At 37.2% G+C, this 72,089-nt stretch overlaps 2 protein-coding genes and 2 long non-coding RNA genes across 4 annotated transcripts; 1 reads left to right on the top strand and 3 right to left on the bottom strand.

The window, feature by feature from the left end:
- Positions 1-515: 515 nt before the first annotated feature.
- On the bottom strand, positions 516-6,719 carry LOC129035087 (interleukin-8-like). Its single transcript, XM_054485185.1, has 4 exons — positions 3,520-6,719; positions 2,565-2,700; positions 2,210-2,293; positions 516-1,794 (listed from the first exon to the last, which is right to left on the bottom strand). Exons 1-4 carry the CDS (start codon positions 3,581-3,583, stop codon positions 1,773-1,775), a joined length of 306 nt encoding a protein of 101 aa, XP_054341160.1. The 5' UTR covers positions 3,584-6,719; the 3' UTR covers positions 516-1,772.
- Positions 6,720-20,468: 13,749 nt separating this feature from the next.
- CXCL8 (C-X-C motif chemokine ligand 8) lies at positions 20,469-24,487 on the bottom strand. The gene is made up of 4 exons (XM_054486492.1): positions 23,470-24,487; positions 22,515-22,650; positions 22,160-22,243; positions 20,469-21,745 (listed from the first exon to the last, which is right to left on the bottom strand). The coding sequence occupies exons 1-4, from the start codon at positions 23,531-23,533 to the stop codon at positions 21,724-21,726; spliced, it is 306 nt and encodes a 101-aa protein (XP_054342467.1). The 5' UTR covers positions 23,534-24,487; the 3' UTR covers positions 20,469-21,723.
- An 18,605-nt stretch (positions 24,488-43,092) lies between these two features.
- Positions 43,093-63,929, top strand: LOC134739356 (uncharacterized). Its single transcript, XR_010125961.1, has 3 exons — positions 43,093-43,183; positions 57,717-57,955; positions 63,729-63,929. It is a non-coding gene; the product is annotated as an uncharacterized LOC134739356 (long non-coding RNA).
- Positions 49,694-53,888, bottom strand: LOC134739355 (uncharacterized). Its single transcript, XR_010125960.1, has 3 exons — positions 53,840-53,888; positions 50,766-50,884; positions 49,694-50,055 (listed from the first exon to the last, which is right to left on the bottom strand). It is a non-coding gene; the product is annotated as an uncharacterized LOC134739355 (long non-coding RNA).
- Positions 63,930-72,089: the final 8,160 nt, after the last annotated feature.

The raw sequence follows: 72,089 nt of genomic DNA, 5'->3' as shown, positions 1-72,089 counted from the left end.
TTTGTTATAAAATTTATCCACTGAAATATTTTAATTAAATAATTATATTTTTACTTCTCACAGTATTGTTTGATTTGTTTGCAAATATGCTTAGGCTTTAACCATATTTTAAACTTCTTTGCCTCACACGTATCAGTTTTACTCCTCAGTTACTGATAAGCAACTTATAATATGTACTCTCTTTCCTCTTTAAATGTCCAGCTATGCTAAAGCACACAGACATATAAATTGGTTAATCGAAATCTGAAGACAGACTTATTAGCAAGATAGTATACACTGGGGAGTTGAAAACATTTCCAACATTCTGTGGAAGACACTACTGTTTGTAACCCATTTCTGGAAAGGAGTTCTGTTTTCTAAAAATAAAAGTGTGTAATTTTCCATAAACAAAATGCTAAGGGTATAAACATAAACATAAACATAAGCATTTATGTTTTCTAAATCAAAGTATAATTTTAAATATAAACAAAGAGAATCCCAATAAGCTAAAACTAAAAAAAAAGACAAACACTTGATTACTTTGATAACAAATTATATTTTAAATGTTTCATATTTACTTTTATATTTCCTTACAATCAGAAACAGTAAAAAAAAAATTTGGGGAACACATAAAAACATCTTAAAGTTAAAAATATAAAGCCTTGTATTACAAAATGCAATCATTTAAATAATATTATAAGAATGTATTTGTACATAATAAACAAGTTTCAACCAGCGAGAAATTACTAATACTGACTGTGGAGTTTTGGCTGTTTTAATAGTTCTAACTCATTATTCCGTAATTCCACACAGCACTGCCAACACAGCTGGCAATGACAAGACTGGGAGTATCAAACTAGGATTGTTAGTTCAATTAAAATTTCAGATAAACAATAATGTACTTATACTAAAAAATTATTTGTTGTTTATCTGAAATGAAAATTTAACTGGGTACCCAATTGTTTGTTTGTTTAATCTAAAAACCCTGATCGAAATTTATCTAATAAAACATCATTTAATATCTAAAATAAAATAAATTTACTGTAACATCTTTATAACTATTCAATCAATGATTCTTCATCTTCTATTTTTCCAAATTCTTGCACAAATATTTCATGCTTAAATAAATACATAAATAATAAATAGGTAAATAAGTTACACTTGAAAATAATTTATGTTATGATGAAAAAACTTAAAGTGCTTCCACATGTCCTCACAACATCACTGTGAGGTAAGATGGTGGCTAATACTTTTTCCACTTAGAAATAAAGGAGAAACCAAGGCACAGTGGAACAAGGACTTGTGGATCCTGGCTAGCAGACTAGGGTTGCCAGATTTAACAGAAAAAAATCCAGGATTTCCAGCTAAATTTGACTTTATGGGAAAATTTATTGTCCCATCATTTTTATGTGATGCTTCAAATATCACATTCTAGCAAACCCATTCAATTCCTGAAATTAAGGTTCAGATATTCTCTTGGCCCTTAGCCTCAATTTTGCTATTTGTATATTCTCCCGTGCAATATCTAGGAAAAAGCTTATATTTAAAAATTATTTGTTGTTTTTTGTAGATTCAAATAAATAATATTTTACATATAAGTATGTTCTGGATATTGCATGGTACAATGAAAAACTATTCATTGTTTACTGAAATTCAAATTTACCCAGGAATCTTGTATCGCATCTGGCAACCCTACAACAGACCCACACAATGCATGAAGTGTTGAAGTAGATTTGCTTGAAGTTTCACTGGCATCTTCACTGATTCTTGGATACCATAGAGAATGAATTTTTTTATGAATTTTGATTCTCGGCCCTAAAATAAAATTAAAAATATAAAGATGAGCTATGTTTAATAAGAAGGAAAGTAGGGTTCTTGAAAACTCAATATAGTCTTTGACATTCATGTGTTAGAAATGCTCTATATTCTCAACTATAAATAGGGAGACCAAAGAAGTTATCATCTAAAATAGGACACTACTGGGAGTGACAAGGAACTTTACTAAGAGTATAGGACACAAGCTTAAACCCAGAATTTCCTGGGCAAACTATGTATGGTCTTTCCGGTCATGAGTACAACAAACTCACTATTGATGCCATTTTTTTTTTTTTAACCAAAAAGGCAGATACCTAATGATGATTTTTAGCAGCAGAAAGAAATTTATAGCCTGACTTTGGATTATATGTCTCAGGATAAATGAAGAATTTAAATTAAAAAATATATAACTTACCTCTTCAAAAACTTCTCCACAACCCTCTGCACCCAGTTTTCCTTGGGGTCCAGACAGAGCTCTCTTCCATCGGAAAGCTTTACACTGAAATAAGAAAGAAATGGTTCACATTAATATTTAGTTTTTCCATTCAAATCATGATTCCTTAAGTCAGGCATAAAGTCTAAGTCCAAAATAACATTTATAGTAGTTGCGGAAGCTACCATATTTAAATGTCATGTAGACAAATATTTTTATTTTGTTTTGTTTCATTTACTACTGTAATCCTAACACCCGGAACTTTCCTAAATATTTCCACCTTCCTTAATTTTAAGTTTGCTAAAACAAAATATCTAATCTTTTTTAAAGTACTTACATAATTTCTGTATTGGCGCAGTGTGGTCCACTCTCAATCACTCTCAGTTCTTTGATAAATTTGGGATGGAAAGGTTTGGAGTACATCTTTATGCACTGACATCTAAGTTCTTTAGCACTCCTTGGCAAAACTGCACCTGTTGGGGGAAAAAGTGATTAAGGATTGACATTATCAACAGGCACAGCTCTGCCAGCTACTTCCTTTCTAATTCCAATATGATTATTTGGAGACTGTGGAAAGCATCATATTTCTAGTAAACTCATTCCTGAATATTCTTCTAGCCCTTGACATCAGTTAGTTCTTTGTTTTAAAAAACAGTCATAACTGACAACATGGAATGACTTTCTATATAAAGAGTTAGAGTTCTTTTTGTACAATGTCTGCATCTTCATGGTATTTTTATCTGGTCAATATTGCATAATCCTCTGTGATACCACAGTGTCATTTATAGTAGGCAAGCTAAGACTCTCCAACATAGAAATTGCCTTCAGAAAGAATTAACAGAAATACATAAATAAGTTGTACATGCCTGGTCTATAATCAGGGTGTCTTTAAACCAGACAGGAATTAATGACAAGTCTGAGGCTTGTCAATGAAATACTGCAAGGAATAGAATTCTCTGAGTTACCTTACTCAACTCAATATTAATACATAACAGAGGTAACCGTGGTTCTCAAGAGGGCATACTGTAAATTACTTACTTATGTTAAATATATGCATGCTACATGGTATAAATTATAAAAGCAGAATGTCTATATTGATCAAACTTTATACTTTCCTAAGTGTTATATGTAGTTTTTTTTAAATCTTCAATTTAACATTAATTGACTGCTAAGATTATATTCTGTTTCTGAATAAAAAGGATGTTTGTTATCAAAGCATCAAGAATAGCTTTGCTGTCTGAGGATCACATTTAGACACAGGAAAACTCTGTAGGTCAGAAAGATGTGCTCACCTTCACACAGAGCTGCAGAAATCAGGAAGGCTGCCAAGAGAGCCACGGCCAGCTTGGAAGTCATGTTTGCACACAGTGAGATGGTTCCTTCCAGTGGTTTCTTCCTGGCTCTTGTCCTAGAAGCTTGTGCGCTCTGCTGTCTCTGAAAGTTTATGCCTTATGGAGTGCTCCCGTGGCTTTTTATATCATCGCCCCACTAGAGAACTTATGCACCCTCATCTTTTCATTATGTCAGAGGAAATTCCACGATTTGCAACTGATGGCCCATCCCCTCAGGGCAAACCTGAGTCATCACACTTCCTATTTGTTCCTTATCAAATACGCAGTATGATGAAAGTTTTCTTTGATCTTTAAAATAATTTAATTTTAATATACAGCTTTTAAAATACTGAAGCTCCACAATTTGGTGAATTATCAATTGTATCCTTTTTTATTTCTAGATAACTTTATCATAGTACCACGTGACAGATATAGTACTAGAGTGGCAGGAGTTAGAACAAGATCATGGATGATTTTCTTTTAATGGCATAATTATTTTTTTTCAGTTAATTACAGATGCTATCATGATGGTGAAGATAAGCCAGCCAATCATTTTATTGGGGAGATAATTTATAATAAATCTTTTTCTAAGCATTTTAGAGAGTTTCTAGGAACTGTTACTGCTCTTAGGGGGCATACTACAACTTTTCGAAAGATTTAGTTTTCTAATGCATGTTAACAGAGTGAAGGGGCACAGGTGCTTCACATAGAAATCAGTTCCACAAACATTTATGGAGTAACTTTCTGAGTAATGTGGGGGATCTAGAAATAGATAAGACTAAGTACTTGTTCTTAAAGAGTTTGGTCTATCAGAAGAAGAAAGCAATGTAAGGACTGACTATATAGCAGAATAGACAAGTGGTACTAAGACATTAATTCCAGTGGGGGCATAACAGCAGAATCTTCCAAAGGCAGTTGGAGCAGGGCATTGAGGAATAGGAGGGCTTCAATAGAGGAAGGTGAAAGAGAACAGCACATTCCAGGTAGGAACACTATTCAAGGCCACTCAAGTTGTAAAGTTAAGGGATGTTTATGCTCCAGAAAGTGGTGCACTGGAGCTGCTTGGTTGGGGTGGGAGGGAGGTGTTATCTAATGGAAAGTTGTGTGCTTAGTGGAAAGAGCATCTGGGTTCAAACTCTGGTTCAACCACCCTTGCTTCATGCTCTTTATCCAAGGACACCAAGACTGACCTCTGAGGACCCATGATCTCTAGCAAAAGAGATGGAGTGAGAAATTTCAACGAATCATGAAAAGGTGGCTTTATGTCCTAGTGTCCTGAAGAAAAGAATCCAAGACCTTTCTTGAAAGGTCTTGGATTCCGTAGATAAAGAGCACCAACGAAGGGTTCTTATGATAGTAAAAGTCTGTTCGCTTCTGGGCAAGTACACGATTTATAAATAATTCACTTTGGTGTAACAGTTCTTCATTTTCAGAAAGTACAACAGAGCAGTGAATTTGCCCACACTGTGAACACACTGTGGAGGGGGAATGCCATTTTCAAATGCTTTCCAAAAAGGTTTGTCTGTTTCTGCACAATCATGTTTCTTTTTGTTGTCTTTCTCCAACCAGTCTAAGACTTGAGGATAAAGTAGTGCCTGGGTTACACTGAATTCTATAGCAAAGTAAGTGTTTATTCTATATAATGTAGCTCCTATAGTTTTCAACTCTAGTATTTCAGAAACTCCATTATTCATTTAATATGTGTTGTTTATCTGCTAATGTCACTTATTGTAGGAGATGTGAATGCTATGTAAATAGATATAGTACCTGACTTAAGGGAGTTTGTTGTCTAGTGCAGAATATGGACAATTAGTTATACAAGTAAGTAAAATACAGTGATGAGTGTTACAATACAGGTAATTACAGGAAGTTCTGGAATCAAACAAACATGATCTTTGAGGCAGTTTTGATGAATGAAGGTTTTCTGAAGAAACAACTTCAAAAGTGTTACCTATATTGTTAATGAGGAGAAGAAAGACCAATGGGACTGCTTTGCTAGTACAGGACAGGAAGTACAGGACAATGAAATGTAGGCGAACATGGCCCATTTGGGTTCCTCAAACTATTTAGCATATGGAACACAGTGCGTGGAGTGACAAGAAGAGAAAGCTTGGGCCGGATATGTAAAAAAGACCTATATCTTAAAGAAAACTCCAAGTTTCTTTGCTTCAGTGATGTTGGCATGTTTAGCAAAGACACATTCTCACATGGACACAACCTGGCGTGACTGATTCAGTTCACTGTCATTAAGACTCACTCATACAGCATCACTAGGACATTCAGAGTTCTGAGGCAGAACATGCAGAATTCAAAGAAGCAAAGACTTCTTTGCTTTTCCCTAAGGGTTGCCTTTGTTTTGTGGTGAGCCCCACTTACATAGACACCTCGTTTTCCTCCTTATTTTCATGTCACTGTATCTCCCTCTCATTCTCTTCTCATGGGCCCACCTTTATCCTGATATCATCCTTAAAGGTTGAGCTAATGAGTTCTACCTAACCTTGATGCTCACATTTTTTTTTAAGAATGAAGTCTTTCCAAGGCAAAAAGACCTCTTTTGCAACTGTTGTTCATCTCTCACAATGTAACCTTCAGTGCATTATGTCCTAGGACCCTCTCCATCAGAAGTTGGGATGGACAAAGATGAAGTGACTACAGGAGCATTGGTTCTATCTTGTCTCACTTCTGTAAAGATAACCATTTGAGGCCTTGCATAATGAGTAGAAGGACTAAATGGGCTTAGGTGGAAAAAAACAGGACTAAGTATCCTTTTTAAGGATATTCTGCTTTAAAATAGAGTAAAGTGGGGTACAAAGTTTAACTAAAGTGCCACGCTACACATAAATACAAATGTTTTGTCATCTTCTAGAGATGAATGCAGAGTGAGTTCATAAGACTTAACTGTTTATTTACGTCCCATTCGGCTCCTGAGCCATAAGAATCATTTGATGAGCAGAGAATAGCACCTAGAAATCCTCATTAGACGTTGACGAAGTCTATCACCCAAGAAAGGGAAGAGTTCAAGAAAGAACAAAGATGGCCGGGCGCGGTGGCTCACGCCTGTAATCCCAGCACTTTGGCAGGCCGAGGCGGGCGGATCACGAGTTCAGGAGATCCGGAGATCCAGACCATCTTGGCTAACACGGCGAAACCCCGTCTCTACTGAAAATACAAAAAATTAGCCGGGCGCGGTGGCGGGCGCCTGGAGTCCCAGCTACTCGGGAGGCGGACGCAGGAGAATGGCGTGAGCCCGGGAGGCGGAGCTTGCAGTGAGCCGAGATAGCGTCACTGCAGTCCAGCCTGGGTGAAAGAGCGAGACTCCGTCTCAAAACAGAAAGAACAAAGACAAAGATGGCCTCTACTTTTCCCATACTGGTACATAACTCTTCCATCATACTCCATGAAACTGGGTGTTTCTTGGCTATGCAAATCCCCTCCGACCCACGCCATGGGAATTTTAGAATTAGGACTTTTTTGTAAGCCTGAACAAAGTTGTATTCATATAACAAAGCAAAATGTGGTGGGCAAAATGTGGTATGAGCTTTGATGTGAAATGAACTTGGGTTTAAATCTTGTTCCATGGTTTATTAATCAGGAGATCTTGGGCAAGCTGATTCTATGCCCATTGTTCAACTCCTGCTGCTAAAATCTGAGATCCCTTGAGAGCTGCATTTCTCGGTCTCAGGAGACGTCTCAGCTCTCACCTGGGTTTTTTTCCCCTTTGAGGAAATTAGTCCCAGCTCAGCAATCCTCTAGGTTAAAAGAATCATAAACAGAATGCTTAACATATATTAGTGAGTTTGACTTAACGATGTTGTTAGTGTTAAGAGTCATAAACATAAACATACTGCCCACCAAAATTTTAGTCAATAGAAGTCAGAGTTAGTGGAAAGATTTAAAACGTGCTCTTAGCTCTGTACTTTGTGTATGTGATAACTTGATCTTCTCTAGTACCTCAAGACCATTTCAATTCCATCTCCAAATTCAAATGTCTCCAGTTAACAGTTTGTAACAATACTGAACAAAGTTGGTTCGTGTTGCTAAAAGTGTCCTATCTTTTAAAGAAAAATCTTGGTAATTGGAGAAGCCAAACAGCTGAACACATTGGATTTGAGCAACATCAAGTCAGAATAACTTAAATTTAAGGGTATGCATGGGTGTTGGAATAAGACAAACCTGCCTTCAAGCCCCACCCCTCCACTTATTATTAGCCAAACAATCATAGGCAGTTCTTTAATCTGACTGTGTCTCAGTTACCTCATCTGTAAAAATGAGAATAACACAGTTCCAAAGGATCACCATGAGAATTAAATGAGGAAACATAATGAAAATGCCCAGAATGGCACCTGGCACATTGGAGGTACTCAATAAATGTCTGCATCTTTTTCCTCTAGACTATCACTTCAGTCACCCTTACCTTTTCCTGGAGTTAGAGGACCACATTTCTTTTTAAAAGCTTACCACTCAAAAAGTAAAGCTGTATTAACACAATAGATCTCTTAAAGCTTATGTCTAGATGCTTTATTTTCTTCCACTATATAAGCTTTCGTTTTTAATGCCTAATAATTCCGTTCGCATTCACATGTAAAAAAAAAATGTACTATAATATAACCATTAATATGAATGCCATTTCTAATACTATCCAAATCGGTGGAGTTTGGAGTTTGAAGTTTGAAGTTTAGGTTTAGGGGAAGACACCAGTTGTGTAAACAGGCATTTATTAAGGACTTAGAAAAGCTAAGATCAGCCAATCTTCAATATGAAAAAAAAATCAAATGTAAATATTTACTTGTAGCTATTTCTTTTCTTTGTTAAATTTATTTAAAAAAAAAAAAAAAAAAAAACGGGCTCGCTGTGGTGGCTATGCCTGTAATTTGGAAGGCAATTCAGGTGGAGCACTTGAGCCCAGGAGTTCAAGACCAGCCTGGGCAACATGATGAAACTCTGTCTCTACAAAAATATACAAATATTAGCCGGGCGTGGTGGTGCATGCCTGTAGTCCCAGCTACTCAGGAGGCTGAGGTGGGAAGATCACTTGAGCCAGGGAGGTCGAGGCTGCAGGGAGCTGTCATCATGCCACTGTACTCTAGCCTGGATGACAGAGAGCCTGTCGCAAGAAAAAAAAAAAAGTAAAACAAAATTATGCGTAGACCTAATTTCTTAATTAGATTTATTCTAAAACATTTAGGCATTATTTACTCCAATGTTTACAAAAAAAAAGGTATCTTTGACACGACAGTGATCACATTAGGTGTTACTAGGATTTCTTTCCAAAAAGATAGGATATGAGATCACTTGGCAAAAAGGGAAGTTGCTATTTTAGAAATGAGTGAACTGATGCGTGCATTTAATTGTGTCTTGTGATAAACAAGACTCACACCAAGCAATAAGTCAAATGACTAGGGGAAAAAAAGAAAAGTTTTCATGCTGGTTCAAAGGTGGTTATGATTCTGTAGTGATATGTAGTGATATTTTTCTTATTTTCTCAAAAGTTTCTTTATTATTTTGATCTATTATTTTTATAAATGTAAAATTTTTAAAAGCTCAGTTGCGATAAAACTCTTAGCAACTTGAAGAAAGTGACTTAGGGAAAAAAAGCAGTTATTATGCTATAATTTCTATATTTTGTTTCTCACAACTCTCTTAAAACTTTTATTTTTAAAGTTTTTGTTTCACAATGTGAGCTTCATCTTAACTGCATCTTTCTCCTCACTTTGGCCTTGGAGTGACTGAAGTATTTAAGACAAAGTTTAACCCACATAGACATTCCACACTGATGGATTCCATTGAAATGATGAGCTCTCCACCCATTTGTGTAACCATTTATTGATATTTGTCTCACCCACTTGACTGGAAATTCCACAAAATCAGAGACTACAGCTGCTTTATTTAGACTGTGTTCCAGCTTCCAGATTAGTGCCTGCATGTAACAATGTTCTACAAACATTTCTTGAACGAAAGCAGAAATTTCCCAGTTCTTACAACCTATCCAAACAAGAACAATGTCAACGAAAGAAAACGAAAATGCTTATCTTTGTTTTTGTTCTCCCTTGGGGACACTTATTTTATTTTCATGAACAGAGAAGAACTTAGCATGGAAAATACAGTTTTAGTTAGTGCTCTAATTTAGCAGTGGTGGATAGATAAGGCAGTAAACCGTGCAGCCAAACAGCAGTTTCATTCTACTGGTGAATTAACCATCTGATCTCTTCTAGGCTCCTTGAAGGCAAAGGTAAGAAATAACAGGTTAGGATACAGTAGCATAAAGGATGGTGAGCAGCATGCAGGAAGTCCTGGCAACTGAAGCCCACCACTGGGGAGGGGCTCTACTGCTTCCTCTTTCCCATCAACTGCATTTCACAGAACTATGGAGAGTTCAGAGAGTGTTTCTGGAGGCCAGAGAGTGAATATAAATGGTGTTCCATAGGTTTTGTCTAATTAACCTTGACTGTGCTGAGACTAAACAGTTTAGCTTCCATTTTAAGTATTATCTCAATGGTTCTTAATCTTTCTTATTTTAACCATTTAAGTCTTTGAAAATATAATGAGAGTTTTATACCTTCCGCTCAGCCTCAAGGAAGGATAAAGTTTCAGGGAGTTTACTGAACTCCCTTATAAACCCCTAAGGGCTAAAATCAGTAAAGGGTAAGGTGGAGGCATTACATTTGACAATAATGAGCTAATCCTATGTATACTACCTTTAAGTCACATCAATTGAAAGAGAAGTGGCATTTTCTGACTGGTCCTTGCTCTTTCTGGATATGTCCTGGACAGAATTCAGAACGTTTTTTGAAGTTTTCAAAAGAGAAAATGGAGATGGATAAGGAGCAGAATGAGGAGGAGGAGAACACTCATGGTATATAAAGTCAAGATATGAGAGACCTTTCGTATTCTTGTCATCTATAGGAGTAAGACCCAAATCCACCTAGAAAAAGATCAAAACTCAGTACTACTTTCACCTGAGGCAGCCTCCGTCACAAATCTACTGAAAAGCAGTGTCAATGGCAAAAGGAGGCTGAAGAGAAGGGTTACATTTTAGATCTTCCATAATTCTCTTCATTTCCCCAAAATAGATATATAATTTCAAGAAAAGCTACATAATTATTTCATATAAAAAGAAAACAAAATTAAAAAATAATTCAGATTGTGTATGAGTTTTGAGATACTGGCCAATCTCTCAGCATTCCTCAAATTTATGGCAAAATAAGGACATAAAACTTCTTTATCTCTTTCAGTATAATCTGGTGCCCCCAAATTATCTGATTTCCAGATTTGAGCCCTTTTCATTTTTAGGTGGCTTATTCTCTCATCTAGCATTTATCTCAAAACTCATTTAGAATGTTTTTTGACTGCATCACCTTACTTGTCTATATTAAATCACTCCATGGGGTCCCTAAACCAGGAAGGAGGAAATCACCACTCACAGATGCTACTGGAGTTTTGAAACAAAGGAAAAGCTGTCTTCTCCAAACTTGCTGGATGAACTTTTTATGCACTTCCTTTCCCCCAAGAGTGGGAGGTGGACCTGGAAAACACGACTGGCACCATCTCCTACAAAGCTGGATATAAAAGCAAAATGGGAAGGGTGGGTGGGGGAGGTAGGTAAGAAATAACACACCCAGCCAGAAAAACAGGACCATGAAAGTACATCATCAAGAGACCCAGAGATAAATGAAGCAGGTACTAGAAAGCCAAGGTTAATGAGAAAAGTTAAAAATAGCACATTTCTTTTCTAAGTTTGACTGGCTTGGCCTTCAGCAATGGGTATACAAAGTTCTCACTCAAGAATAATTGTACTTACAGAATCTTATTACTGAGTACTTCATGTTTTATTTTTGTAATATTCACAATAACCCTATATTTTAGCATTAAATATCCCCATTTAAAAGAGGAGAAAACAAACTTAGGTTAAGTATTTAATAACTTGCAGAAGGTCATCCAGCAAGTAGGAAACAGAGTTAGGATTAGAACCTAAGCAGAGAGTCCAGAATTCTGTGCTGTCTCAGGGGGTTTCTCTCATGTGTCTGTAAGTCTTACAGACTTTCCTCTGAGCACATTTATCTTCTTTCTCCCCTCCTTTCCTGCCGGATTAGACTTAGAAGACTGGAGAAGAGAATCTTGATTCAGTGAGGGGAGAGGGATATCATAATCCAGTAGAAGGACCAGTCCCTCCTATCAAGGCCTCAGGTTTTTCATTTGTAAAATGATGGGGTTTGCCTATACAGCTCTTCTGACTGTTTTATTATCCTGTAAGCTAAGGTATGTGAAATGGAGAACTTCCTCTGGGAAACTTGCCCACTTGTAGCAGAAGAGGACACTTACCCAACTCTCAGATTTAGCAAAACTGTAAGAGAATATGTACTCGTCCTTCAATGTGGCTAACTAAACATTGCCATTTGCAAATTTCTCTTCAACCAAGAGGAGAAGGGCATGGGTTCAATGAAGTAAGGAGCTGTAATTGGAGGCCATGGGGGTGGTGTGCATTACCATCAGACTCCTATTCCCTGCCCCCAAGAACAGAAGGAAATGCTTCCTGCGCTCTTCTCTTGCCGACACCGTTTCCTCTTGCTCGATTTCCTCATGACTCTCAGACAAGTTGCAACCGTTTGACCCGTCGTTGTGAAACAAGTAATGTGGTTGGAGTTGGAAAAATAACTAAGAAAAAAAAGTAAGAAAGAAGGAAATAAACCCAACTGATTTGCTCTGAAGCAAAAGCATCAAACTTAGTGAATATTGCTTGAAAATATATGTAGAGAGGCTTAACTTTCCCGTCACTCATCCATTTAACAGATATTTACAGAACACTTTCTATATCCCAAACACTTTTCTAGGCGCTTGGGAAAGGTTAATGAATGTCACAAATAGAAATGCCTACCCTTAGGATCTAATTAGTGATCCTAATTTAGGATCTATTTAGATAGTGGACTCATATCACAACATGATTAAAATGTAAGGTAACTATCCCCTATGAAATAGAATTCCTTGATACCTTAAGTTTAGTCTCATCTGTTGCACTATAATCTTTTACAAAGTTATTGGAATATTCATCCAGATACGTCTGAAACAAACTTTGGGTGGAAACTTCTGTGAATGTTTTCATATCTTTGTTTTTCATCAAGAGATACCTTGGTGTAGCTATTTAATTTAATTTTTATGGAATGCAAAGTACATAGAAATCCCTCTTTCTCCATTCATTGTAAGAGCTGGATTCTTTGACTTAAGTAATCATTTAGAGGATTCTTGATTTTCTGTTTTGAAAATCTTGTGAGATGGAATTGTCGATTTACTCTGATGCACTGGAAAAGTTTCTATTTCTTGTCTGTGTTTTCAGCAAACTCAGCTGATGGTTACCAAACTTGAGACAATTGCTATCTGGACGTCTTTTAAAGTGAGTAATGGAGAAATGGCTTGTTTCTTAGACTTTTTATTGTTATTGCAGAGTTAGTACATTCTTAAGCAATTTTCACTTGCTGTATTGTTATCACAAGCCAAAAGCCAAATAATTTTTTATCCTTCTCAAGTTTTGAAATATAAACTGAATGTAAAAATAGATGTATTGTAATAAAAAATAATTACTTATTTAACAAAATCTTGAAAATAAAACATTTTTGCTTAGGTACTTCAACTGATGAATCTATTTCTGGATGCATTTCTAGCAAAAAAAATGGCATTTATGAAAATTCTTGATTTTGTATGTTGTATATACAACATATATATTGTGGTATTTTATATGTAATGCAATTTTAGGGTGAACACTTCATTAGATTTATATATCTTTTATTTTGTGTGTTTCTGTATATTTAAATTCATGCTTCTATTCAGTAAAATTAGACAAGTAATTTGAAGATCACACAAATGGATCAAAGGTATGTGATAATATATCTTTCATGTAGTTTGTTTCTAAGGCTGGGTCTATACAAACAAATACATATTTGTATACATAACTATACATATACATGACTATCTATATACATCTATATAGATTACTATTATCATTGAAGAAAAATAAAGCAAAAATATTAATTCAGCAAATTGCTTGACTTTTCTTTCTCTCTCACTCACATGCTCACATTCTCCCTCTCTCTTTTTCATTTTTCCTTTTTTTGGCTTATTTACATGATGGCACATTTTCAATTTGACCTACTTGATTGCCTTTTAGACGGAATACTTCACTATCTTGTAGACAGTGACAATATAGATGAGAGAGTAAAGAAATAATCTGGCATATTTTAAAGGTGATAAAGATGGAATTGAGAGGTAGTGCTTAAAAGTATTCATTATTAAGATACACTGAATTGGTACAGATATTCTCATTTTGCTTTTAGGGTTGGATATTGATGATATTAATATGATGTTAAAACCTCGCATTAAGAGGTTTTGTTTAGAGTCAGAAGAAGTTAGTTCTTTGATTCAATCTCCAAATGGCACCAAGAAGTTTCTAAGATTAAACACTTTAAGTTGCTTTTGTGGCCTCCCACTTCCATTTGGAAACACCTCGGAGGAAGAATGGCATGTAGTGTTCACAACTCAAAATGAGGCAAATTGAAACGCACTAGAAGTTTTCCATTCTAACTCTAAGCCCTTTAGAGCAATGTATTGTCTATTGTCTTAGCTTTAGCTGTTAGCACGTGTTCTGTTTCATGCCAAACTCTAGTCATACTGATATTCTTTCACTTCTTAAATCATGTCAAGCTCTTGCCTACAGATTACTTTTTCTCACTGTCTAGATTCCTTTCCTACACATCCTTCTTCCCTTTGTGTGGCTAACTCCTACTCATGCGTCAGACTCTAAACGTTCTCATGGAAGTCTAGGCTAGTTAGATTAGATAACCCCTGCTTGCCTGCTTCCGAATCTTAACCAAAGACCATGAGATCTGTAGAGGGAAAGGAGTAGAGCTTTATTTTTTATTATTTTTTCTAAATCTACAGATTGGGGAGGCATGCTTTTTAGGACAAGTGAAAGTGTGCTTTCTGGATAACAAGGAGAAGGTTCAAGATTTTATGAAATGGGAAAATGTTACATATTGCTCTTTGAGAAATTTCATTAGCACTAGTAAGATTTAAGGTTCTAGCAAACTCTGATAGGTAAGTGACAGCAGTGGGCAAAACTAGTCAGAGAGTTTCAGCAGGTTTCAGCAATTGTTAGATCAAACTGGTTTCAGGTTATAGCAGGCAGCTTTAGCTGCCCAGCTTGCAGAGAATTACATCTTTTGAGCAATGTTTTGTGCTGAGTGCTTTTCCCCCACCCCGCCCCCTCCTCGGCCTCCCGACTCTGTTTTACTTGAGTGACAAAAATGATCCAATTCATATGATCAACTTTCATGCAAAGAACTTTGGTACATCTCCTAGCAATATTTTATTAAACTTACTTATTTCTACCTGTTTTATTTACTTATCAATGAGATACACAAGACGAGAAACTGAAAAATGGGAGTGGGACAAGGGATCTTGAATTTGAAGAGGAGAATATAGAAATGAAGTTTAGGCAGAACACTGAAGAAAAAGAAGCCCGGCAGGAAAAAATCCTCTTCTAAAGGTGTTTCTAAACAGTGAATACCAGGTAGAATTTTCAGTTGGTTCCTGCTGGTGCGTCACTTTTAAATCTTGCATTGATTCTATTATGCTGAATACCTATGTGTTAATATGCACTGGGAATTATAAAAGAGACCAGAGAGATTAAAATAGCAACTATAGGTACCCAGAGCAATTGTTAAGAAGCTAAGTGACATAGGAAAAGCAGGTTGGAATGTGAACTAACTAGTGAGAAAATAAGAGAAGACTTTCTTCCTCACTCTAAATGTCCTATAGCATATTTTCTAAACATGAAAGAAAGAGGGAACCCTTTGTGACTTCAGATCATCTGGAATATGCAAACCTGATTAATGAAAGTATCCCAGCCTATGACTTCCTTGCAGTCTTTAGATGTCTTACTAATACCAGTGTTTTCACATAGATTGATTGGCTTTGAATCAATTCAATAAGCCACCTAGTCTAACTCTTTCTGTCAAGGCTAACAGCTATAATTTTCTCTAAAGGCTACTGGGAATGAGACCCCAATGCTTTAATAAGAGTGTGTCTCAACTTGTTCTTCTTCAAAGATGTCTCAGATGTTTTTGAACCTTTCACTTCAAGACAAATTTTAAAATCGTCTTGACAAGTTACATACATAGATTTTGGAAATTATATTAGAACTGCATTGGATCTGTAAATTAATTGGGAAATAAGTGACATCTGTTTTACAAGATTTATTTCCAATTCATGCAACATGTTATATTTACCTTATTTTTAGGTTTCCTTTGATGACTTTTTTGTAACTTTTATTTTAGGTTCCAGGGGATGTGGGCAGGTTTGTTACATAGGTGAACTCCTGTCACGGGGGTTTGTTATACAGATTATTTCATCACCCAGGTATTAAGCCCACTACCTAATAATTACCTTTTCTGCTCCTCTCCCTCCTCCCACCCTCCACCCTCAAGTAGACCCCATATCTGTTGTTCCCTTCGTGTTCATGGGTTCTCATAATTCAGCTTCCACGTATAAGTAAGAACCTGCAGTGTTTAGTTTCCTGTTTCTTCCTTAGTTTGCTGAGGATAATAGCCTCCAGCTCCATCCATATTCCTGCAAAAGATATAATCTTGTTCTATTTCATGGGTGCGTAGTATTTTGTGGTGTACATGCATGTACCATATTTTCTTTATCCAGTCTATCTTTGATGGGCATTTAGGTTGATTCCATGTCTTTGCTCTTGTGAATAGTGCTGCAATGAATATATACATGCAAGTGTCTTTATGGTAGAATGATTTATATTACTCTGGGTATATATGCAGTAATGAGATTTCTGGGTCAAATGGTAGTTCTGCTTTTATCTCTTCAAGGAATCGCCATACTGCTTTTCACAATGATTGAACTAAGCTACAGTCCCACCAACAGGATATAAGCATCATTTTTTCTTCACAATGTCATCAGCATCTGTTTTTTGATTTTTTAATAATAGCCATTCTGACTGATGTGAGATGGTATCTCATTTTGTTTGTGATTTGCATTTCTCTAATGATCAGTGATGTTGATCTTCTTTTCGTATGCTCCTTGGCCACAAGTATGTCTTCTTTTGAAAAGAATCTGTTCATGTCTTTTGCCCATTTTTTAACGGGTTTTTTTTTCTCATAAATTTGTTTAAGCTCCTTATGGATACTGGATATTAGACCTTTGTCAGATGCATATTTTGCAAATATTTTCTCTCATCCTGTAGGTTATCTGTCTACTCTGTTGATAATTTCTCTTGCTGCACAGAAGCTCTTAAGTTTAATTAGATATCGTTTGTCAACATTTGCTTTCGTTGAGATTGCTTTTGTTATCTTTGTCATGAAATCTTTGCCCACTCCTACGTCCAGGATGGTATTGCCTAAGTTGTCTTCTAGGGTTTTTATAGGATGATCTCCAATCTTGGGGGTTTAATAAAGTATAAGAATATTCTTTACACATTTCTTACACAGCTTTGTTAGATTATTTCCTGTTGATTTAAATGATGATGCTAGTTTATACAGTATGCTTTAAGCTGCCTTTTCTAATTGTTCCTGGTGTACAGAGAAGCAATTTGTTTTTATAAATTGTTTTCATATCCAGCAAAATTTTTTAAAGTTAATCAATTATCTTTATATAGTCTTTTCAGTTCTACCTTTTATTTTTTTCTTTCCCAATTGTTACTTTTTAATATCTTTGTTCCTATCTTCCTGCATTGCCCAGGACTTTCAATAAAAAATTGAATGGAAGTGGTGATAATGGAAACCTGTTTTGCTTCAATTGTATATATTACTATTTTTAAATTAACTCTTAAGTCTTGAGTATGCTGTGATTTTTGTTTGTTTTATTGTAACTTTTTTAGGTTTAAAGTAGTTTCCTCTCATTCCTAGAGGATTTTTTTTTCTTTAAAATGTTTGGATGTTAAGTCATATCCCAGGTTACTTCTGAATCCATTGAGATGATTGAGTTTTTTCTCCTTTACTACCTTAATATCATTTGTCAATGTTTGTGAATTTCATTAATTGATCTTCAGTTATTTAAGTTGTATTCAGTTATTAAGTTGTATTGTTTGTTATGATGTATTAAAATCTTTAAATGTTTTTGTCTTAATACTGTGTTCTTTAAAAATTTTTGTAATGTGTTTTTATGAATGAGTTCTGATAAAATTGTGTGGCTTACTGATTTTTTTCTTAGTAGAAATATTTTAAAATATTGATTAATATGCCCTTGTTATTGAATTCTATAGATGTTTTTTAAAATTCTTGAGTTAGATTTGGAAATACGATATTGTAGAAATATGTCCATTAATCTCTTTTCAAATTTAGTGCCGTTAATCATAGTTTGTTTTATTTGCAATTCAATTTTATCAATTTTATTAATCTTTCAAAACAACCAACTTGTGCAAATCCTCTGTTGATTTATTAATGGTTTGCTCATTTCTTTATTACTTTTCTATTTTTATTATTTTACTATCCTTATTCTTTTTTTCTAATATAATCGTTACAGTTGTAAGTATAAAATACTTACTAGTAATATTAAATTAATTTCATTAAACAGTTTATGTTTTCTATTGCTGCTAAAGAAAGTTACCATAAACTTTGTGGCATAAAACACCACCAATTTATTATTATAAACCTTAGGATTCTGAAGGTCAGAAGTTCTCAATCCAAAGTGTAGATATGTTATGTTCTTTCTGGTGCCTCTAGGAGAGAATCCATTTCCTTGCCTTTCCAGCTTCTAAAGGCACCTGTATTCCTTGACTCCTGGGCTTTTCCCTGTAACACTTCTTTTCTTTCCATGATCGCATCTCTTTCTCTGTATCTAACCATCCTGCCTTCCTCTTATGAAGAACCTTGTGATTATATCAATTACATCAGGCCCACACAAATACTCCTGGATAATTTCCAATCTTGAAATCTTTAACATAATCACAGCTGCAAAGTCTCTGGCTGTGTAAGGTAACATATTCAAAGATTTCACGGGTTAGAGCATGAACATCTCTTGGAATGCCATTACTCTATCAACTGGACACACATTTTGATACGCAGTATTTATATAATTGTATTCTAAAATTTTTTGAATTTTCATTCTGATTTTCTTTACACAGACAACGTATTTAGAAGTGTTTATTGTTTTCCAAACATACGGGCTTTTTAGTACTTATATTTTTGTGGTTGAATTCTAAATTAATTGAAAAATATTTGGATGATGTGGTCTATATAACATCAATTCTTTGAAATTTGTTGAGACTTGTTTTATGCCTCAGAATGTGATAAATTTCATAAATATTCTATGGGCAGGGTCTGCTTCATGGGTGTGTGACCTGTATACTTGTACAGGGCTCATGTTCAGAAGGGTTCCATGCATGTGTTACTGATTTGCTATCACAACTGTTACGATTACATTTTTAACAACTTTTGAACACAAGTTCCTACATTTTTATTTTCCATTACACTCTTCAAATTATGAAGCCGGTCCTGTCAATAGGGACTTACACAACAATGTATATCCTAAAGTTGTTATCCACCATGTCTTATACATATCTCTTAGGTCAGGCTTGATAATGTGCTGTTAAAATTTGCTAAGCCCATGTTGCTTTCTGTCTTCTTGGACAATCAGTTACTAAGAGTTTATTGGAAGTCTCCTATTGCGATGGTTTGTTTATGTGTTGCCTGTTCCTTCTAGTTATAAGAATGTATACCTTATATATTTTTGATATTCTTTTATTAAGTGCACAAAAGTTTACAACTGACAAATATTCTGACAAATTGAACATATGCCAGCAACAATACCTCTCAAGAACAAACTTGGAATTAAGCTTCCTTTGGACAACCAATGAGAAAACTTGTCTTCAGCAGACCATTACTAAACTAAATTCTAAGGATGTCTTTGTGGCAGAAAGAAACTGGTATAAAAGGCCTGAGACATAACATGGGAAAGAATGGAAAACAAATGAATTGATAAATATTCAGGTAAATCTACATACCTACATACAAGCAGACTTGTGGAGCTCCTAAAAAGAAGTGAATTTGAAATACCCAGCAACAATAGCATGTGAGCTAGAAGGTGGATAAATGTAAAAGTTCTAAAATCCTTGTTTTTTGAGTAGGAATATAAAGGTAAATGTTGGTACACTGGATTTTTTGAAACATCGATTGTTATTTTTCATCATTTCCAGAAAGATTTTTGCCATTGTCATTTCAAATGTTGTCTCTGGCCCTTTCCTCTCTCTTTTGCTTGTGACAATCCAATCAGACATCTATAAGAGCTTACACCTGTATCCTCTACACCTTTCCACTTCTTTCTCCAAATTTCTACCTCTTTGTCTCTAAGAATTCCAAAAGTTCTTTGGTTCTATTTTCTAGTTTTCTAATTTTATTTTCAACTGTGTTTAATTTGTTATAAAATTTATCCACTGAAATATTTTAATTAAATAATTATATTTTTACTTCTCAGAGTATTGTTTGATTTGTTTGCAAATATGCTTAGGCTTTAACCATATTTTAAACTTCTTTGCCTCACACGTATCAGTTTTACTCCTCAGTTACTGATAAGCAACTTATAATATGTACTCTCTTTCCTCTTTAAATGTCCAGCTATGCTAAAGCACACAGACATATAAATTGGTTAATCGAAATCTGAAGACAGACTTATTAGCAAGATAGTATACACTGGGGAGTTGAAAACATTTCCAACATTCTGTGGAGGACACTACTGTTTGTAACCCATTTCTGGAAAGGAGTTCTGTTTTCTAAAAATAAAAGTTTGTAATTTTCCATAAACAAAATGCTAAGGGGAAGCATTTATGTTTTCTAAATCAAAGTATAATTTTAAATATAAACAAAGAGAATCCCAATAAGCTAAAACTAAAAAAAAAAGACAAACACTTGATTACTTTGATAACAAATTATATTTTAAATGTTTCATATTTACTTTTATATTTCCTTACAATCAGAAACAGTAAAAAAAAATTTGGGGAACACATAAAAACATCTTAAAGTTAAAAATATAAAGCCTTGTATTACAAAATGCAATCGTTTAAATAATATTATAAGAATCTATTTGTACATAATAAACAAGTTTCAACCAGCGAGAAATTACTAATACTGACTGTGGAGTTTTGGCTGTTTTAATAGTTCTAACTCATTATTCCGTAATTCCACACAGCACTGCCAACACAGCTGGCAATGACAAGACTGGGAGTATCAAACTAGGATTGTTAGTTCAATTAAAATTTCAGATAAACAATAACGTACTTATACTAAAAAATTATTTGTTGTTTATCTGAAATGAAAATTTAAGTGGGTACCCAATTGTTTGTTTGTTTAGTCTAAAAACCCTGATCGAAATTTATCTAATAAAACATCATTTAATATCTAAAATAAAATAAATTTACTGTAACATCTTTATAACTATTCAATCAATGATTCTTCATCTTCTATTTTTCCAAATTCTTGCACAAATATTTCATGCTTAAATAAATACATAAATAATAAATAGGTAAATAAGTTACACTTGAAAATAATTTATGTTATGATGAAAAAACTTAAAGTGCTTCCACATGTCCTCACAACATCACTGTGAGGTAAGATGGTGGCTAATACTTTTTCCACTTAGAAATAAAGGAGAAACCAAGGCACAGTGGAACAAGGACTTGTGGATCCTGACTAGCAGACTAGGGTTGCCAGATTTAACAGAAAAAAATCCAGGATTTCCAGCTAAATTTGACTTTATGGGAAAATTTATTGTCCCATCATTTTTATGTGATGCTTCAAATATCACATTCTAGCAAACCCATTCAATTCCTGAAATTAAAGTTCAGATATTCTCTTGGCCCTTGGCCTCAATTTTGTTATTTGTATATTCCCCCGTGTAATATCTAGGAAAATTCTTATATTTAAAAATTATTTGTTTTTTTTTGTAGATTCAAATAAATGATATTTTACATATAAGTATGTTCTGGATATTGCATGGTACAATGAAAAACTATTCATTGCTTACTGAAATTCAAATTTACCCAGGAATCTTGTATCGCATCTGGCAACCCTACAACAGACCCACACAATGCATGAAGTGTTGAAGTAGATTTGCTTGAAGTTTCACTGGCATCTTCACTGATTCTTGGATACCATAGAAAATGAATTTTTTTTATGAATTTTGATTCTCGGCCCTAAAATAAAATTAAAAATATAAAGATGAGCTATGTTTAATAAGAAGGAAAGTAGGGTTCTTGAAAACTCAATATAGTCTTTGACATTCATGTGTTAGAAATGCTCTATATTCTCAACTATAAATAGGGAGACCAAAGAAGTTATCATCTAAAATAGGACACTACTGGGAGTGACAAGGAACTTTACTAAGAGTATAGGACACAAGCTTAAACCCAGAATTTCCTGGGCAAACTATGTATGGTCTTTCTGGTCATGAGTACAACAAACTCACTATTGATGCCATTTTTTTTTTTAACCAAAAAGGCAGATACCTAATGATGATTTTTAGCAGCAGAAAGAAATTTATAGCCTGACTTTGGATTATATGTCTCAGGATAAATGAAGAATTTAAATTAAAAATATATATAACTTACCTCTTCAAAAACTTCTCCACAACCCTCTGCACCCAGTTTTCCTTGGGGTCCAGACAGAGCTCTCTTCCATCGGAAAGCTTTACACTGAAAGAAGAAAGAAATGGTTCACATTAATATTTAGTTTTTCCATTCAAATCACGATTCCTTAAGTCAGGCATAAAGTCTAAGTCCAAAATAACATTCATAGTAGTTGCGGAAGCTACCATATTTAAATGTCATGTAGACAAATATTTTTATTTTGTTTTGTTTCATTTACTACTGCAATCCTAACACCTGGAACTTTCCTAAATATTTCCACCTTCCTTAATTTTAAGTTTGCTAAAACAAAATATCTAATCTTTTTTAAAGTACTTACATAATTTCTGTATTGGCGCAGTGTGGTCCACTCTCAATCACTCTCAGTTCTTTGATAAATTTGGGATGGAAAGGTTTGGAGTACGTCTTTATGCACTGACATCTAAGTTCTTTAGCACTCCTTGGCAAAACTGCACCTGTTGGGGGAAAAAGTGATTAAGGATTGACATTATCAACAGGCACAGCTCTGCCAGCTACTTCCTTTCTAATTCCAATATGATTATTTGGAGACTGTGGAAAGCATCATATTTCTAGTAAACTCATTCCTGAATATTCTTCTAGCCCTTGACATCAGTTAGTTCTTTGTTTTAAAAAACAGTCATAACTGACAACATTGAATGACTTTCTATATAAAGAGTTAGAGTTCTTTTTGTACAATATCTGCATCTTCATGGTATTTTTATCTGGTCAATATTGCATAATCCTCTGTGATACCACAGTGTCATTTATAGTAGGCAAGCTAAGACTCTCCAACATAGAAATTGCCTTCAGAAAGAATTAACAGAAATACATAAATAAGTTGTACTTGCCTGGTCTATAATCAGGGTGTCTTTAAACCAGACAGGAATTAATGAAAAGTCTGAGGCTTGTCAATGAAATACTACAAGGAGTAGAATTGTCTGAGTTACCTTGCTCAACTCAATATTAATACATAACAGAGGTAACCGTGGTTCTCAATAGGGCATACTGTAAATTACTTATTTATGTTAAATATATGCATGCTACATGGTATAAATTATAAAAGCAGAATGTCTATATTGATCAAACTTTATACTTTCCTAAGTGTTATATGTAGTTTTTTTTAAATCTTCAATTTAACATTAATTGACTGCTAAGATTATATTCTGTTTCTGAATAAAAAGGATGTTTGTTATCAAAGCATCAAGAATAGCTTTGCTGTCTGAGGATCACATTTAGACACAGGAAAACTCTGTCGGTCAGAAAGATGTGCTTACCTTCACACAGAGCTGCAGAAATCAGGAAGGCTGCCAAGAGAGCCACGGCCAGCTTGGAAGTCATGTTTGCACACAGTGAGATGGTTCCTTCCAGTGGTTTCTTCCTGGCTCTTGTCCTAGAAGCTTGTGCGCTCTGCTGTCTCTGAAAGTTTGTGCCTTATGGAGTGCTCTGGTGGCTTTTTATATCATCGCCCCACTAGAGAACTTATGCACCCTCATCTTTTCATTATGTCAGAGGAAATTCCACGATTTGCAACTGATGGCCCATCCCCTCAGGGCAAACCTGAGTCATCACACTTCCTATTTGTTCCTTATCAAATACGCAGTATGATGAAAGTTTTCTTTGATCTTTAAAATAATTTAATTTTAATATACAGCTTTTAAAATACTGAAGCTCCACAATTTGGTGAATTATCAATTGTATCCTTTTTTATTTCTAGATAACTTTATCATAGTACCACGTGACAGATATAGTACTAGAGTGGCAGGAGTTAGAACAAGATCATGGATGATTTTCTTTTAATGGCATAATTATTTTTTTTCAGTTAATTACAGATGCTATCATGATGGTGAAGATAAGCCAGCCAATCATTTTATTGGGGAGATAATTTATAATAAATCTTTTTCTAAGCATTTTAGAGAGTTTCTAGGAACTGTTACTGCTCTTAGGGGGCATACTACAACTTTTCGAAAGATTTAGTTTTCTAATGCATGTTAACAGAGTGAAGGGGCACAGGTGCTTCACATAGAAATCAGTTCCACAAACATTTATGGAGTAACTTTCTGAGTAATGTGGGGGATCTAGAAATAGATAAGACTAAGTACTTGTTCTTAAAGAGTTTGGTCTATCAGAAGAAGAAAGCAATGTAAGGACTGACTATATAGCAGAATAGACAAGTGGTACTAAGACATTAACTCCAGTGTGGGCATAACAGCAGAATCTTCCAAAGGCAGTTGGAGCAGGGTATTGAGAAATAGGAGGGCTTCAATAGAGGAAGGTGAAAGAGAACAGCACATTCCAGGTAGGAACACTATTCAAGGCCACTCAAGTTGTAAAGTTAAAGTATGATTATGCTCCAGGAAGTGGTGCACTGGAGCTGCTTGGTTGGGGTGGGAGGGAGGTGTTATCTAACAGAAAGTTGTATGCTTAGTGGAAAGAGCATTTGGGTTCAAACTCTGGTTTAGCCACCCTTGCTTCATGCTCTTTATCCAAGGACACCAGGACTGACCTCTGAGGACCCATGATCACCAGCAAAAGGGATGGAGTGAGAAATTTCAACGAATCATAAAAAGGTGGCTTTATGTCCTAGTGTCCTGAAGAAAAGAATCCAAGACCTTTCTTGCAAGATCTTGGATTCTGTAGATAAAGAGCACCAAGGAAGAGTTCTTATGATAGTAAAAGTCTGTTTGCTTCTGGGCAAGTACACGATTTATAAATAATTCACTTTGGTGTAACAGTTCTTCATTTTCAGAAAGTACGACAGAGCAGTGAATTTGCCCACACTGTGAACACACTGTGGAGGGGGAGTGCCATTTTCAAATGCTTTCCAAAAAGGTTTGTCTGTTTCTGCACAATCATGTTTCTTTTTGTTGTCTTTCTCCAACCAACCTAAGACTTGAGGATAAAGTAGTGCCTGGGTTACACTGAATTCTATAGCAAAGTAAATGTTTATTCTATATAATGTAGCTCCTATAGTTTTCAACTCTAGTATTTCAGAAACTCCATTATTAATTTAATATGTGTTGTTTATCTGCTAATGTCACTTATTGTAGGAGATGTGAATGCTATGTAAATAGATATGGTACCTGACTTAAGGGAGTTTGTTGTCTAGTGCAGAATATGGACAATTAGTTATACAAGTAAGTAAAATACAGTGATGAGTGTTACAATACAGGTAATTACAGGAAGTTCTGGAATCAAACAAACATGATCCTTGAGGCAGTTTTGATGAATGAAGGTTTTCTGAAGAAACAACTTCAAAAGTGTTACCTATATTGTTAATGAGGAGAAGAAAGACCAATGGGACTGCTTTGCTAGTACAGGACAGGAAGTACAGGACAATGAAATGTAGGCGAACATGGCCCATTTGGGTTCCTCAAACTATTTAGCATACGGAACACAGTGCGTGGAGTGACAAGAAGAGAAAGCTTGGGCCGGATATGTAAAAAAGACCTGTATCTTAAAGAAAACTCCAAGTTTCTTTGCTTCAGTGATGTTGGCATGTTTAGCAAAGACACATTCTCATATGAACACAACCTGGCGTGACTGATTCAGTTCACTATCATTAAGACTCACTCATACAGCATCACTAAGACATTCAGAGTTCTGAGGCAGAACATTCAGAATTCAAAGAAGCAAAGACTTCTTTGCTTTTCCCTAAGGGTTGCCTTTGTATTTGTGGTGAGCCCCACTTACATAGACACCTCGTTTTCCTCCTTATTTTCATGTCACTGTATCTCCCTCTCATTCTCTTCTCATGGGCCCACCTTTATCCTGATATCATCCTTAAAGGTTGAGCTAATGAGTTCTACTTAACCTTGATGCTCACATTTTTTTTAAGAATGAAGCCTTTCCAAGGCAAAAAGACCTCTTTTGCAACTGTTGTTCATCTCTCACAATGTAACCTTCAGTGCATTATGTCCTAGGACCCTCTCCATCAGAAGTGGGGATGGACAAAGATGAAGTGACTACAGGAGCATTGGTTCTATCTTGTCTCACTTCTGTAAAGATAACGATTTGAGGCCTTGCATAATGAGTAGAAGGACTAAATGGGCTTAGGTGGAAAAAAGCAGGACTAAGTATCCTTTTTAAGGATATTCTGCTTTAAAATAGAGTAAAGTGGGGTACAAAGTTTAACTAAAGTGCCACGCTACACATAAATACAAATGTTTTGTCATCTTCTAGAGATGAATGCAGAGTGAGTTCATGAGACTTAACTGTTTATTTACGTCCCATTCGGCTCCTGAGCCATAAGAATCATTTGATGAGCAGAGAATAGCACCTAGAAATCCTCATTAGACGTTGACGAAGTCTATCACCCAAGAAAGAGAAGAGTTCAAGAAAGAACAAAGACGGCCGGGCGCGGTGGCTCACGCCTGTAATCCCAGCACTTTGGCAGGCCGAGGCGGGCAGATCACGAGTTCAGGAGATCCGGAGATCCAGACCATCTTGGCTAACACGGCGAAACCCCGTCTCTACTGAAAATACAAAAAATTAGCCGGGCGCGGTGGCGGGCGCCTGGAGTCCCAGCTACTCGGGAGGCGGACGCAGGAGAATGGCGTGAACCCAGGAGGCGGAGCTTGCAGTGAGCCGAGATAGCGTCACTGCAGTCCAGCCTGGGTGAAAGAGCGAGACTCCGTCTCAAAACAGAAAGAACAAAGACAAAGATGGCCTCTACTTTTCCCATACTGGTACATAACTCTTCCATCATACTCCATGAAACTGGGTGTTTCTTAGCTATGCAAAATCATCTAAATCCCCTCCGACCCACGCCATGGGAATTTTAGAATTAGGACTTTTTTGTAAGCCTGAACAAAGTTGTATTCATATAACAAAGCAAAATGTGTTGGGCAAAATGTGGTATGAGCTTTGATGTGAAATGAACTTGGGTTTAAATCTTGTTCCATGGTTTATTAATCAGCAGATCTTGGGCAAGCTGATTCTATGCCCATTGTTCAACTCCTGCTGCTAAAATCTGAGATCCCTTGAGAGCTGCATTTCTCAGTCTCAGGAGACGTCTCAGCTCTCACCTGGGTTTTTTTCCCCTTTGAGGAAATTAGTCCCAGCTCAGCAATCCTCTAGGTTAAAAGAATCATAAACAGAATGCTTAACATATATTAGTGAGTTTGACTTACGATGTTGTTAGTGTTAAGAGTCATAAACATAAACATACTGCCCACCAAAATTTTAGTCAATAAAAGTCAGAGTTAGTGGAAAGATTTAAAACGTGCTCTTAGCCCTGTACTTTGTGTATGTGATAACTTGATCTTCTCTAGTACCTCAAGACCATTTCAATTCCATCTCCAAATTCAAATGTCTCCAGTTAACAGTTTGTAACAATACTGAGCAAAGTTGGTTCGTGTTGCTAAAAGTGTCCTATCTTTTAAAGAAAAATCTTGGTAATTGGAGAAGCCAAACAGCTGAACACATTGGATTTGAGCAACATCAAGTCAGAATAACTTAAATTTAAGGGTATGCATGGGTGTTGGAATAAGACAAACCTGCCTTCAAGCCCCACCCCTCCACTTATTATTAGCCAAACAATCATAGGCAGTTCTTTAATCTGACTGTGTCTCAGTTACCTCATCTGTAAAAATGAGAATAACACAGTTCCAAAGGATCACCATGAGAATTAAATGAGGAAACATAATGAAAATGCCCAGAATGGCACCTGGCACATTGGAGGTACTCAATAAATGTCTGCATCTTTTTCCTCTAGACTATCACTTCAGTCACCCTTATCTTTTCCTGGAGTTAGAGGACTACATTTCTTTTTAAAAGCTTACCACTCAAAAAGTAAAGCTGTATTAACACAATAGATCTCTTAAAGCTTATGTCTAGATGCTTTATTTTCTTCCACTATATAAGCTTTCTTTTTTAATGCCTAATAATTCCATTCGCATTCACATGTAAAAAAAAAAAATGTACTATAATATAACCATTAATATGAATGCCATTTCTAATACTATCCAAATCGGTGGAGTTTGGAGTTTGAAGTTTGAAGTTTAGGTTTAGGGGAAGACACCAGTTGTGTAAACAGGCATTTATTAAGGACTTAGAAAAGCTAAGATCAGCCAATCTTCAATATGAAAAAAAAAATCAAATGTAAATATTTACTTGTAGCTATTCCTTTTCTTTGTTAAATTTATTAAAAAAAAAAAAAAAAAAAAAAAAAGGGCTCGCTGTAGTGGCTATGCCTGTAATTTGGAAGGCAATTCAGGTGGAGCACTTGAGCCCAGGAGTTCAAGACCAGCCTGGGCAACATGATGAAACTCTGTCTCTACAAAAATATACAAATATTAGCCGGGCGTGGTGGTGCATGCCTGTAGTCCCAGCTACTCAGGAGGCTGAGGTGGGAAGATCACTTGAGCCAGGGAGGTCGAGGCTGCAGGGAGCTGTCATCATGCCACTGTACTCCAGCCTGGATGACAGAGAGCCTGTCTCAAGAAAAAAATAAAAGTAAAACAAAATTATGCGTAGACCTAATTTCTTAATTAGATTTATTCTAAAACATTTAGGCATTATTTACTCCAATGTTTACACAAAAAAAGGTATCTTTGACACGACAGTGATCACATTAGGTGTTACTAGGATTTCTTTCCAAAAAGATAGGATATGAGATCACTTGGCAAAAAGGGAAGTTGCTATTTTAGAAATGAGTGAACTGATGCGTGCATTTAATTGTGTCTTGTGGTAAACAAGACTCACACCAAGCAATAAGTCAAATGACTAGGGGAAAAAAGAAAAGTTTTCATGCTGGTTCAAAGGTGGTTATGATTCTATAGTGATATGTAGTGATATTTTTCTTATTTTCTCAAAAGTTTCTTTATTATTTTGATCTATTATTTTTATAAATGTAAAATTTTTAAAAGCTCAGTTGCGATAAAACTCTTAGCAACTTGAAGAAAGTGACTTAGGGAAAAAAAGCAGTTATTATGCTATAATTTCTATATTTTGTTTCTCACAACTCTCTTAAAACTTTTATTTTTAAAGTTTTTGTTTCACAGTGTGAGCTTCATCTTAACTGCATCTTTCTCCTCACTTTGGCCTTGGAGTGACTGAAGTATTTAAGACAAAGTTTAACCCACATAGACATTCCACATTGATGGATTCCATTGAAATGATGAGCTCTCCACCCATTTGTGTAACCATTTATTGATATTTGTCTCACCCACTTGACTGGAAATTCCACAAAATCAGAGACTACAGCTGCTTTGTTTAGACTGTGTTCCAGCTTCCAGATTAGTGCCTGCATGTAACAATGTTCCACAAACATTTCTTGAACGAAAGCAGAAATTTCCCAGTTCTTACAACCTATCCAAACAAGAACAATGTCAACGAAAGAAAACGAAAATGCTTATCTTTGTTTTTGTTCTCCCTTGGGGACACTTATTTTATTTTCATGAACAGAGAAGAACTTAGCACGGAAAATACAGTTTTAGTTAGTGCTCTAATTTAGCAGTGGTGGATAGATAAAGCAGTAAACCGTGCAGCCAAACAGCAGTTTCATTCTACTGGTGAATTAACCATCTGATCTCTTCTAGGCTCCTTGAAGGCAAAGGTAAGAAATAACAGGTTAGGATACAGTAGCATAAAGGATGGTGAGCAGCATGCAGGAAGTCCTGGCAACTGAAGCCCACCACTGGGGAGGGGCTCTGCTGCTTCCTCTTTCCCATCAACTGCATTTCACAGAACTATGGAGAGTTCAGAGAGTGTTTCTGGAGGCCAGAGAGTGAATATAAATGGTGTTCCATAGGTTTTGTCTAATTAACCTTGACTGTGCTGAGACTAAACAGTTTAGCTTCCATTTTAAGTATTATCTCAATGGTTCTTAATCTTTCTTATTTTAACCATTTAAGTCTTTGAAAATATAATGAGAGTTTTATACCTTCCGCTCAGCCTCAAGGATGAATGCTGGGCATAAAGTTTCAGGGAGTTTACTGAACTCCCTTATAAACCCCTAAGGGCTAAAATCAGTAAAGGGTAAGGTGGAGGCATTACATTTGACAATAATGAGCTAATCCTATGTATACTACCTTTAAGTCACATCAGTTGAAAGAGAAGTGGCATTTTCTGACTGGTCCTTGCTCTTTCTGGATATGTCCTGGACAGAATTCAGAAAACGTTTTTTGAAGTTTTCAAAAGAGGAAATGGAGATGGATAAGGAGCAGAATGAGGAGGAGGAGAACACTCATGGTATATAAAGTCCAGATATGAGAGACCTTTCATATTCTTGTCATCTATAGGAGTAAGACTCAAATCCACCTAGAAAAAGATCAAAACTCAGTACTACTTTCACCTGAGGCAGCCTCCGTCACAAATCTACTGAAAAGCAGTGTCAATGGCAAAAGGAGGCTGAAGAGAAAGGTTACATTTTAGTTCTTCCATAATTCTCTTCATTTCCCCAAAATAGATATATAATTTCAAGAAAAGCTACATAATTATTTCATATAAAAAGAAAACAAAATTAAAAAATAATTCAGATTGTGTATGAGTTTTGAGATACTGGCCAATCTCTCAGCATTCCTCAAATTTATGGCAAAATAAGGACATAAAACTTCTTTATCTCTTTCAGTATAATCTGGTGCCCCCAAATTATCTGATTTCCAGATTTGAGCCCTTTTCATTTTTAGGTGGCTTATTCTCTCATCTAGCATTTATCTCAAAACTCATTTAGAATGTTTTTTGACTGCATCACCTTACTTGTCTATATTAAATCACTCCATGGGGTCCCTAAACCAGGAAGGAGGAAATCACCACTCACAGATGCTACTGGAGTTTTGAAACAAAGGAAAAGCTGTCTTCTCCAAACTTGCTGGATGAACTTTTTATGCACTTCCTTTCCCCCAAGAGTGGGAGGTGGACCTGGAAAACACGACTGGCACCATCTCCTACAAAGCTGGATATAAAAGCAAAATGGGAAGGGTGGGTGGGGGAGGTAGGTAAGAAATAACACACCCAGCCAGAAAAACAGGACCATGAAAGCACATCATCAAGAGACCCAGAGATAAATGAAGCAGGTACTAGAAAGCCAAGGTTAATGAGAAAAGTTAAAAATAGCACATTTCTTTTCTACATTTGACTTGCTTGGGCTTCAGCAATGGGTATACAAAGTTCTCACTCAAGAATAATTGTACTTACAGAATCTTATTACTGAGTACTTCATATTTTCTTTTTGTAATATTCACAATAACCCTATATTTTAGCATTAAATATCCCCATTTAAAAGAGGAGAAAACAAACTTAGGTTAAGTATTTAATAACTTGCAGAAGGTCATCCAGCAAGTAGGAAACAGAGTTAGGATTAGAACCTAAGCAGAGAGTCCAGAATTCTGTGCTGTCTCAGGGGGTTTCTCTCATGTGTCTGTAAGTCTTACAGACTTTCCTCTGAGCACATTTATCTTCTTTCTCCCCTCCTTTCCTGCCGGATTAGACTTAGAAGACTGGAGAAGAGAATCTTGTTTCAGTGAGGGGAGAGGGATATCATAATCCAGTAGAAGGACCAGTCTCTCCTATCAAGGCCTCAGGTTTTTCATTTGTAAAATGATGGGGTTTGCCTATACAGCTCTTCTGACTGTTTTATTATCCTGTAAGCTAAGGTATGTGAAATGGAGAACTTCCTCTGGGAAACTTGCCCACTTGTAGCAGAAGAGGACACTTACCCAACTCTCAGATTTAGCAAAACTGTAAGAGAATATGTACTCGTCCTTCAATGTGGCTAACTAAACATTGCCATTTGCAAATTTCTCTTCAACCAAGAGGAGAAGGGCATGGGTTCAATGAAGTAAGGAGCTGTAATTGGAGGCCATGGGGATGGTGTTCATCACCATCAGACTCCTATTCCCTGCCCCCAAGAACAGAAGGAAATGCTTCCTGCGCTCTTCTCTTGCCGACACCGTTTCCTCTTGCTCGATTTCCTCATGACTCTCAGACAAGTTGCAACCGTTTGACCCGTCGTTATGAAACAAGTAATGTGGTTGGAGTTGGAAAAATAACTAAGAAAAAAAAGTAAGAAAGAAGGAAATAAACCCAACTGATTTGCTCTGAAGCAAAAGCATCAAACTTAGTGAATATTGCTTGAAAATATATGTAGAGAGGCTTAACTTTCCCGTCACTCATCCATTTAACAGATATTTACAGAACACTTTCTATATCCCAAACACTTTTCTAGGCGCTTGGGAAAGGTTAATGAATATCACAAATAGAAATGCCTACCGTTAGGAAGTACCTTCGGTGAATAAATGTTATGGAAAAATAAACATAAAGCAGATGGGGGAATTAGGGGGGCCAGGTGTGTGAGGAGTGAGCAGACTGCAGCATTGGAGAGTCAGAGGAAGCCTCCTTGAGAGATTGATGCCGAGCTACAAATGGAAGAAAGTAGGAGTTGGCCCTGACTTTGTGGGCGAGCATTCCAGTCAAAGGGACAGTGAGAGTTAACAGTCAGTTGGGAGCATGCCTGGCGTGTATGAGGAGCATTAAGGAGGCCAGTGTGGCTGGAGCAGGGAGAGCTGGTGAATGGGAAAGGAGGACAGACAGCAGGTGGCCACAACAGATAGGCCTTGTGGGTCATCGCAAGGATTCCGGCTTTCACTCTGTGGGGAGAACCATTGTAGTGCCTTTGGAAAATCAGTGACATGATCTGACACTCTGACAGCTAGGGTAAAAAGGAGTATGTCAGGAGGAAGGGGAGCAAAGCAGGATAACCAGTTAGAGGGCATGATGGAAATCCAGGAGAGAGATGACAATTGTTTATATTAGATAAGCGTGGTGACTAGTGGTCAAATTCTGGATAATTTAAGGTAGAGACAGCACAAAATCCTGAAGGATTAGGTATAGGACATGAGAAAAAGACAAAAGTCACAGATGATGAGGACTTCAGGTGTCAGCATTTGGAAGGATGGAGCAACTAAACTAAAGTTGCAGAATTATTTGAATGTGGGGCAACTCTTGCTTGATAGAGCTCTTCTGACCACATCCTCAGTGGATATCCTCAATTGGGCAATTAGGCCCATAGCTGTGTGACCCAGTGGCTCTGGCTGGTGGTGGAAATAATGAGGAGGCACGGAGGCAGATAGAGGGGTGGGGGCAGGGTCATATTCATTGTCTTCCAGTTCCTGTACTGGGTTCTTTATAAAAGTTAATTCATTTAATTCTCATCACAAATTTATGTGTTTGGTGCTATTATCTCCATTTTTATGTTTAAGAAAACAGGCTCGGGGAGTTAAAATTGTACACACATAGCAAGCAAGCAGCTGGACCCAAACCTGAATTTAAATCAGCACCCAGGTCTCTGGCCCCAAAGCTTGAGCTCTCTTCCCTCTGCAGAATAAAGTCCAGCCTGGGTAGAGCTCTGGCAGCCCACTTAGTGTTCATGTCCCAGTAGGCCAAGTCTTGAAAACTAATTTAACAAAACTCTTTTAAGCTTAGTAAATAAGGTTGCAAGAGCAACAGGAAAAGTTTCTGATCTGAATTTTGTGATTAAAAGAGTGAAACATGCCCAGTGACCTCACCTCCATTAAATCTATTCAGTGACATCTGTGGTTTGTAAACAGTTCATCAAATGGGTGGGGTGGGAGGAGTATATTTGTCCAGGGCTTTGCATTCACAAAAACCCTTAAAGCTGATCTTCAGTGTTATTAACAAACAAGGTCAAGCTGCCAGCCAGAGATATTTTGATAAGATTGAAAACAGAAGACACATAATACTTAACTTTAAAATCTTATCCTGTCCTGAACATAGAATCTGAATGTACTACGAAGTGCTTATGCTTTTAATACCACAAATACATTGCAATATATTTGTGCAATCTAAACATGTTAATTTATTAAATATAGGCAGTTAATGTATTTGTAAAAGTTTTATAATTTTGTTGTGACATCTCTTCTTTCTCTTTAAAATATTGATATTATTTAAAAAGAAGAATAAAAGAAAGGCGATGACTCAGGCCCACCTTGACCTTCACAGGGGCTCTGTAGTAGAAACTTAAAACACAGCAAGCCACCATCTACCTTAATAAATATACCACAGTGAGGGAAAAAGAAATTCAGAAAGAGAAAAATGACACATTTTTCTCTTTTCTGTGGTAAGTAAGTGTCCAAGTACAGGTCTTAAGCTCTGCACAAATTCCAACTTCGATGTTTTTGGAATCTTGGAGCTTGGTAAGGTAACGTGTAGTAAGCCCTTAATCATATCTAGTTGTCAATATAGAAAGATTTCTAAAAGGAAAAGGCTCAAACAAGAAATCCTTCTGATAGTCAGTATATCCCAGTATAAGCCCCACCTTGTGGTCAGAAGGCAGCACTGTCACCCTCATAACTGCTGGAAGGTAGGGCTGGGAGAGTTTCAGGAAATGCAGCCAGAATCTTAGGCAAGCACGTTGTCCTCTATTCCTCAGTTTCTCTCATTTCTGTGGGATGGTACCAGTTCACTTGCTCATTTCCTCTGTGTATGTGTGTGTGTGTGCTTTTGTTGGATTTAAACACTGGAGCTTGTCATTTTCTGCATCCACCTCCTCCTAGTTTCATCTTCATTGGAACTTCCACGTCTCTGAAATTAGGCCTCCTAGCAGGGCCCAGTAGCTCACACCTATAATCCCAGCACTTTGGGAGGCCGAGATGGGTGGATCACCTGAGGTCATGAGTTCAAGGCCAGCTTGGCCAACTTGGCAAAATCCCATCTCTACTAAAAATACAACAATTATCTGAGCGTGGTGGCAGGCACCTGGAATCCCAGCTACTCAGGAGGCTGAGGCAGGAGAATCACTTGAACCCAGGAGCCAGAGGCTGCATTGAGCCAAGATTGCACCACTGCACTCTAGCTTGGATATCAGAGTAAGACTCCATCTCAAAGAAAAGAAAAAGACAAAAAGAAAGAAAGAAAGAAATTAGGCCTCCCAGGTTAAAACAAACCTGTTTCTTCTTCCATTTATAGTGTTAGGATCAAGAGGACTTGATCAGAATCCCCTTAGTTTGTGAACACCATGAAGATTGAGGTGCAGCCTCAGCAACATTGGCTGGTCAGAGACACTTGTGGCTGTGGACTCCGTGTGTGTGTGTGTGTGCGTGTGTGTGTGTGTGTTGGGAAGGAAGGCAGTCTATCCATCTGTTCAGGGTGAGGAAAGGTGAAAGAAGGATGTGAGAAGAGACAGAAGGAGAATAATTTTTTAAAAGGTGGAGAGGGGAAAAAAAGAGACAGAAAGGAAACCTATGCTGAGGTTCCTTGAGCCACTTTAGGGAGGGTATTAGGACCCTGTTTTCTTTCCCTTTAAGGGAAAGCAGGCATTTCCTTAATGTGGGGTCTATCAAAATAGTAACATCAAAATATCTTTGGAATATGTAGCAATGTAGTGTACAATGTATAGACTTTCTTTTTTAATTGTAGTGAAATATGTGCAACATAAAATTTATAATCTCATTCATTTTTGAATGTATAGTTCAGTAATATTAAGTATTCACATTGTTGTGCAACCGTCACCATCATCTGCCTCCAGAACTCTTAGTACCGAATAAAAGTCTTTATTCAAATTGAGGCTCTGACACTTATAATCACTTAGTGTCTGAGGCCCCAGTTTCTCTCATGTGTAAATGCTGACTTTAATGAAAAAAACAATGGAAATGAGTTGTCGTGAGCATTAATAACAATATTTGTAAAATGCTTAGTATAGTGATAAATGATAGTAGCCATTTTATTATGATGATTTCCTGGAGCTCTTTTTTTTTATTATGATGATTTCCTGGAATTCTTGCTGCTTGTTTCCTCTTCATGAATAACATGATCCTAAACCTTCCCATAATCACCTAGTGAAGCTACTTCCCTCCCCATTAGATCAAACATACCCTATTACCCCATAGATTTCTTACATTATTTTTGTGTATTGTTTTTTAGAGCTGTGTATTATATCCTATGGCAGGGAAATGGGACCAGAAAAAAAAATAAGTAACTACCAAGGTAACCAAAGAGTATGTCTTTAGCACAACTGTGTTCCAACCTATGCAAATTATCAACTCATTTTCACAGCTAGAACACTGAACGCTCAGAGACTGGAGGAGGGCAGGGTCAGGGAAGCCAGTCACCGGCACAGCTTTCGTCCGACAGCCTCCAAGAAGTCAGACTCACAAGACCTTCTTCCTTGTGTACACATCCCCTTCTTGTAAAAGGAGTGGCTGGACAGGTGGGTAGTCCCTCCCTACCGACTGCCCCAGCTCAGGCTCCTCGCATGTCCAGTGCCCCTCCTGCTACCCGCTAAATACCTCAGCTCCCTGTCACAGCCTGTCAGGCTGGATTTGTAGGAAAATTTTAAGGCAGGTTAAGTTTAAAAGGCTCCTGCAGGAATTGTAATTTCCGTCTATTTATGGAACCATTCTGACTTCCCATACATTATCCCATTCAGCTCTCAAATATAACCCTTCCTTCCTTCCTTCCTTCCTTCCTCCCTCCCTCCCTCCCTTCCTTCTTTCCTTCCTCCCTCCCTCCTTTAACACTTGCAGTTCCTTATTATAATATGGTTCTCTTTTAGTGTAGCAAATTTGGAAAATAAAATATAAAGAAGGAAATAAAAATTGGCTGTAATCTCACTACCCAGAGATAAAAATTTTAATATACATCTTTCAGTATTACATGTGTATTCATGTACATACATTTTTAAATTGGCATTATATGGGGCATACCATTTTAGGTTCTCTGCCTGTCTCACTTTCCAATCTCATCGGCATTTGCTGCCGGTCAGTATTCTACCTCGTGATTTTTAGCTTCTGTGATGTATTATAACATGAGGTTCTACCAACTCCCTTTTCTCAACTGTTCTCCTGTTTGGGACCCTTCCCCTTCCTAGCCCCCTGTGCTAGGTGAGTCCTGCTTTCCCTGGCCCAAGATCACCATAGAAATCTCCTAACTGCTTCAACTTTGAGCTTCCTCCCCTCCACTTTTCACTCACTTCTGCCAAGTGAGCTTTTTAAAATCTGAAATTTTTATAGCTTTTCTACAAATCTGAGTGTGTCTTTCCCAGACTTTAGCCTTCAGCATTTACCCCAGTGCCATGGTCTTCATAATACAGTTTATACTCCTGGCCCTGATAAAATTCTCTCCCCACTTGGCCCCTTCTGGCCTCTCCAGACTCCTCTCTGGGTCTATCTTCCTCCCTGTCACCCTCAGCTTTAGCTTTTCCATTCTTCTTCCCTCTGCTGGCTTTTTTTTTTCTCAAGAAACTTATTAATCCTTTAAAAGGTCTAGGCATCATCAGCTTCTCAACCTTGTCCTCAACCTTAAATAACTCCCATGTTATTTAAGGCCTCCAGAACAACTCTCTCCTCATGCCAGGAGGCTTCCTTTTAGCCCAGTGGGTTCTCAGACTTTACAGTATGTCAGAATCCCCTGGAAGGGTTGCTGAAACACAGTTCACTGGATTCCACTCCCACCATGTCTGTTTCAGAATGGAAAAGGAGGCCCCCAAAATTGTCTTTTCCAACTAGCCCACAGGTGATGCTGATGATGCTTGTCCAGGCACCAGAACTTAAGAATCACCGCTTTAGTCCAATGTGCTGTATCATAAGTGATTTCTTGTGTCTCCCTTCTGGACGGTGACCTCTGTGTAACAGGGTCTGAATTGGATCTTAAAATCCTCACATATGGTGAGTACATAAAAAAAATCTCCTGAAGAGAGGAACTCTTCCAGAAGTCCTCTGGCTCAGCAAGCAAGTGGTAACTGTGACCAAGGACACTCAACTTCCTTCTCCAGGCTCCATTCAGATCTCAGATTCCAGAGAGGTGACTCCGTATAAAATCCTGTGCAATGTCTTTGGCTGACATGCCTCAGGAGTCATGGGTATGAGCCCCTTGACCACGTGTGGAATTTCCCAAGGATTTTTTAAAATCTCCCTTTGGATCCCCTTTCCTCATTGAATTTTCCCTCACAGATGCCTCAAGAATAATAATAATAAGGCATTGTTTATCTGTAGATAAGTCACAATTGCAGAAACTTCTCTCCTTAACTTTGCCATTAGGAGCCACAAAATGACATAGAGGAAGCTATATAAGGTTTACCTTAGAATTTTGGTAAACATTTTCTTCACATAAAAATTATTTGTGTTTCTGGAAGAGGGTAAGAAGGAAAAAAGGTGAAATTTTGTGTCAACGCAAATATGGTATCACGGGAAGAAAAGTTCCTTTGAATATGACCTAATAGAAGCTCTTTTTGGGAAGAATTCTGTTCTATCGACTACCCTATTAACCACATCTGCTTTCACACACATGACATGTCCAGTCTAAACCTAAATCTACTAAATTCAGGAAAACCATTGTTCATTCAACTTCCCAGAATCACATGAAGTCAGGGAGCAATGTGCAGTTTCCCTAAAGTGCTCTTGTTTCGTTTTACATGTTAAACTTCTAGGTATTGAGACAGTCTTTCAAAATACGCTAATAATTTGTACATTAGTAACTTCATTTACAAGTGCTAACAATTTCTATAGTAACAGAAAATAAAAGAACTCATGGTGGCTCCATATTTTTTAGGAACCCTGTGAAATGAATTTTATATTTTAAGGCAAGCTTGGACTGGCTAGGCTTAGAAGACAGTTTTCCTTCCCGGTAATGAAAAAAATCAAGGCAGGCCATGGGAGCGTACTCCCTAAGTACATGTTTTTCTCTAATTTCATTGGAATTGTTACCTAGCCTTTATGAGGCCATCCAATTCTGATTGTTTTCTTCCTTTATTAACACCATGATCAACGGGGCACAATGATGGTACATGAACACATGTGCAGGGAGCTGAACTCAAAAGCGAACATTCAGTGATGTACCCCATGGATGATCAATAATTAATGGATGGCTTATAGATATTTAATCAACAAAAAAGAATCAGCCATAAGCAAGACACATTTCAGCTAGTTCTTACCTATAAACAATATTAAGTGTGGGATAAAACAAGACCTTTTTCCCCTCCCTCCTGAAATATCACGATAAGATTTATCTTGAACAATCCCAGTGACATTTTCTTGAGTTCTAGCCTCTTACTAATATTGCATATTCTACTAAGAATATGCAATAATTTAATAACCAATCAATTAAAACTCAGGAGTTCTAACCTGCCATTCTAGTAAAAAGTGGACAATTCTATGTCTCAGCCAAAAGAAACACTCTCAACATTATTCAAGTCTGTGCTGGACTTCAGAAAACCTAAAAAGCTGTACCATACAGACAGACACAAATGAAAACGTTTTCTAGTAACAGTTGGCCAAAATTACAGAATGACAAAAAACTGAATTATTTCTAGAGAACCATTTCTTTGAAGATTTTATGAATTGATCTTATAATATTAATTCACCAAAATACACCAATGATAGAAAATATCATGAATTTACCTGCAACATAATCACTGCAGTGCTTTCATTCATGTTTTTAAAAGGGATTCTGTGATTAATTTGCTTTTTGTAGTATTTCATTCATCCATTGAATTAATGTTTATTGAATGCCCATTAAGTGCTAAACATGGTGTTGGGTACAAATAAATTCTTGTTAAAATGTGCTAACGCTGTGCAGTAACATTTTTAAATTAAAAAAAAAAAAATCTAGCTGAGTGTGATGACATACACCTGTAATCCCAGCTACTTGGGAGGTTGAGCCAGGAAGATCACTTGAATCCAGGAGTTCTGGGCTATAGTGGACTATGCCAATTGGGTGTCCACGCTAAGTTTGGCATCAATATGGTGACCTCCCAGGAGCAGGGGAACCACCAGTTTGCCCAAGAAAGGATGAGCCAGCCTATGCAAATTATCAACTCATTTCCACAGCTAAAACACCGAACACTCGGAGTCAGTGAGGCTCAGACTGGAGCAGGGCAGGATCAGGGAAGCCAGTCACCGGCGCAGCTTTCGCATGACAGCTTCCAAGAAGTCAGACTCTCGTGAGTCTAAGCAGGTCAAAACTCTTTTGCTGGCCAATAGTGGGATCATGCCTTTTAGTAGCCACTGCACTCCAGCCTGAGCACTATAGCAAAATTCCATTTCAAAAAAAATTATAATAATTTTTAGTATCTACTGAATTTGAAAATGTTTGTGACATCAATATTACTTTAAACAAAAAAGTTACATTCATAAAGTTAAACATAAAGAAGCCTTGAAGTACAACATATTAGTTCTGCCCAGAAATTATACAAATTTTAATGTTTTCTTTGTTGCACAAACAAAAGCGATTAGAATACTGTTAGACAAAACTCCAACTAGTTCAAAAGTGGGAAGGAAAATGAAGGGGAGTAGAGAATGCTTCAGTTTAGCTTTATTTATATCCAGAGTGGTTAAAGACTAGTATCTCCTTGTTTATGTTGCTTAGAACAGAAAAAAAAAAAAAAAGCCTTATTAGTGTTGTTAGTGTTATAGAATCCAAATACTACGAAACTTTAAAATAGCCTGAAAATAAAGACATTTAGATAAATCTTTCTTAAATAATTATTATTGCAAAGATTTCTGAATCTTGGATAATCTTGCATATAACAAAATATTGGACTTGAAATGGGAAAGCCAGGCCCTTACAGGCACACTTGACAATGCTAAGGTCCCGGTAGGGTTATGATCACCATGAACCTCCTACAGAGACTTAATTTTTCCCCAATCCTTTTCTCTCTCTGACAGTTATTGATTCAAATGGTGTTGGAATGTCAGCAGGTTGTAATTGGTGTATGGAAAAGAAAGCATAGGCCACTCTATCCCTTGCTTCCTTCCAGACTGTGAATCATAGCTTGTAATGGAATTATACAAGCAGTGGTGGGTGATGAATGAAGACATTAACACAGGAAAGGTTCTAGGTGCTAGGTTGCACACTTCCATACACCTAAGCACCAGACTAAGTCACCCTGATTCTCAGGGTTACAAGGCATTATATCTGCTTATATAAGAAGCCACAGGATCAACGTGGCATCTCCCTGGAGCATAAATTTCCATGGTTGTAAAGCAAATTAAAATACTGATTTGATGCTCCATTAAAATAAACAAGAAAAGAAATAGATGCTTTGAAAGGAATTTCACTCTTAATATGGGCCATCAGGCTTCTTCTTCATGCTCTCTCCTATACCATTGGAGGCACTTTGCTTGCAAGGGGGAGAAGTGCCGGTCTGTCATCTCCTACTGATTTCTGCTCATTTCCATGCCTCTGCTGTGCTTAGCAATTTATTGTAGTTACATGTGCATTTATTTTGTCTGCTACTAGATTGTACACTCTGCAAGGACAGAAACTGTGTCATTTCAGTCTTCTGCCTCCTTTATTGTGCCCAGCATATGGCTTAGTGCACTGCAAAGAGTCAGACTCATTCATTCCAGGATAGATGTTGTTTTAGGAATATTGAGGTGGAAAGTTGATTACAAGGAAAATTGTGGAGAATGGGTATAATGTATGTTATCTGGGTGATGGGTATGCTAAAAGCCCTGACTTCGCCACTACATAATCTATGCATATAACAAAACTACACTTATACCCTGTAAATTTATACAAATTAAAAAATGTGGGGAAATCTGCTATCAAAGTTCCCAAACCACTTCAATTGGATGCTTCACTTGTAGGGCCCGGAATCCTCATTTTCTCTTCTCCTTTCCCCTTTATCAAAATCTATCTCTTGAATTGTCTTTTACAAGATTATAGAAATGATTTTTAAAAAATTAAATTGTTATTTCTAATAGAAAAATGTGTGTTTCAACAGCCGACAACTCCTTAAACTAAAGAAAACTGCAGACATCAGTCAGTGGGTGGAAATTATTTTTGACATGGGGCATTCCCAGATCTCCTAAAGACACGACATAGACAGTTACATATTCCAATGACTTATAAGGCCAGCCCTGGAGTGACCCTGTACTGGACCACATGAGTCAAACTGAACTCATTCTTTTTTTTTAAAAAAAAAGTTATTTTCAAAGTTCAGAATGAGCTGTCATTATACACTGTAGAATACAGTGAGATTTATCATACAGATTTATATCTATGACAAACAAAGCTGTATTCTCTGGAATATAAAAAGTGATTTGCTACTGATGAGTTTCACTTTTTCATCTTTTAAATGAGAATCCTGGCCAGGTATAGCAGAGAATATTTAACACAGTATTTTCTATGTGCCAGGAACTATCCTTAGCACTTGCCATGTATTGAGTCATTTAATCCTCTCAATAACCCTATGAGATCAGTAGTATTATTATCCCAATTAGCTAATGAGTACATTGAGGCAGAGAGGATATGCAGCTTGTTCAAGGTCCCATAGGAGTATATGACACAGCAAGATTCAAACTTTAATATCAAATTCTAGAGCCTGCCTTCTTAACCACACTCCATGAGCTCCAAGGCTTTTCCAGAACTGAGAATCTACAAGCTTTTCTCATTTATCCATGATACACATCTGATATTGCATCATTAGCCCATGAAGCATTGTAATAAGGAAACTGCACAATATACAACACTAGCATAATGAAGAAATTATAAAGATACTGATTATCCAAGATTCAGCAATCTTCTTAATAATAATTATTTGAGAAAAATTCATCTAAATCTCTTTGTTTAAAGACTATTTTAAAGTTCTATGGTATTTGGATTCTGTAATACTAAGACCACTAATAAATAATTATTAATACTGAAAGTTTTTTCTCCCTTTTGCTGATCCTTTCTCTTTTTGCAGAATGAGTAAATTTATCACACTAATCCCATTGTACATAAGATATAGCAATTACTGAATTATTGATATGATTTGGCTGTGTCCCCACCCAAACCTCATCTTGAATTGTAACTCCCATAATTCCCACGTGTCATGGGGGGATCCTGGTGGGAGGTGATTGAATTATAGGAGCGGGTCTTTCCTGTGCCGTTCTCATGATAGTGAATGAATCTCACAAGATCTGATGGTTTTAAAAGATGGGAGTTTGCCTGCACAAGCTCTCTCTTTGCCTGCCACCATCCACGTAAGACATGACTTGCTCCTCCTTGCCTTCCACCATGTTTGTGAGGCTTCCGCGGTCACATGGAACTGTAAGTCCAATTAAAATTCTTTCTTTTGTAAATTGCCTAGTCTTGAGTATGTCTTTATCAGCAGCATGAAAATGAACTAATACAATTACTTATTGTCATACCTAGGATTTGAGAACTATAGGTGTCTTTAGAAGTCATCTCCTCCAAATCCTACATTGTAAGATTCTCATCTCCATTTTTAACTTGTACAAATGTTGTGTATTTCGAACCTAAAATATAACTACAATTTGAAGTGTTGTAAATATTTGGCCATGTTTTTATGGGCAAGAGATTTCTACTTACAAAGTGAACAAAGATTCTAAATGTCAAAAAGGACAACATTTTTAGTGGCAACAAGAACTAACCTATATGTTAAGACCTCTTTAGAGGGCTCTTATCAAGGAAACTCATATAAAATTTGGAATTTTATCTATGGACTAACCTAAACTAATCATTTGATCTTCTATTTCCCTTTGACTGAAAGATGTGGACCACATTTTTCATGGTAAACCATTTATAAAACTTGATTATTAAAATCATCTTGTTGCGTGCTTAGCAGACCAGATAAATCTCAGTTAATAGACTCTGTCCTGCAATATTAAAGGCTGATAATTAAGCATATTAATTTATTTTACATAATTTCTTCTTTCTTTAAAGCACTTCCCAAGTGTTCTAAACTGAGCAGGACTTCAGAAAATTGGGTTCTGAGCACTGGCTCCATTGCTTGCCTGCTCTGTGACCTTGAGAAAGCCACTTAATCTCTTTGGACATCAGATTCTTCATGTACTAAACTAGTGGGTGGGGTTACACTCATCCTCTTTATCCCTTTCTGCAGCTGTCTTAGTGACAAATTTACAAATGGAATTTCAACAGTGTTGGTCTCATTTGAGGGATATGTCAGAAAAAGTAAATAAGTCCTTTAAAGTTCCTCAGTCAAACACCCACAAAAAGCTGAGATTTCTCAAAGTATAGCTATGATAAGGCCATGATATGCTTTGCCTTTGTGTCATCTCTCTCAAAAAATGTGAATTTTTTTTACATTTCAGAATTTAAATTCAAATTTCTGATAGGAATATGTGCTTGTATTTAAAATAATAAAATCTTTGAGATATATGAGCTGTTACAAAACTAAGCTTGGATATGCAATTCTAAAAGATAACCATGTATTATCAAGAAAGTTTTCAATAATCTCTATGTTCAGTCTAAATATGATATTTATTTGAGCTACCCTATTAGGTCAGCTTAATGGTGTGTCATTTTGACACTTCACTTTTTAACTCAGCATACCTTGACCACCCTTAGGAAAAAATAAACAAAAAAAAGAATTTAAAAAAGAGAAAGATTACAATCTATCTAGTAAAGGTTAGCTGAATGAATCCCCAGGTTAGATATACTTTAACAAGCAAACAATCATTGTCAGCATCTTGAATTTTGAGCAACTGTTAAGAATATAACGAACATGGCTCTAGGGAAAATTTTTATGAGCAATTCATTGTTGCTCCCAAAACATGTTTTCAGAATAGATTAACATAAGCAGGCACCAAAATGTTTGAGCGTCATCTTTTAAGGGGAAAATGATCAACATGCCCCAAATAATAACCAATTTTGAAGAACATTTTTTGAAAAGGGAGGTAATGCCAGAATATTTCATGGGAGACTTGAGGTACTTCTGTTTAGCAATAACATTCTTACTTAACTTCCTCAACTCAGGTTCACTTGATCCCACTATTGGTATCTTGTGATTATCTTTGGCAAAGCAGCCACAAGTTTGCCAGACATATCATTACCCACATCTTCTTTCTACGTTTTACCTATGTACTCATAATAACATTGAAATATTTTGAAATCCTGCATGCAGGGTCAGGAAGATTTTCTTCCCCAATCTGTGCAAGATATGAGTATTAAGGATGATTTCTCACATTAGCCCATTCTCACATTATATAAAATAATTGCACCATTCAATTCCACAGTTCTGATTCACCAATAAATGAGAATCTTCCCTTTGTAATCCCTTTATTAGTTCTTTGTAAATATCTGTGCTCAGAATAGTTCATACATATTATTCACTTCTCTTCCATCTTCTGGTGATTAGGCCAGGGTGTAATTCTAATGATTCTAGTCCTTCCACAGTGACTGTGTTAAAGGAGGAAATTGCCACAAACCACTGTCATTTTGCTAGAGCATTAATAATACTCAAAACAATCTTTTAGATTTGAGTCAGCTTTTTTTCATGGCTCAATGACTTCACATTTTTCTCTTTAGAAACCAAAACACTTACAAGGTAATCTACTCTTTAGACTTTCAACATCACATGTTCCCTGAGACAGTAGTTTTCCTTCCTCCTGTGTTACCACTAGATCATAACAAAATGACAGAACTGAAATTATTATTCTTAAAGAGACCAATAATGGGAAAAATGGAAACAATGCTTTCAGGTATTTAAGCAACATGCAGCAATGTGCAATAAAAATAGCACAGAGTTTGGAGTTAAGTGCATTAGAAAAAAAATCCTAGACCTGCTGCCCACCATGTGACTTCGACCAAGTTATTTAATCTCTCTTCTCCCAAAGTTTCTCATATATAAATTGGGGCTGATAATTACTACTTCCCGGACTGTTTTGAGAACTGAACAAGACAGCGTAGGCAAAAATATTTAGTTAAGTGTTTGGTCTAATATATGTGGTCAGAAATATCTCAGTTTCCTCAGTCAACATAGAAATATCAAACTCTATGGAAATTAAGAGAGTCATCTGAGCAGCCTAAGGAGAGGCCCATCAATGACTGTTTCTCCCAGTTTTAGCAATCTCACTAAGAGTTTTAAAAACAAATGAAACAAACCACGTAGTTGAAGGGAGAGAGAGAAAATCGGGTTCATTGTGCAAGTTGTGTGAGGGGAAGAAAAGAGTGAACACATAAAATAAAAATATGGACATGCGCCTTTCCACACACAGCCCTAATTCGGCTCTAAAGAAAATGGTGGCAAGAGCACAGACTGTATGGTCATACAAACCCAGCTTCCAACCATGAGTCTGACACACTTACCAGTGGTGTGACCTCAGTCAATTATTTAATGATGGAGTCCATGTTTCCTTGTGTACAAAGCTGGGATAATTCTAACTCCTTTGAAGGATTAACTGATATTATTAGTGTATGTAGAGTAATCAGTATACAATATGCATTCAACAAAGAGTGCAACTATGGTCACTATCATTTACAAAGAGAATTACTCTTAGTTGCTTATTTGGAAGGCCTAAATCAAAACAAATCTCAAATCAGCTTCCAATGGGTAAAGAGCAGCAATGAGCCACTCCAAACATTCTACTTATTTGAAAGTATAAATGTTTGTAATTTTCCAGGAAGTTGCTAAGGAAGATAGCCTGACATAGAGGACAATATCCTCTTACTTCACACATTATTGGCATAACCTTTTGACAGCATTTATTCTGATGATGTAAAAAGCCTGTTCCACATGTGAGAACACAAACACTGCCATTCTGAATTGGATATGCCATCCATTCCACCAGAATTTTCTCTTAGAAAGTGTAAATATTTGTGGCTATCTTCTTTGACATCATGAGTCTAACTTTAGAGGTTAGCAATGGGCTATAATTTTCTTAGTTCCTTTTTTAATTTTTTTTTTTTTGAGACGGTGTCTCACCTGTTGCTCAGGAGTGCAGTGGTCCAATCACAGCTCACTGTAGCCTTGACTTCTTGGGCTCAAGAGATCCTCTTGCCTCAGCCTCCCAAGTAGATAGGACTATGGGCACATGCTACCACACCTGGGTAATTTTTTTTTTTTGGTAGAGACAGGACTTGCCCCGTGTTGTCCAGGCTGGTGTTGAACTCCTGGGTTCAAGTGATCCTCCCGCCTTAGCCTCCAAAAGTGCCTGGATTATAGGCATGAGCCACTGTGCCCGGTCTGTTCTTTTTATTTATTTTTTTTTTTTAATTTCAGCATTTACTTTAGCATCATAGGCATTTTCATGTACACTAAATTATTTCATCCTAACAACTCTGTGAAATAGACATTCATTATTACTCCCCATCACTGATGTTGGCTACTCATTGCCAGTGAGCTATCAGGGGAAGGAGGTGAGGTGCAAGGACATTTCTCCAGACAAGGACATTTCTCCTGGCAAAGTGGCAACTGTCAGCCATTATCAGCCAGCACTTCTGGTAGCTGGAGAGTGGGTGCACTGGTCTGGGAAAGGGGATGGGGATGGATGGGCACCAGCAGAATCTACTATATCCTTATTTTGCAGTGGGGAGTGGAGTGGACAACAAGGATTAGAGCATTTAAGTGACTTACCATGCTAATATAGCTGATAGTGAAAAGCCAGATTCTAAATCAGACTGCCTGATTCCAAGTCAATGCTATATCTCCCATACCATTGGTTTGCTGAAGGAAGAGGGGCAGCTGTGAATGTATATAAACCTCTTACAAAGTGGTAAGTTGGAAGAATGACTTCATTAAGAGCATTAATCACTATAAAAAGTAGTAATCTCCTTAGGTGTCTGTACGTTTAGTCATTCTCAACTTCAGCTGATGCCCTGCTCATCTCATTTTCTGAGAACTAAAAAGCAAATCCATAGGCATTCTCTCCAGGTTAGCCACACTTCATGCTCTTTGATTTTGAGTCTTTTCAGAAATTTATTTTAAACTCAAGTCCTGTCCTTTGAGCCTGATCTCACAGAGTAGTTTTTTTAATTTCTTTGGAATAATGGTCAATGCTGGGGCTTGACCAGGTGAAGCCTGATATCAAACAGGCTTGCTCTCACATGACATAGGTCCTATACCTCCAGTTTAGGTCCTGTACCTCCAGTTTAGAATGACATATATACCCAGCACTTGCACTGTGACCACTGCAAGGCCTCACAGTGGTGGAATCACCAGCACTCCAGTTCCTCTTTGACATCTTAGATCTAACATCACAGGTTAGCAGTGGCTTATACTATCTTAGGTTTTGTCCTTCCTTCCTTCCTTTCTCTCTCTGTCTCTCTCTCTCTGTCTCTCTCCTTATTTATTTATCAATTAGTTAGCACCTCTTATGTACCTAGTGACCTAGGCATTTTCATGTTGGAAGAAATCTACTTTCAGCTACTCCAGCTTCCTGGTTGAGAGTAGTAAGGGAATAAGACAAGTGGATAGGCAGAGGAGTAAGAAAGAAATACTAAGTGTCAATCATCAGAAGGCATTCCCTTCAGAGAGCAGAATAGTCATGATGCCCAGGCATAATGCAGCTGGAAGTCATGATTCAGGGTTCTCAAAAGGTGAAACAGGTGGAAGAGAGAGGAGTGGTAGGAAGCAGCATTTATAAAAGCCTATTAGAACCAGGTGCCATGCCAGTTATTTTACTTGATTGTTATCTTCATTTAATCCTCTCATGTTACAAGTTGGTAAGTTTCCAAATGTAAAGTTTCACAGAACAAGAAGTGATTTTTTTTTTTTTGCTTGTTTTCTTGTTTTGTTTCATTTTTGTTGCAAGCATCCAAACTGAAGAGCAGCTCGGCCTGGCATTTTGACCACTTTGCGGGTCTTCACTGACCCTTCTTGAGCTCCACCTAACAATTAAGAATTACTCCCTTATGAGCTTTAAAAAATCATAAAAGTTCCAGCCTGAGCAATGGAGCGAGACCTCTCTGGGGGGGAAAAAATATATATATATATATAATATATATATAAAATAGTTGTATCTTTATGTAGTTGAATAGGAGACATAGCTTGATTTATGGGCTATTATTCTGTTCTTATTGGGCTATTATCCATAACTGGTTCACAAGTCTAAGAAACCATTGGTATAACAAAGTATAACCATATACAGTTCGTGAAGATGAATGAAAGCTGTTACTGATTTTACTGCTTCTTCAACATTAAGAGACCCTATCAGACCTCAGTGGGGTCACTATCAGCTCTGACTTTGTTTCTATACAAATGGACATAATTAAAGATTAAAATGTTAATTTTACAAATATAAGACTACTTTCTACAGTGAGAATTAAGATCTAGTTTAGTTTTTGATTAATCACTATGTAGAATATAATTCAATAAAGATTTGATATTTGAACATTTCAAGATATTATTTAAATGTCTGTAGTTTCACAAATCCATTCTTAAAACATTTGGTATACTCAAGATACTACTAAATAATTTTTTTAAAATTTAGAAAAATCAAATTCTGAACACAATTTATTTATATTAGCTGTCCTATTGACTCAGCAGTTTTCTATTAATTAAGAGTCTTTTGGCTTTCCTGGTTTTCTTTGAGTATAATATACCTTAAAATAATATTTCTTGGGTATCTGCTATGTCCTGTGAGGCCATTCATTGTACAAAAATGTGAAGAAGAAAAATTCCCCACAATGGAGCTCATTGCAAGCCCCTCATGACTGTCTTTACTTCTAGCACTTAAGACTGAGTAAACCCTTTTTTGTCACTGCTGTTTAATCAAACACATTGTTTAATAAATTAGGTATTTAAAAAACCAATTATTGAACAACGGATATGGGCCAGGTACTATGAAGACTCTTGGGATTAAATATGACTGAGATAAATACATTTCCTGCCTTTACAGACTATACAGTTTAGTAGACTCAACGTTCACCTCTAATTTAAGATTCTGAAGTTGAAGGCATGTGGATCTATATTTCTTAAGCAGTAATTCAGCATCTCTCTGTCCACTGATCTAAACTGGTGAAAATGAAAGGCACTACAAGCATTCTATGTGAGCAGCTCTTCAGCCTACTGTGAGATTAAGAATTGGCAGGCCTCTGGAATGAAGCAGAATACATTCCCACAGCAAATGTTTATTGTGTACCAACTCTTTACTAGATGATAGGGGTTACAATTTTGGTAGCGGTAGACATATTCTCAGCCCCTCAGAGAGTTTTGCATTCTAGAAGGAGAGATGTTTTAAAAATAAGTAATTAAAATGTCATGTAAAATAGCACAGATTTCAATAATAGGTTTTCCTCTTTTCCCCCAACATAGTGCTGTAAGCACAGCATGACACAATCACCCAATGAGATTTTACACCTGCCATGGAACCTCATTTAGTGACTGTGGCCTTGGAGAACCTTGTGCTCTATGGAAACTTGATCCACAAGTCACTAGGATTATTCAAAATGTCTATGTTCCATCTTTGTATTCAACTCCACAGGGAAAGCCTTACGGCCGTTTCTCACAAATGCTCTAGTCTTGAGAAAATCTGTAGATGACACATGATGAGTGCATTTCTTGGTAGGCTGAGTGCACCTGTTCACAGGTGTTGTGTGTGGACATCACAAGCCAAGAACAGACAGATCTGATATGCTTGGTTGTGTCTCCGGAATCATTTTCTGTCATTTGATTACGTGATTTGGCCTTGGTTATCTTCAACTAAGAAATGAGGAACTTAGGCCAGAAGACATAGGAAATTCTGATTCTGCATTTACTTATTCACATCCTTTTCAAACTTTGTTTGGAGGGGTGGCTGAAGACATTGTTTGGGACAAATTCCTATCTCCAGCCTTGGGTCACTTTCATTTTTGAGGGCAAATAAGTAATACAGTGTCTCCCTTCATATAAATTGTTTTCTCCAAATTAGCATTTGGAGAAAATACTCACATGGAAGGCATCACAGTAGCAAATATATTTGGGCTGCTCTATCTCCAGTGTTTGAGAAGAGCCATTTCCAACTTGTAGGGTTAATATTCCGACTAAAAAAGATCCACACATAAAGCTCACTGTAGAGCGTGTCACACAGAGTAAGCATGAAAAATGTCTTGTTCTTTTCCTTTCATCATCCCTCTCTCCTTCTAGCTATCCTTTAATATATAAGATAATTTATTTCTAAAAATTTGATTATGCAACAAAATTCTATGTATTAGATCTGATTTTCTCATTATTACCTTTTATAAAATTATACATAAATTTTATAAGGAAAAATTATTATACATAAATTTTATACATAAAATTCATCCCTCTCTCCTTCTAGCTATTCTTTAATATATAAGATGACTGATTTCTAAAAATTTGGTTATAAAACAAAATTCTATATATTAGATCTGATTTTCTCATTACTACCTTTTATAAAATTATACATAAATGTTATGAGGCAAAAAGAGTCTATCTTAAGCTTTTATGAAATACCTCTAAGAAATATTTTATTTTCTCACATTTAAAAAGTTTCATTGTGTTTGAGAAAATGATATCCTGATATTAGCAGATAAAATGTCTTTATGAAATTATAAATGGGATTATATTTTGCTTTGAGAAGTCCAAAATATATTTTTAAATATTCATTTAAAACTTCATTGTAAAAAATGAAAACAAGCTTTACCTGCAGTGCTGTGCCAGATATTATGCTGTTTTGTACAAATAGAATTTTATTTAACTCATGCTGTAATGCTGTGAGGAAAGTAGCTTATCTACAACATTTCACGTAGAAGCTTACTTTCTCTTCCTCTTCATTTGGCTTCCAGGATACTACACATTCCTGAATTTTCTCTACCTCCCTGTTTCTGGTTTCTCTGTCATTCTGTTGCTGGTTCCTCCTAGATTTCCAAACAGTAGCCAACTCCAATCCCCTGGAACTGAGACCTCTTTCCTTCTCTACCTATCCCCACTTTTTGTGGCTATAAATATCCTCAAAACCTGACAATTTGCACATGTATATGTACAGCCTGGTCTCCTTTGCTGACTCCAGATATGACTATCCAAATGGCTCCTTGACAACTCACTTGGGCAGCAATAGAAATCTCAAGCTTAACTTGTCCAAAATTATGTACTCCTCCCAAAGAGTTTTCCATTTCGGTAAACAGTAGCTCCATCTTTCCAGTCTCTCAGCCTAAAACTGCAGTGACATCTTCAACCCCTCTGCGGTTTCTGTGCCCTCTTGATTTCCATTCAGTCTGTTTCAGCTACGTTGATTTTTTTCCCTTTATCCCACAAGGCATTGAGTCTTTGCACTAGCTCTTTCCTCTGTTGAAGACTGTTTCTGTCTGCTGAAACAGCCTTCTCTCAGATAGCTGCATGACTCCCTCTCTCTCCTGCCTTAGAATTTTTGCTTCTCTGGGAAGATTTTTTTGACTGTCCTAACTCTCACCATCTTCAACTCCATCTTCAATTCTAACTCTCACCATCTTCAGCTCCTCATCTCTTCCTGCAGCAGATACTTCCTTTCACCTTCTCTGCAGTATTTTATTCTTTAATACTTGTAAGCATTTGACATACTATATATTTTTCCCTTTCACCAATTTAGTACCTGACTTTCCATGTTCCCCTCCTTCCTACACACACACTAGAATATAAACTTAAGAAGGGTGAAGATTTTGTCAGGTTTTTTTTTTTTTTTTTTTTTTTCACTGCTCTATGCAGTACCTAGAACAGTGCTTGGAACATTGTAGGCATTCAATATATATCTGTTGAAGGAAACCTCATTTCAAAGTTGAAGTAACTGCAGCTCAAACCTTGGTCTAGGTGACACTGGGTGTGAATAACTGCTTGAATGACAGAACCCACTTCTGTCTGTCTCAACACACATCCTGAGCCATCAGCATCATTTTGCTGTTAATATTTTCTATGTATGTATGCATTTATGTATCTATCTATCTACTCGGTATCAACTGACTCAAGAATTGAATATATCCAACTGCCAACATGACATCTCACTGGGGAAATAATAGATATCTCACATTAACCTGTCCAAAATCAAGTGTGTTAATTTTCATTAGCAGACAAACAGTTCTGAGAACTAGAGGCTACCAATGGCCCTTCTCTTAGAAGTGTTAGGATACCTGCTCTGGGAAAGGACAGGACAGGACCAGAGTTCCTTTCTCATGGCCCCAAGTGACTTAGTGTTCCCGTTGCCCTCCTGCCATGAAGCTCATGACTGTGCATGCCACATGCCTCACTTTTCCAAGAAGTCTTGTTTGCACATTCTTAATGCTTTGAAGAAACAGTATGCATATACAAATTAAATTCTAGGTAGGAACGATCTATAAACTGCAGAGTATGTTGTTAGAGGTTTCATCAGTGTCTGGAAAATCTTCCTCTTTATATGGGGCCAGTGCAGTGGCTCACACCTGTAATCCCAGGACTTTGGGAGGCGAGGCAGGAGGATCACATGAGGTCAGGAGTTCGAGACCAACCTGGCCAATATGGTGAAACCTTGTCTCTACTAAAAATACAAAAAAATTAGCTGGGCCTGGTGGTGGGAGCCTGTAATCCTAGCTACTTGGGAGGCTGAGGTGGCAGAATCGCTTGAACCCAGGAGGCAGAGGTTGTAGTGAGCCAAGATGGCACCACTGCACTCCAGCCAGGACAACAGAGGGAGAATCCATCTCAAATAAATAAATAAGACATATGGGACAGTATACATCCATTTTTTATTATAAATTAAGACTTTACAAGATAAAAATGAAAGCATAAATGTTAAAGTTGGAGGACTAATAAAAGCCTAGAATGCTTATGTTGTAACAATTTTAAAAATATGCACAGTAAATCTTTAAAAGAGCTGCACATATATTTATGTCATAATAATTAAATTTATAACTCAGAGGGACAGAGTAGAATTGTGGTTAAGAATATGGCTTTAAATCCCAATTCTACTACCTACTCCTATGTGATCTTGGACAAGTTGCTTAACCTCTCTGCATTCAGTTACTAATCCATAAAACTGAGATAAAAAGAGCACTTACCTGGAGTGTTGCTGCGAGAATTTGTATGTTAACACAGAAGAACTGTTATGAAAGTGTTGTCATTGTTATTATGGGTCTTAATCTCCACATGTATAATGTGACTGGAAAACCCGGTTCAATGACATCATAAAGGAGCTGCTTAAAACTTACAGAGTAGTGCTTAAGAACACACTCTAAAGTCGGATATTGCTAGATGAAAGACTCATTTCCAAAACTTACTGTCAATGTGGATTTGGACAACATCTTATCCTTTTTACATCTCCTTTCTCAGTCTAAGAAATGGTGCCAGTAGTATCTACCTCAAAATATGGCAAAGAATTAAGTTGACTCTTGTCAAGCCTTCAGATGGAACCTGGCACACAATTAGTGCTAAATAATTGAGAGCTCTCACTCCTACCACACAGAAACAAAAGTAAATTATCAGATGAAAATTTTAAGATGTAGCCCAAAGAATTATCTGATATATATAGTCTTACTTTCTATCCCCCTGCCAAAAAAAAGTGGGGGAAGAAAAGAAGGAAGGAAGGAAGGGAGGAAGGAAGAAAGAGAGGGAGGGAGGGAGGGAGGAAGGAACGAAGGAAGGAAGGAAGAGAGGGAGGGAGAGAGGAAGGAAGGAAAAAAGCAAGAAAGGAAGGAAGGGAAAAGTTATTTTACTAAAAAAGTGTTGCACTTTCCATTTTATACAACTCTGTTTTGTGATCTGAGGTCTAGATGAAGCCAATTGCTCAGGACACTGGTCACAATTAAAATTCAAGAACCCTTGATAGTCTGAGGTTTGTTCCTCAAACCTAGCCAGGGAACTCATATCCCTTTTTACAATGACGTCAATTCAATTCAGTGTCCTGGAAAGAAAACACAATGTTCTCACACTTGTCACTGGTCTCATAGTTATTTACCTTAAAATGAGGCTGCATATTTTGGAATAAGTTAAGCAATGGTGGAAATCAGAGAGACCAGAACTTTGTCAGAGTGAACCTGACCCTTAGCAACCTTGTCCAATCTCTCTATTCTTTTCAATAAATCAATTAAATATCAATACGTATTGATATTTATTAAATTAAATATCAATATGTATGATAGTTTTTATTATGTAAGTTGTCAGAGATTTAATCTTTTTCTTAAACGAATAATCCACCGATTTTTGCTAAACTATAATCTAAAGGAATGTAATGTTCTGAACTAAATTCTTAAATCTCCACTGGAGTTTTCTATTGTTGTTTTCTGTTTTCTAAAAGGATCACAGGCAGAACAATATTTTTTAAGAAGGTAAGTGATCCTTGTATACTTTTGTATAGTTTCAGAATGTCTCTCCTGACCAAAAATTGTCATTCTTTGTTCAGAGAAATTGCATTTTAGTGAAACAGTTACCTAGGAGATTCTCTGATGGTGTGATTTATTGTGTGGCAGCAGCCACCTAGTCCAGTTGAAAGAGCACTGGTGTAAAGTCAAATGGTTTATAAGTAGAATCCCAATTCCTCTGTTTGCTGCCTGTGTGACTCTGAATAACTGAGTCCTCATTATTTTACCTATCAAATATAACTAATACCCTCTTCTTACAAAATTGTATTAAAAATCAAATAAATAGAACCACATATAAAGCCAGCGCATGCCTAGCTTAAAGCAGATTCTTAATATATATTTGCATTTTCACCTTCATTGTAACATTTGCTTTATTATACTCTCAAAAGTCAGCAATCTAGACATCAATATGCATATTATAATCATTCACATCAGTGTAATGAGTTAGATTTTACAAATTGTTTGCATTTATGTCATTGGAAACTCAGGCTCTGGGAAATGATCTTTTGCAAAGCTACTAAGACACAGAGCTGAGACAATGGGCCCAGTTCTCCCTGTGGAATTGTTTTGTGGATTGGTATCATCAGATCCCTGAAGCACCTTTATTAAAATAGATTTGGAAAGTAGCTAGTTTGGGAGCCATGTCTTTGGTTTTGAAAGCTGCAAGCTGGAAGAGCATGTGCAGGTTGATACAGGATCTGAAGATGGAACAATCACATGCCTGACATTATTCCCAAAGAAAGAGCCAGCCTGCTGGGCTGGATAAAGAAAATCCACTATAAAGTGTGTTTATCCTAAGAACAGGGACTGCCCAGCTTCCCTATAAATGCCAAGTGGAGCACCACTAATAAAGCAGCTGACATTCTTTATATGCAAGTTGTGAAACTGGCTTTAAAAGTTTATAAAGAAAATAAAAAAGAGAAAGAAATGGAAAAGAAAATTCCAACAGAAATTCTTAAGACATGATTGCAAGAGGAAGTCGTTTTTGCTTTCCTGTGCTAGTAGTTTCTTTCTCAGAGTGGTTCTTCCACCTAGTTCTGGTGACTCACATCCTTGGCTGCAGGCACTTTGCTTATCTTGAGTGCTATAAAGCAGCGGTCCCCAACTGTTTTGGCACCAGGGACCAGTTTCATGGAAGACAATCTTTCCACAGATGAGGGGTGGAGAGATAGTTTATGGGTGATTCAAGCACATTACACTTATTGTGCACTTTGTTTCTATTATTACTACATTGTAATATATAATGAGATAATACTTATAAAACTCATCATAATGTAGAGTCAGTAGATGCCCTGAGCTTGTTTTCCTGCAACTGGACAGTCCCATCTGCAGATGATGGGAGACAGTAACAGATCATCAGACATTAGATTCTCATGAGGAGCGTGCAACCGAGATCCCTCCCATGCACAGTTCACAGGAGGATTTGTGCTCCTATGAGAATCTAATGCCACAGCTGATCTGACAAAAGGTGGAGCTCAGATGGTAGTGTAAGCAATGGGGAGCAGCTGTAAACACAAATGAACCTTTTCTTGCTCACCCGCCACTCACCTCCTGCTGTGCATCCTGGTTCCTAATAGGTCACAGACTGGTCCAGGCCAGGGGATTGGGGACCCGTGCTGTAAAACATCATGAAATGTGAGCCCTCATGGGATCTATCAAAGTAAATAGCAAGCAAACATCTATACTGAGCACCTACTATATGCCACATAGTAGGTACTCAACATAGATGTCTTAATCAGATATTCTACTTAACTCAAATAGGATTCTGATTGTGACTTCTCAAAAGTCTGTAATCTAGACATCTTTATGCATATTATAATCATTCACATCAGTGTAATGAGTTAGAGTGTATAAGTTTTCTGCATTTATGTCATTGGAAACTAAGGTTCTGGACTTACTGTGGCCTTTAGTCTGATTTGCTACTAAGAATATCTGACCAGGAGTATCTATCTCATGTTGTCTCTCCATCTGGATATAAGCTACTCTAGGGCAAGGACTAGGTCTTGTCTGTGGAGGAAAGAATACTTAGCATGGCATATGTGGAATACATGGATGGATAACTTCTCTTTGACAGATTACTTTTGTCTAAATTATCAAGTCACTGTTATAGACACAGTTGCTGCCTAGAAGAATTCAGACAATTTGGTTTATATATAGTGGCATTAGTAATATTTTATTTAAAACCTTCAGAATGCCAGCGTTCTAGGCTGTAATCCAGTCAGTAGAATGTTGGTTTTTGTTTTTTGTTTTTTGTTTTTAAAAAAAGCTTGAAATCAAAAGCAAAAAAGGCAGATGGTCTGAGGGGTTATTTCACCAGGGTTAAGGCAAGGCCTTTCTACAGAGAAGCTGCCTTCCAGTGGCCACATTGCTGGAGTCTCTTCAGTGCTCCCCTCAACTCCTTTATTTTCTATTTCATGAGGTAATTAATTTTTATACAAAAAATATTTACAGAAAACTCTGATTTACTATAACTCTTTAGCAAAAAAAATATATATATAATCTAAAATATTATAAAACAAATTTTCCCAATTGGTTTTGGATAACTTTCTTCTTTGGCTTTCTCTCCGGCTTCCTCCAGTTGCTTGTTGCATGCCTTCTAAACAGCCTACCCTGCCAAGTGCCATGATTACTGTGACCACATCTTCAGAACCAGAAAACAGGATACCTGGCCCTAAGCATGCACTCATGGAGTAGAAGAGTTTTAAATTCGGAATGCCACAGAAGACAGAAGATAACATGCTTACTACACTTATAAAGCAACATGCAGCCAGCCATTTCCAGTGCAAATTATCTCATTGCATAGTGTGACAACTAAAGGTCATAACCATAATACAAATTGTGTTTTTCTTGTAATCTATCCTTCAGTTAAATGTGAACTACAGGAGAGCAAAGACTTTGTGGGTATCCCCAGCACTGACGTCTGTGACCAGCATATGTACAACTGTAGTTGTACATAAGAGAGAATCAATAACTATTTGTTGAACTGAATACATTTTATTGCAACCCTTTTCATAATATTAAGATAATAGACATCATAGTGTAACTAACAGTGCCTTAGAAGTGGATATCAGGGACTTGGCTACCACCAACAAGCAACTGTGAATGAGTAACTTCTCTGAATATCTCTTTGTTCATCAGGAAATTGAGAGAGATGGGGAAGATTTATTTTTTAGGTCCCTTCCACCCGTGAAGTGCTATTTCTCTCCACCTTCACTTATGATCATTCATTCACCAGGGCATGCAGACATTAGTCATTGCTCAGAACTCAGTGTTTCCAGTAGACATGGATTGGAAGCAATAAAAGTGGACCAAGAGCTAGTTACTGGGAATTCCTACTTGAATACAGAATGCTATAGCAGTTCAAGACATGGAAAGAGATGTCTAGCCCACGAGGAATAAATACCCGATCTTTTAATGTTTCGTTTCTAGAGCCACAGCTTGTGTTAAAAGAACCACCTTCACCAAGCAGTCCAATGAGAACAAACTCTAGGACAAATATTCTCTGCTAACAGAGCTAACTAGACAGAGAAAAAGAAAATGAATTAAATCTAGGGAAAAAAAATAGAGCCACCCAGTTCAAGACAGTGCAGGTGGAGGTGCAGTATGTTTAGACCGCATTGCAGGTGGAACTCAGAGGGACTGTAAGTGATGTCTGGAAACACTTGTTGACCAACAATGAGCTCCTATAGAACCAAGGGACTATCATGCTCCTATTGCAGAATAATTTTTCTAGATACTTTATTTTATTATAATGAAAGTTCCTTCTAATATCTTAATGACCTTAGGGAGTTGGTATTCATATCCTGTTAGTTGAGAGAAGAGAGTTTTTCCAGTGGGAACGTGAATAAATTTAAATGAGCCACCCGTCAAGTACCAAGCACCACTGTTCCCAGGTTTAGATGACAATTACTATTCCTTCAGTGAACCATGGCCACTCTGAGATTGGGGGTGGGGAGGAGAAAGGAATGGAATGCCAGTGAAACCATCTTCTATTGTCATCCTGCTCTGGGGCCTCACTCAGTTGTAGTCTTGCATCTCAGACCTTGGCCTCTTTGTGAAATAAACATTTCTTGTCCCTGTCTTGCAGGAAAATTGGAAGACTGACCCTAAAATAAGCTAATATCATCCATAGACCAGACCAAAAGAAAAGCAGGGAGCATTTGGCACAAAGGAGCTCTCTTCAAGAAATTATTTTCCATGTCATATTTGCATAAATTAGTCATGGACCCACCAATTCAATGAAAGAGGAAAAGAGAATGCATGACCCTAGTGTGCTGGCATCCTGTTGTCCTTTACAGCTAAGGTCAGACTGTTTCTCCTTTTGCCTCATGTCGTCTCCTCTTAGTTGACTAAGACTGGCAAATCTGAGGCTACAGATTGTGCTATGAGTGAGCAGCTGGAATTGCGCAACATTTTACTTGGCTAATATTTCAGTTTGTTGAGTCAGTGGCCTGACAAGTAGCTACAGCCCATGAAACAGCATTTTCTGACTCAGTGCATGTGCGAAAGAAGTAGTAGCTAAAAGTTCAGCACAGTAGACACTGTTGGCACAGGCTTCTGACTCCACAGCATTGTTCTAGGATCTAGATTCCTCTCTACTTAACCCAGTGGCATTGCTTCCTATAAATTCTATGTAAATCTCAGACCCTCAGTAACATATCCCAAGACACATGATGAGCAACACTTGGTATTCAGTTTTCTCCCTTGCTGTGAAAGAGTCCTACCAGGAAACAATAAGGCCTTTTAGCCTATTAATTCATGAGCAATTTGATGCCTCTTATGTGATAAGTGCAAGTTGAGAAATGAATTTCCTGCTGCTAAAATTCCATTGCTTTAGAAACTCTTCAGTGAACAAATAAATGTTTATTCTTTGCAATAATAATGGAAACAAAGACTTTCATAAAACCAAACAATTAAAATGTCTTGACAAATGCCTGCAGAGTTGGCTAGGTTTCTAAACTATCAAATAATGAGTTTACCTCTTCTTACAGTTTTTCAAGAATCCATTGAAGAATCAAGATAGGAAAGAGTATGATTCTTCATTTTTCCTAGTCATGCTCCTTTGCTCTATGTTATCATAAAAGGACTTTAATTAAAGTGTTATTCCATTAATTGCCCAAGAAGTCATATTTGAAAGAAATAAATGCTTATATTTGTGTGCTTACATGTCCCATCTGGAAGTCTTAACCTTTAAAACTGTACTCCAGTCCCTTCCCCAAATGTCCTTCCCCAATTCCTTATGCATTTACTGGATTCAAAGCACAACACTGTAAAAGCTGTGAGAAGAAAAAAATATAAATTGAAAGAAAACTTTTTTTCAGAAAGATAATTAAATTCAATGTAACAATAATAACTACTTGTTTTCAAAACTCAGCTCTTCAACTATTTCTCCTAGAATTTTTTTCCAAAACTCTTACTCCAAGTCTAACACTCCTTCATCTCATTTTTCTCTTTCATGTTTATGTATTTTAACTCATAGTTATAATCTTTAAGACAGGGGCTATCCCTGAGACCTATCCCACATCCTGAGAAGGGTTTGGCACTCTCCTTGTCAGATAGCCTGTTGCCTCCTCAGCCACACTGTGAGCTCCTTGATAGAAAGAATTGTGTTATCTGTGGCTTTCAGAGCCCTATTCAGATACTTTATGCTTAACAGGTGCTTGTAGAGTCGGTAAACTGAATGCATGTGGAGCCTCCAGAACTGTGTTTCCATTGAGGATGACAGGGAACAGATCAATCCTTGTCTCACATGGCCTAAATCTTAGTTTGACAAATATCTGGAAAGAATTACAAAAATATAAGGTAGGAATGACTTGGGAGTCCAGAGTGATGTCTGAACCCTAGTCACTGCCTTGGGCACACATTTCTCATACTGTTGCAATGTCACAGTTGTTGACTTTCGGTTCACTCAGTTGGTCATCTCCTTAAAGTTGGTTAAGGACCCTCATACCCCTCATCCTATTGTTTTCTTCTACCCCAAACCCTCTTTGCTCAGGACTTCCAGAGGTTCCCTCCTTTTAACCTCAGTATAAGCCCTTTATCCCTAACTCTTTGCCTGCCAAATGACATAGGAGCAAAGGATGAGAGGGAGCTGTCCTGGAGAGAAGTAGTACCTGCAAGGTAATCAGACCTTTCGTACTACTCAGATCTTGTAGCCATCTCATGTGTGATTATGTTACAAGGATGTTTGTTTCCCTTATGATTTCATGCTATATGAACTCAATCTCTGGGAGAAAAAGAAAGAATTTTCAAGGCTCATCCTGCTACTGATGAGTTTTGTTTCAGAATGTTGCCTCCGAGATGCCTAATGCCATGCAGGAGAGAAAGCTAGGCAGGCAAATTAAAACATGGGCCTCAAAGCTCCCCTGGGAGATGGGAAGTTCAGCTCTCTGTGGCTCCATAGTGAAAGAGATCAGAAGCAACACCTCTCTGGATCACCAGGACTTCAGAGTTGCTTGCTCATAACCAGACAACTTATGAAGGCTTCTGCAAAATTTTATGGTGAAAGCTGAAGAGAATAGAAGTAAAACCCTCTCTAACACTTATACACAGAGCCCTGTGACCCTGACACTTAGCATATCTTTCACAGGGTTCTCTACTGCAGTCATCTCACCTCTCACCATGGATTTCTCTATTCCATTTTTTTAATTGTAAGATATGTCACATTCACAAAAAAAAAGGGAAAAGAACACATATCTGGCTGGGCGCAGTGGCTCACACCTGTAATCCCAACACTTTGGGAGGCTGAAGCAGGTGGATCATCTGAGGTCAGGAGTTCAAGACCAGCCTGGCCAACATGGTGAAACCCCGTCTCTACTAAAAATACCAAAATTAACCGGACATGGTGGCACATGCCTGTAAATCCCAGCTACTTGGGAGGCTGAGGCAGGAGAATCGCTTGAACTCGGGAGGTGGAGGTTGCAGTAAGCAGAGATCACTCCATTACACTCCAGCCTGGGCAACAAGAGCAAGACTCCATCTCAAAAAAAAAAAAAAAGAAAAGAACACATACCTATAGTTTAAAACCATTATTATAAATGTTAAACACAAATAAATAGTAAATGTTCATATGTGTAACCACCATTCAGATGAAGAAATAACACATTACCAACATTCTCAGAACCCTCTTTCCTATTTCACCTCTTCCTGTTCCCTTTGAGTAATCACCTCCTGATTTTTTCCATAGTCATTCCTTTGCCTTTCTTTATACCTTTACTATCTGTGTATTCATTTGTAAACAATCCAACTTACGTTGCCTGCTTTTGTGCTTCACGTAAATGAAATCATACTTTTTGTATTTTTTGTGCCTTGCTTCATTTGCTCCACAATATGTTTGTGTAATTCATCCATGACATTCCATGCAGCCATAAGTGGTTTATTTTATTTGCCATTAGGGATTAAGAGCAGAGACTCTAGAGCCAGACTTCTCAGGCTTAAATCTCAGCTCTATTCTTGTTCAGATGTGTAACCTTGTGCAAATTATTTCCGTCTTTCTGTACTTTAGTTTTAATTTACCTGGAGCTGATTGTGGGGTATGGTATAAGTTAGGGGTCTTAGGTAGACCTCCCTGGGAAGATCTCTGAGACAGTGATTTGTAAACGTGGTTCATTGGAGCATGAGCATGGGAACAATACCTGAAAAAAGGTGGGGAAGGCAGATTTGGGCAGAGGAGAAACTTGAATGGTGAAGCATATGCAGTGGAGGCCTTGGCAGGTCCCATAGTAGCTTTCAGCTTGTCTCAAATTGATAGAATTTGCATCCCCACATCAGCCAGTCTCTGGATGTGAGCTGCCTTCAGGGAGGGACCACAGCCTTCAGCAAGGCAGCTCCTTTAGGCCAAGGGCAATTCCTGAGGAGTGATTCAGCTGCGACCTGTCAACCAGCAATATTGCAGCTGGAACAATTAGTGTCACCACTCTGAAGGGTAGAACTGGGAAGGGCACCACAGCATCCGATACAGGGTCCAGTTTGATTTTTTCCCATACAGATACTCAATTGTCCCAGCACCTCTTTCCACGTTATATAGTGCTACCTCTTTCATATCAAGTGCTCATACAGTAGTCTATTTCTGAGGTTATTAAAAGTTATGTTTCCGGCCGGGCGTGGTGGCTCACGCCTGTAATCCCATCACTTTCGGAGGCCGAGGCGGGTGGATCACTAGGTCAGGAGATGGAGACCATCCTGGCTAACACGGTGAAACCCCGTCTCTACTAAAAATACAAAAAAAATTACCCAGACGTTGTGGTGGCCCCCGTAGTTCCAGCTACTCGGGAGGCTGAGGCAGGAGAATGGCGTGAACCCAGGAGGCGGAGCTTGCAGTGAGCTGAGATCGTGCCACTGCACTCCAGCCTGGGCGACAGAGTAAGACTCTGTCTCAAAAAAAAAAAAAAATTATGTTTCCTCGTTAAATTATCTGATTAAAACAAATTGATATCAACATGTATATAGAAAATTACCCAATGGAACAAAGAACAAAGAAAGAGGACTTGACATATTAGATATCAAGAGTTGCTGTAATGATCTCTTTTTTCACAATCTCTTTCCTTCCTGTTCTTCCACATGAAATATCCTCAACTGTCTTGTCTACCAGGGATGCAGAGTTTACCGTGCACTCTGCAAGACTAAGCTGAAACATGATTTCCCCTCGAAAGCTGCCATTGGCCTCAGCTCCTTCTTCCTCTGTCATTCTTCAGAACTTCAAGTGCTGTCTCATAAACCATGCCAGTTCAAGCCTTGAGTAACATCCTATAGCTGTATGATCTTGGACTAGTTTATTTAAACAATATATTATAGACATGCTTCACAATTTTCTGTAAAAATTCAAATTAAAGTGTTAACTATTACCACTTAGCTCTATAATGTGGCTCAAATTATTTTTATTTGCCATTACAGACAATGAGTTTCTTCGGTGCAGGGATCACGGACCATTCAGCTTTGGATCCCTATCACCTAGAATAGTTTTATCATATAGATATGACTGAGATTCAGGATGGTAAGGCTCATAATCAAGAATACAAGTAGTACATTGGCTCACTGGAAAGAATGGTCAGACATTCATATACAAGTCACTTATTTCTGGAAGTAAAGCCACAATATTGAATAATGTAGCTTCAAGCTAGGATGCTAGCAATTCTTTTCTTAATTCAAAGTTCCCATTTTCCACCTACTCTTTTCTCTAAGTAAAGGATGCCTCCACTCAGCACCTTCACTGCCCTACACAGAATCCCAGATATCCCTGTAGGCTGGGGGAAACAGATAATCTGAAGAAGAAGGAGAAGCAGGGGGAGGAGAGGAAAGAACAAGAAGACAAAGAAGGGGAAGAGGAGGGAAAAAAAGAAAAGGAGGAAAGGATGGAGAGAAGAAAAAGAAGAAAGAAAAGAAGGAGAGGGAGGAGGAAGAGTGGAGAAAAGAGGAGAGGGAGAAAACTATCGCCATATAATATTTTTGCATACCTTTCCCTTTTTAAGGTTCTAAACAGGATATTACATAATATTCCAGTCTGAAACCTTTGGAGTATTTTTCAAAACATCTAAGATTTCCTAAGGAAAAAGAATCAGTCCCAGAATTGACTTTACCTGTCTACAGGGTGTGCCACTCGAACAATGAACAAGTATGCCCCCCAAAAAAAATAAATAAATAAATCTGTGTTTACTACGGAAGCTCGGGAAGTAAGTTTTGGACAGTTTTTTGTTTTGTTTTGTTTTTTGAGATGAAGTTTTGCTCTGTCACCTAGTGACAGAGCTCAGTGATGTTAGCTCAGTGCAATCTCTGTCTCCTGGGCTCAAGCGATTCTCCTGCCTCAGCCTCCCAAGTAGCCAGGATTACAGGTGCCCACCACCATGCCTGGCTAATTTTTGTATTTTTAGTAGAGACAATTTCCCCATGTTGGCCAGGCTGGTCTTGAACTCCTGACCTCAAGTGATCCACCTTCCTCGGCCTCCCACACTGCTGGGATTACAAGTGTGAGCCACCATGCCCGGCCTTGGACAGTTTTAAAATAATTACTTGATCTTGCTTCCAAGCATTGATCATTCAGAAATACTGAGGTCTACTTTAAAAAAAAAAAAAAAAAAAAAGTTGATCTATTCTGCTTTCGAATTTTTATTTTAACAAACAGGAAGCTAAAACATTGGACTGCTATTATAATGAATGTGTGAACTATACTGGCTTATACTCAGGAATGGAAAACCAAACATTCTATGTTCTCACTTATAAGTGGAAGCTAAGCTATGGGTTTGCAAAGGCTTACAGAGTGATATAATGGACTTTGGAGACTCAGAGCAGGGAGGGTTAGAGGAAGGTAAGGGATAAAATAACTACATCTTGAGTAGAATGTACACTACTTGGGTGATGAGTGCACTAAAATCTCAAACTTTACCACTAGGCAATTCATCCATGTAATCAAAAGCTACTTGTACCCTAAAAGCTATTGAAATTAAAAAAATAATAAAATATATAGCCAATATCTAAAAAATATAGTACAGAGTTGGAGAAACTCAAGAGCCTATCTCTGAGTCTGTTCACAAGGTCAAAAAGAGTTTTTCCGTTTGTTGTAAGTCTTACATTGTGAGCCCCATGAATTAAGAGGTTTATTTTTCCCTGAGCCACATTTGTCTTCACTGAAAGCACCATTAAATGGAGATTATGGCTCAACTCAGTGAAGCAGAAATGTGCTTCCTCCTTTGGAGCTTGATCTCCTGAGTAGCTGTTATTGTAGGTGATCGTATGACACAGCTCAGAACCTCAGTAATTTTAGTAGGCCAGTAGGGCATTAGAGAAGTAGGTCATTCTGGCTGCAGTCCTGCCAAAACAGGCCTTTGGAATTTGCTATTGTTTTCTTCCAGGAACAAGCAATAGGGTACATTGTTAGCCCTGCTACGTGCAACTGGATGCCACAGTAAGTTTTAGTGGCAAAGCTCTAATTAGATAAGATATTACCCTACTCAGGCGAATAACAGCATTAAGAATGAGAATTTCAGAATGTGCTGCATTTGTTACTCTCCTTCAGCACATGACTAACTGAATAGCAGATAGGTCAGGGCCAAAGCTCAGATCAGCATGGAGATGGCCTTTCCAAGCTTGGGGAGTATACTTTATGGAGTCATTATTTTACTTTTCGTGCTCCCTGCCCACTTTGTACTCTCTTGCCCTAGGGGAGCTCCAAATTAATTCGGTCTAAAGCAGAATATATCTAAAGACTAGCATTTTATTTTTTGTAAAAGCCTAAAGTAATTGAGGTTATCATAGCAATTCTGGAGTGGAGAGGATAAAGAGAAGAGTATCTTTGAGCGGAAAGAGACCTGAGAAGGAAAGAGAAGGTATATTATCCAGGACTAAGAAATACATAAGGCTGGCTGTGGTGGCTCAAGCCTGTAATCCCAGCACTTTGGGAGGCCAAGGCAGGTGGATCACGAGGTCAGGAGTTCGAGACCAGCCTGACTAACACGGTGAAACACCATCTCTACTAAAAATACAAAAAAAATTAGTGTTGGCTCACGCCTGTAATCCCAGCTACTCAGGAGGCTGAAGCAGGAGACTCGCTTGAACCCGGGAGGCGGAGGTTGCAGTGAGCTGAGATCGCACCGTTGCACTCCAGCTTGGGTGACAGAGCAAGACTCCATTTCAGAAAAAAAGGAAAAAAGAAAAAAAGAAAAGAAGTACATAAACATATGACTTTCTACTGAGAATGAGGACCCTGGACCTCTCCTGTCAGGTCCCCAGAGAGGTGATAGGATTCTGGGAAAATGGTTGTATTTTATACATAGGAAAGTTAGACCCAAGATTGGAGTTTTCAACTTGGCAAAAATTTCTGAACTCCCAACTGTGGTCTCCTGATCTATGTTCTATGCTTGGGCTTTCTGTGCTCCAAACATGCAGCTCTGCAATTCAGTGGACTCTGTGGGTTTGGAAAATGGGTCTTTTAGGAATAGCAAGACAAGGGGGACATCTCCAAATGTTTTTTGTGATTTAGTTTGTTTGTTTTTTTTTGTACACGTTTCCTGGGACCTTAGAAGTGTCTAGGAAGTAAGGTGATAGAAACCAAGGAGCCCATTAAAGACTGAAATGAAATAACCCATAGTTCTGGTGGAATGGGGAGTAAGGGTCAAATTTAATATCACTTGAATGTGTAAAAGGAATGTGAATTTTCCCATATACTTAAGATTTTAATGTAAAATTCATATTCATCACACAAACCTTGAAGATTCTAAAAAGGCCTTGACTCAAAAGCAACAAGTGTTTGAAAGGCAGTAGATAAATGTTGGACTTTTTATTAAAGGCAGGTTGGGAACCCAGAATTGTAAACTTACGGTATTAATTTTGCTATGGGTCTTGATCTTAAATACAACAGGTATACAACAGAGCTAATGATCACTTCTTATCTCATAAAAGCATCATCTGTTATTCCATGTGCTTTTGTGACTCAATAACACAAGATAAGGCAAATTGTCTGCATAACAGTGTGTCATGAAAGGGTTGCACTCCAGATACATATGTGTAAATGAAGCTCTGTGTACAATCCAAAGATTTATAAGCCTTAACAAATGACTCATTTATGTAAAATAATGTTGATGTAATTAAAATTTTATCACCAAACAAAGAATGTGAATAGTTCTTAGTAATATGTATAAATAATATTTGACCTGCAGGATTCTGAGAGTGCAAAACTGTCCTTCAAAACACAAAGCATTAAACAAGGTGCATACACATCACAAAGTTAGCAGAAACTGGAAATTTGCCATTTTTTCTAGTATTTTAAAAATTGGACAAAATTCACTTGGAGTGGATTCCTGAAAACAACCATACGGAATCCTGAAACAATGAATGCAAAAAATTAAAAATTCCCCTGCAACTGTTACAGTAAAAAAAAGAAAAAAAAAACTATTGGACCATTGATGATAGCAAGAAACACCTAGAATTTCATCTTCAAAATCTCCATGTTAAGTCATTTATTTAATAAGGTAAAAGTGTTTACAATCCATTGTTCTTCTACCTTTTCACTGTCCTTTATCTCCTCATGTTCTCGCTTTGCTCCTAACCAGCTTAGCCTCCACGGTCCTTCAGTTTAATCTTTCCCTTGCCCCTTTTCCTTTGATTAAGTTTTCTGCCAAAGTCCTAATTCTAAGTAAATTCAGCTGTCTCCTGAATATGAGTGGAGAAAAACATAAAACCATGCTAACTGGTGTCTCTAAATTCGTGACCACTAATCTCAAGGAGCTCCTTGGAAAACCCTTCTACTCTCTATTACTCCAACACTGCTTTTGTACTGTCTCACACAGCCTAGAGACCTTGCTTCCTATTTCACTTAACAAAATAAGCAATCAGAAAAGAAATTTCATCCACACACCACCACCACTCTACCAATATGCCAGTATCTGAACCAACTTCTATAACTTCTGTTACAGTGAATCAACTACTATGCCCCTTTTTAAGGCCAACCCCTTCAACTCTATGGGATTTCTTTCACTTTCAGCTATTCAAGGTTATCACTGCAGCAGCTGACCTTCTCTCTTCTGTTTCATTAACTTTCCTCTCTTTAGAGCTATGCTGTCCAATTCACTAGCCACTAACTCATGTGATTATTTAAATTCAAATGGCCTACAATTAAATAAAATTAAAAATTCAGTTTCTCAGTTATACTAGCCACATTTCAAGTGCTCAGTAACCACATGTGACCAGTGGCTACTCTATAGGATAGCATGGACGTGAATGATAGAACATTTCTATCTCACAGAGAGTTCTGTTTGATAGCACTCTTCTGGAAGATTATTCCCATCTATCCACAATGTTCTATAATCTCACATCTTAAAAATTCATAAATAAAAACTAAAAACTCTCTGGGCCTCTTCCTTCTCTACTACCACTTGCAGCACAATTCTTCAAAAAAGGGTCTACACTTACTGTCTTCGCTTTTGTTTCTCTTTTGAACTTACTTCATTAAGGCTTTCATCCTTGCTATCCCATAAAAACAATTCTTGTCAAAGTCACCAAAGATATGTTGCTAATGACAATTGTCAATATCAGTCTTCATCATAACCAATCAGAAATGCTGGACACAGCTGATCTAGAAGCATATATCTTCACTGGATTTCCAGAACGTCATTCTCTCTTGATTCCCTTTATACGTTTCTGCTACTCCTGCTCAGTCTCCACAAATAAATCCACTTCATCAACTTCAGGCCTTCTCCTCTTCTCTTTTCTCCTGCATTCCCTCCCTTAACAATCTCATGTCATCTCATAGTTTTAAATACCATCTTACACTGATAAATCCAAAATTTATATTTTCAGCTCAGACCTCTTTCCAAACTCCATACTTCTTTATCCAATTACCTCTTCACAATCACTATTGGAATGCCTAATTGCCATCTTAAATATGGCAAATTCAACTCCTGTTTTCTCTCCTGCACGCAGCCCTTCTTCTGCTTAAGTCTTCCATTTCAGTAAATCCTAGTCCCCTCCTCAAGTTGCTCAAGCCTCAACCTTGGTTTCAGCCATGACTCTTCCCTTTGTCCCATGACCACACACAATACACCAACAACTTCTATCTGCTCCTATTTAACATATCTAAATTTCAATCACTTATTAGTTCCTCTCCTGCTACCACTAAGGCCCAGGCCACCAGCATCTCCCACTTGCAGTATTGCTATAGTCTACTAATTGGTCAAATTGGTCTACTTACATTTTCCTTTACAGCTCTACACACTATTTTCAAATATAAATGCATTCATTTTTGAATGAATGAAATAGAAGCTCCCATAAAAATGCAATGCTTATCATGTTACTACTTAGCTCAACATTAAATTTAAGTGGCTTCCCATCTAAGATAAAAGTCAGAAGTTTATACAGTGGCTTTCAAAACACCATTTCAAGACTCCACTTCCAGTACCCCCTACACACCTCTCTGCCTCATCCTCTGCCACAACCACACTTTGTGTTGTGCTGTCTGCTGCAGACTTCTTGAGCTGGCCTCCTTGTAGTTGCTTGGCAGATGTCAACACACTTCTTCAGAGTCTTCCTCTGCTTTAGACCATCTTTTTTGCTTCTTTATGTTCTCTGTGCAAATGTTCCCTCTTGAGAGAGGCCTTCTGATCACACCATAAAAGGCAACAACCCTCCTAGCTCTTGCTATTTCATTTATATCCCCATGGAATTTGAATTACCATTGTGCTCACTCTGCCAACATTTTTTTCCAAATGAAGTAGTGAAAGCATCCAGATTAAATAACATTTTTCAAAGAAACAGCAAATAAAGCTGTCAAAGTCACCAAAGATGTGTTGAACATCTTTGGTGACTTTGACAAAAATGCCATACTAATTTTCTTCATTTCCTTTCTTTTGTCACCTACAAATCAGCCAGGTCTAATATTAATTATCCCAATTTTTTTTTAATTCTATTGTCCACACTCAGATTTCTAGGCTTTCATTTCTGTATACTTCTTATGTTGAGTGGCTCTACATGCTTCTCTCAAACGTAGACTTATTATAAAAAAGTTCAAGCATCTGTCTGCTTTGTTATGTGTTCCAGAGTGTTTATATAATAAAATAAATATTATTTAAATATAAATTGCTTTCCCTTTATTTCTACCTTATAGATAGATTATTATATTCAATTTCACTAAATTTTGTGTGCACAGAGATGATATTTCTTCTGCAGTATAATCTGGATAGTAAATAATAATATAATTATTATAATATAATACAATTCTGGATAGTAAAGAATAATGCAGAATTTTTATTATGCTAAGGAGGAGTTTGAATTGTATGGTTATAGACAACTAATCTAACACAACTCCTTCATCTATCTGATGAGGAAATAGAAACTCCAAAGATAATAGCACTGGCAACAGAGGCAGGGCTGGTACAGGGGAGGGATGGAGTGCCTTTCATTCACTTCTCTTTTTCTACAACAGATTGCCTCAATCTGTTCAGATGCTAATAGAATTAATAGAAATACTTGTTAAATTATCCTTCTTGCCCAAGAATTTTTCTTTGAAAGGAAAAGTTTAATTCTAAATGGCTTCCCTGAAATCAGTTTAATTCTTCATCTCTTTACAGAAGTCTATAGTTTAAGAGACTTCACTTTTTATAAAAATTAAAGTGTATCAGCTCACAAATAGAACTTTTCAAAAAGCCATTGCACATTGTCATATTGTTGCACTGTTGGTTTTAGTGTTTGATTTCCACTGATTGTTTAGTGAAGTCACCCCACAGACACTCTTGTATTTCTTTGTCAAATATACTCAAAATATTTACCTGGTAGGAATGTTTCCGGTTCCCATAGAATAACTCAATACTGTAGACATGAAACCAAATATTGCAAAGAGAGATCTGCAAAATACAAGCTTTTCAAATTTTAACAGGTAAATATGACAGTGTCCAAACAGAAGTTCTAAACTCAGCCTCAGAACGTGGATTAAGATGTATTTTATTGTTGAGTCCCTGTATCAAGTGCAGCTTTGACATGGTTTGAAACAAGAATGTATCTAAGATGATCTTAAAGGTATTTTTGAGTTTCACATCATATGAATCTACGATTTTATTTGCTTATTATTAATATGAAGTAGATTGTGTATTGTGCCTGTGTTCAGATATCTGAGTGTTTCCCTGCAGATATTATCAGCAATATCTGTGCTGCTTTTACAGCATGAATCACAGTGTCTCTATTAAACTTACTTGGATATGTGCCTGGCCTCGATGCAATACTCGTACGTTCATTAAGCAAATATTTTTAAGCACCTTTTATGTACTAGGTGCTGGGAGTATAGATATAAATATGGTGGATTTTGACACTGCCTTCATGGAACTGTCTGCTTTTGAAGAAGAAAAAGCCATGCCTTTCATCTGTGTTCCTCCATATGATGGCTTAACATGGTTTTGCACAACTTGCGCTTGTAGAATCGAACAAAAGAAAATAGCAAATACAGTTAAGAAGAAAACAACACACATGCTGTTGG

The sequence above is a fragment of the Pongo pygmaeus genome, chromosome 3 (genome assembly GCF_028885625.2).
Source record: "Pongo pygmaeus isolate AG05252 chromosome 3, NHGRI_mPonPyg2-v2.0_pri, whole genome shotgun sequence".
In the NCBI taxonomy this organism is placed as follows: Eukaryota; Metazoa; Chordata; class Mammalia; order Primates; family Hominidae; genus Pongo; species Pongo pygmaeus.
Note: the sequence above shows the minus strand (reverse complement) of the source record. Positions and strands in the feature narration are given on the sequence as shown.

What these genes read in the sequence shown, in the direction of transcription:
- CXCL8 (XM_054486492.1), bottom strand. Translation starts at nt 23,533, where the DNA reads ATGACTTCCAAGCTGGCCGTGGCTCTCTTGGCAGCCTTCCTGATTTCT. An exon ending in TGCGCCAATACAGAAATTAT is followed by an intron (nt 22,244 to 22,514) that starts GTAAGTACTTTA and finishes TTCTTCTTTCAG; the next exon opens with TGTAAAGCTTTCCGATGGAA. An exon ending in GTGGAGAAGTTTTTGAAGAG is followed by an intron (nt 21,746 to 22,159) that starts GTAAGTTATATA and finishes ATTTTATTTTAG; the next exon opens with GGCCGAGAATCAAAATTCAT.
- LOC129035087 (XM_054485185.1), bottom strand. Translation starts at nt 3,583, where the DNA reads ATGACTTCCAAGCTGGCCGTGGCTCTCTTGGCAGCCTTCCTGATTTCT. An exon ending in TGCGCCAATACAGAAATTAT is followed by an intron (nt 2,294 to 2,564) that starts GTAAGTACTTTA and finishes TTCTTATTTCAG; the next exon opens with TGTAAAGCTTTCCGATGGAA. An exon ending in GTGGAGAAGTTTTTGAAGAG is followed by an intron (nt 1,795 to 2,209) that starts GTAAGTTATATA and finishes ATTTTATTTTAG; the next exon opens with GGCCGAGAATCAAAATTCAT.